We start from the raw sequence: 70,265 nt of genomic DNA on the forward strand, positions 1-70,265 counted from the left end.
CTTCCCAAGCGCTTAGTACAGTGCTCTGCACACAGTAAGCGCTCAATAAATACGATTGATGATCCTAGAATAGTGCTTTGCACATAGTAAGCACTTAACAAATACCAACATTATTATTATTATTATCTCTCTCATTCAACCCACATATTCAACCTGTCACCAAATCCTGTCGGTTCAACCTTCACACCATTGACAAAATCTGCTCTTCCCTATCCAACCAAACTGCCACCATATTAATCCAAGTACTTATCCTAACTCATCTTGATTACTGCATCAGCATCCTTGTTGATCTCCCTGCCTCCTGTCTCTCCCCTCTTTGATTCATACTTCATTCTGCTGCCTGGATCACTTTTCTACATAACCATTCAGTCCATGTTTCCTCACTCATCAAAAACCTCTATTGGTTGCTCATCCACCTCCACATCAAACAGAAACTACTTACCATAGGCTTAAAAGCACGCAATAAATTTGGCCCCTCCTACCTTACCTCCCTGATTTCCTACTACAACCCAGTCCACACATTTCTCTCCAAAAATGCCCACCTACTCGTTGAACCTCTTAAATAGAATGATTAACTCCTAAAGCAGGGGACAACTCACTTGAATGTGTTTGGGAAAGAGGAGCAATGCAGGAGACAGGAAGGCCCGAGAATATAAACCAGAGACTCTCAAATGAACAAGTTCGCCAGCCTCTAATCCCAGCCCAGCCAGACATCTTACCATCTGGATGGAAAGTGTGGGGATATATCTGATATCAAAATTAGGGAGTCCCTTCAAAAACAACAATAACAAGAATAATGATGATACTACTACTACTACTGCTAATAATAATGATAGTATTTGTTAAATGCTTACTGTTCCAAGCACTGATTTAAGCACTGGAGTAGATACAAGCTAATCAGGTTGGACACAGTCTCTGTGCATATATGGGGCAAATAATCTAAATAGGAAGGAGAACACATATCCCCATTTTACAGTTAAGGAAACTGAGGCCCAGAGAAGGTAAGTGACCGCCCAAGGACAAACAGCATGCAAGTGGCAGAGCCATTATTAGAACCCAGGTTGTATGAATCCAGGGCCTGTGCACTTTCCAGAAGGCCACACTGTTCACCTTTACTACTTATTCTGCCAGTTATTTCCCCGGCAACTGCACAGGCCTAGGAACAGGCAGAAACAGGATATGATTGCTTCAACATCCCATTCTCCTGCCACGTTTCCCCCAGCAGATCCTCTGGCCCCATGGAGAGGGGAAACCAAACCGGCATCTTGGAATTCCTCCTCCTGGGACTGTCCGACCGGGCAGAACAGCAGCAGCCTCTCTTCATACTGTTCCTCTGGATGTACCTGCTTGGGTTCCTGGGGAGCCTGCTCATCATCCTGGCTATTGGCTCCGACCCGCACCTGCACACCCCCATGTACTTCTTCCTCACCAACCTCTCCCTGACTGACGTCTGTCTCCTGTCCACCACGGTCCCCAACATGCTGGTCAATATTCAGACCCACAGCAAATCCATATCCTACACTGGCTGCCTGGCGCAAATATATTTCTTCATTCTATTCGTAAGTCTGGACCACTTTCTCCTCACCGGGATGGCTTATGACCGCTACGTGGCCATATGCCACCCCCTCCACTACACCACCATCATGAGTCCACGGCTCTGTGCCCTGATGGTTTCTGGGTCTTGGATCATCAGCAGTCTCTATGCTCTGACACATACTTTAATGGTGCTTCGAATATCCTTCTGTGCAGACAATAAAATCCATCACTTCTTCTGTGAACCTACTCAGATCATAAAACTTTCCTGCACTGATCCACTCATCAACGAAGTAGTGCTCTTTGTTCTTGGAGCTCTGTTAGGGATAGGTCCCCTTACAGGCCTTCTGTTCTCTTACAATCGTATTTTCTCTACTATTTTGAGAATCCCATCTGCCAGGGGAAGGTATAAAGCTTTCTCCACCTGTGGCTCTCATCTGTCCGTGGTCTCTTTCTTCTATGGTACTGGCATTGGGGTCTACTTTGGCCCCCGGTCCCCCCACACGGCCAGGAAAGAATCTATAGCATCGGTGATGTACTCGGTGGTGACCCCCATGCTGAACCCTTTCATCTACAGCCTGAGGAACAAAGACATGAAAGGGGCCCTGAGAAAATTCCTCAATAGGAAATCTGCCTTCTTCCAGAGATCGTAATCCCTTCGTCTTGTTTTTTAGCAATTCTTTCCCCTATCATCTGCTAATTGTCAGTGTCCCACAGCCTCTGTTCTGGGCCCCTACTTAGCAGATTCTGCTCTCACTCGCTTGAGGCATTTATTTACTTTATTTACCACCTCGATCAATCAATAAACCAATCATCGGAATTTATTGAGTACTTGCTGTGTTCAGGAACCTGTTACAAAGCGCTGGGTAGAGTACAATACAACAGAGTTCGTGGACACATTCTCTGCCCACAACAAGTTTACAGTTGAGAGGGGAAGATAGGTCTTTATATAAATAAAACAATTATGGATATGCATATAAGTACTGTAGGGTTGAGGGTGAGGTCAATATCAATTTCCCAAAGGTAACAAATCCAAGTGCACAGACGATGCAGAAGGGAGAGGGAGTCAGGGAAAATAAGGCTTAATCAGGGAAGGCCCCTATGCCGATGACTCCCAGTTCTATCTCTCTAACCCTGACCTCCCTAACTCTGACTTCCAGGTCCATGGTTTTTCCCCTAAGCCATGATGCCTCCCCCCAAGCAGCATTCTAATCTTGATTCTGTTCCTGGGTTCTAATCCCACATTTCCTCTTGCCCCTAAGACAGCTTCACTTGAATGTCCCACCTGCACCTCAAGTTCAACGCGTTCAAAACTGAACGCCTCACCTTCCTTCGTAAAGCCCCTCCTTCTCCATCTCTTCCTAATTCTCCTCCTCCAAACGTTCTTCTCTCTGCCAGTAACTCCACTGTTCCCAGAAGCTGGCTGCTTTGCCATGATCCTTGATTTCCTCATTCTGTTTCAATTCTCACACCATTCTCTTTCTAAATCCTGTCAGTTCTTCCTCCACATTTCCTGAATTCACCCTATCCTCTCCATCCACTTAGAGAAGCAGCATGGCCCAGTAGAAAGAGCCCGGGCTTTGGAGTCAGAGGTCGTGGGTTCAAATCCCGGCTCTGCCACTCGTCAGCTGTGTGACTTTGGGTAAGTCACTTCACTTCTCTGTGCCCCAGTTCCCTCATCTGTAAAATGAGGATTGACTGTGAGCCCCCTGTGGGACAACCTGACCACCTTGTAACCTCCCCAGCTCTTAGAACAGTGCTTTGCACAAAGTAAGCGCTTAATAAATGCCATTATTATTATTATTATCCACGCTGGTCTAAGCCTGCAATCCTAGCCCAGCAAGACTACATAAGGTATCAGCCTCATCACTGCTCTTCCTGATTGAAGCTCTCCCCTTCTCCAGCCCATTCTCTACACTGCTACATGGATCATCTTTTTTCAGCACCACTCAGCACACCAAACCAACCTTGTTCACTATAAATTTATCCATTCCTGTCTTAACACTGCCCTCTCCTCTGCCAGGCAGAACTATTTTTCCTCCGTTATTGACACCCATGCCCATCACCCCCATCAGCTCTTCCGTACATTTACCTCCCCTGTTCCTCCCACTCCTCCTTCCCTCACCCCCAACAATCTGCCCTCCTACTTCATTAGTAAAATTAAAACCATCAGGTCTGAGCTCCCCAAAGTCACCCCTTCCTGTTCTCCATTCCCCGGCTCTCAACCTTCTCTGCTACTCTCCCATCCTTCCCAGCAGTATCTTCAGATGAGATCTCCTCCCTCCTCTCAAGTGCCAATCCATTCACCTGTGCTTCGGACCCAATTCCCTCTCATCTTATGAAAACTCTCACCCCTTCCCTTCTCCCCTCCTTAACTTCCATTTTCAACCGCTCACTCTCCACTGGTTCCTTCCCCTCTGCCTTCAAACATGCCCATGTCTCCCCCATCCTAAAAAACCCTCTCTTGACCCCACTGCCCCTTCTAGTTATTGCCCTATCTCCCCCTTACCCTTCCTTTACAAACTCCTACAACGAGTCGTCTACACTTGCTGCCTCGAATTCCTCAATTCCAACTCTTTCCTGGACCCCCTCCAATCTGGCTTCTGTCCCCTACCCTCCACCAAAACTATCCTCTCAAAGGTCACCAATGACCTCCTATTTGCCAAATCCAATGGCTCCTACTCTATCCTAATCCTCCTCGACCTCTCAGCTGCCTTCGACACTGTGGACCACCCCTTTCTCCTCATCACACTATTCAACCTTGGCTTCACAGGCTCAGTCCTCTCCTGGTTCTCCTCTTATCTCTCCTGCTGTTCATTATCAGTCTCCTTTGTGGGCTCCTCCTCCCGCAGAGGTTATATTGGTAGTGCAGGGGAGGATTTCGGGTAGATTCCTGGCTTATTCTACCTCTCCTCAGAGGGGTGAGGAGACTGGTCATGGTTGTCCCTTGGTCTGTGCTGAGAGATTCTCAGGAGTCGGCCTGGGAGATATAATCACTGAGCTTCAGGGACGGCTGTCCAGGAGAGCCCAGGAGATTCATTCATTCATTGACCCGTATTTATTGAGTGCTTACTGTGTGCAGAGCACTGTACTAAGTGCTTGGAAAGTACAATTTGGCAATTAATACAGTCAATCCCTGCCCACACCAGGCTTACAGTCTAGAAGGAAAAATGATATTTGTTACGTGATGCTATGTGCCAAGCACTGTTCTAAGCACTGGGGTAGATACAAGGTAATCAGGTTGTTTCACATGGGGCTCACAGTCTAAATCTGCATTTTACAGATGAGGTAACTGAGGCACACAGAAGTTAAATGACTTGCCCAAAGTCTCACAGTCGATAAATGGCGGAGCTGGGATTAGAACCCATGACCTCTTTCCGCTATATCCATGCTCTTTACCCTAAGCCACCCTAAACTGTCCCCAGTAAGATTGCATTATCATTGCCAGATATCTCCCTCAGCAGAGCCAAGATGGGCCAGGACAGAAACCAGAAGCTGAATGTTTGTTTGTCTCTAACAAGGAGCTCAGGGAGCCATGGAGTGTGGGTCCCAAGGGCCCAGAGACTCTTTCAAATAACCCTGCCATGAGCCCCTTCCCATCCGCACTGCCCTCGTGAGTGAGGACACAGTGCTCCTGACTGGGACCCCGCAGTCCTGCATCCCTCTTCCCACTCAGCCATATCAATTGTTCTAGGAGTTCCCCACCACAAAGCTCATCCCCCGAGGGTACAGAGGAGGTGGACGGTGTGTGCAAAGCATATTGTCAGACCGACCTCAAGACAACCTGCACAGGTAAGGTACCTCCCCCCAAGCCAGCCCACGGGAGAAACCCTCCCCTCCTGTTCTCCTGTTACCCACTCCTGACAGGAGAACTTCAGCCTTCACATTACTCCGATATTGGGACTACAGCATATTTCAAACCCACTCCTCGATGGAAAGCTACAGGGTTTGGGCATCCTGAGAGTGGGGTATGTGGCCTCATCGTCCCGATGATGGCCATCGTGGTCAGGTCTTCCGGATGGGAAGTGGAGCCATGAACCCCGTCCTTGATGGCCAGAGGCTGGGGAGGGGGCTGGGAGGGGGGCATATCTCTGGGTGAGGTGCAGACCCCCATCAGCTTTCCACTGGAGTGTGGGTCCTCATCTCGATCCTCCACAGACTCTTCCTCTCTGTTATATGTTACTGACCACATTTAGGAGAGAAGCCAACAGCCACATGTCTGGGCTGGATGCTCCAGTCTGGGTATGAGGAGCTACTCTTCCTCACTTGAAATGCCAAGCTTTCCATGTTCGGGTTGGAACACCCTCAGAGCCTGCTCAGTTGAAGTCACAGAACACCCAGGGACTTGTTGTCTGGGGGTTCTAAATGAAGGAAACTTCAACCCATCACCAATCTATCAACCAACCATATTTATTGACTGCTTACTGTGTGCAGGGCACTGTACTAAGCACTTGGGAGAGTACAGCCCAGCAATATAACACACATATTCCCTGCCCACAGTGAGCTTACAGTCTAGTGGGGGAGACTGACATTAATATAAATAGATAATAATAATAATGATGATGGTATTTGTTAAGCACTCACTATGTGCAAAGCACTGTTCTAAGATACACATTCCAGCCACCCTTGCTTTCAGATCACTGACAGAAAAGGGAAAGGCTTCCAACTGTGGGATGGTGTCTGTCACAATGACCTGTTTTCTACAAAAGCCACCTGGCTCACCTGGTTGTGTGTCTGCATCATCATCATCATCATCATCAACTGTATTTATTGAGGGTTTACTATGTGCAGAGTACTGTACTGAAACCTTGGGAGAATACAATACAATGGAGTTAGCAGAACAACCCAATAGTGTGCAGCGCATCTTCTCCTGTGGCCCCTGATGCACAGGATGGAGAAGGTTTAGGGAGGGCCAGAGGTCGTTGGAGGTCAGCAGCTTGAGCCATGCAGCAGGAGTCAGGGACCAGTGTGCCAGAGACTGGGTACACAGGGGAGCTCTGTTCTAGCGGTATCTGCTGGCTACCGTGTGACAAATGATGCCTGGGCTGGGTTTCCATGGCACTTTTGTCTAACAGTCTGGATGCCATCTGAAGGGGGTTGTGCTGGTGCTGCCCTCTGCGAGTTTGGGGTATTGCCCGGGGAGTTTCTTGGCTAAAATCCAACAAGTCTCCCCTGATCCCCACCAGGCCTAATAACAACCTGCCCGAACCACGATATTTCACTGCCAAAACTGGAGAAGGTCACTATGGCAACTTTGTTCACTTAAGCTTTATCGTTTCCTGCCTCTCCTCTGCCAGGCAAATTTATTTTTCTTCAATTATGGACACCTATGCCCATCAGCCCCATCTGCTGTTCCGGACATTTAACTCCCTCCTCAAGCCTGCTGTTCCTCCCCGTCACTCCCAACGATCTGGCCACCTACTTCATTAGGAAAATTAACACCATCAAGTCTGAGCTCTCCAAAGTCACATCTCCCCCTTTGCCATCCCCCCCGCTCTCAACCCTCTCCTCTACTCTTCCATCCTTTCCAGCAGGATCTTCAGAGGAGATCTCCTCCCTCCTCTCAAGTGCCACCCCCTTCATCTGTGCTTTGGACCCCATTCCCTCTCAACTTATAAAAACTTTCAGCCCTTCACTCCTCCCCTCCTTAATTTCCATCTTCAACCGCTCACTCTCCAACGACTCCCCTACCTCTGTCCACGTCTCCCTCACCCTAAAAAAACCCTCTCTTGACCCCACTGCCCCTTTCCTCTCCATCCAAACTACTACCTTGTTGGTACAATCTCTCGTTATATCCCGACTGCAATACTCCATCAGCCTCCTTTCTGATCTCCCATCCTCCTGTCTCTCCACAAATCAGTCTATACTTCACTCTGCTGCCCGGATTATCTTTCTACGGAAACTCTCTGGGCATGTCACTCCCCTCCTCAAAAATCTTTATTGGTTGCCTATAAACCTTCACATGAAGCATAAACTCTTCACTATTAGCTTTAAAGCTCTCCATCACCTTGCCCCCTCCTACCTCACCTCCTTGATCTCCTTCTACGGCCCAGCCCGCACACTCCGCTCCTCTGCCATTAACCTCCTCACTGTGCCTGTCCTGCCGTCGATCCCTGGTCTACATCCTACCTCTGGCCTGAATGACCTCCCTCCTCACATCAGCCAAACTAGCGCTCTTTAAAGCCCTACTGAGAGCTCACCTCCTCCAGGAGGCCTTCCTACACTGAGCCCCCCCTTTTCCTCTGCTCCTCCTCCCCTCCCCATCGCCCCCACTCTCTCCCTCTGCTCTATCCCCTTCCCCTCCCCACAGCACTTGCTGAGATTTGTACAAATTTATTATTTTATTTATTTTATTAATGATGGATGTATATCCATAATTCTATTTATCTATTTTGATGGTATTTATTCCTGTCTACTTGTTTTGTTGTCTGTCCCCCCCTTCTAGACTGTGAGCCCGTTGTTGGGTAGAGATTGTCTCTATCTGTTGCCAAATTGTACTTTCCAAGCGCTTAGTGCAGTGCTCTGCACACAGTAAGTGCTCAATAAATACAACTGAATGAATGAATGAAAATTATCAGATGGGCGATGCCAGGATTTTTTGATCACCACTGTCACCACCCCTTCACCTGACCTTTTAGCCCCCGAGTCAACAGATCATCAGTCAGGTTCAGTAGGTAGCTCTGTAGTAGTAGATGAATTCTATCTTTTGAGCATTTACTGGGTGCCACGCACTCTGCTAAGCCCTTGGGAAGTACAAAACCAAGTAACGTTTGCCACATGGAGCTTATACTCTAACAGGGGAGACAGACAAGACAACAGGGGAGACAAAGGGGCACAAATAGAGTAGTCAAGATAAATGATTGAAGGTACAAGGGTACTAGTTCAATGGTGCACAAAATGAAATCCAGCCATACATACAATTCTTTCCCTTGTCTATTGCTTTCCAGGTTCGAGACTTCTATATTCTTAGGGGGGTTTCAAGGTTACTCGGTTGTCCATGTGCTCAGTAACTAGGGCCTTTCTATGCCATAGCATTCTCCTCAAACTTGGCCCTACCCCAGCTCCTCCAATGTACATTTCCCTTTCCTATTCTTAGTAAAACGTGTAACCTTCCTCCCAGCCACTGACCTAAGTCCTGACTGCCATTGGCTCAGCCTACAGTGACTTCACCACTTGGCTAACACCACTTGGCTTACAGTCGCCCTGTTCAATGGCCTTGTGGGAAAAACACTTTAAATCAAACAGGCATTTGGAGGCTGAAAATGAGCTAATGGGCTTTCTGGAAGAACCCATGTGCAGCGTAACCCCATCTTTCATCACAGAGCTCTAGGCACTTTGTTGTAAAGATAAGCCTAAGTTTCATCACAAAAAGCATGCATGGCCTTGGGCCTATGAATTATGGCGAGGAAACAGGACGAATCCCATGCCAAACCTGGGTAGGGAGGTAGTACCCACTAAAGCCAGTGCTGGCCCACCTCCCTCGGAAGCCTCATGCCAGAGGCTAGGAAGAGTGGGGGGATGTGGAAGAAGAATCTCAGGTGGACGAGCTGCCCAACAAGACCCCAGCCCACCCAGACACATTCCCTTCTGGACTGAATGGCTGAGCAAAAAGCATCCTTCCACTGCTTAGGCAGACTATTCTCACCCTCCCACCCCACACCTTCCCAAAAATATCAATCCGTAGTATTTATTGAGCATCTGCTGTGAGCAGCGAATACAATAGAGGCAGAAGGCATGATCTTTGCCCTAAGAAAGTTTACAATAAAATAATGATGTCATAAAATGAATGATAAATAAGACAAAGAAGTGCTGAAATAGTCAAGCATATACAAGCACTTAGTATAGTGATCTGCACACAGTAAGTGCTCAATAAATACGATTGAATGAATTTCTCAATATAAAAATGTGAAGTGAAATGTGAATGTGAATGTGAATGAGCAGGTTGTGAGTGAAAAAGTGCTGAGATGGTAGAAAGGAGGATAGGACCTGGGCAGAATGAAAGTTCACTGAGGAAGACCTCCTGGAAAAGTTGGGATTTCAGAAGGGATTGGAATATGGGGAGAGTTGTGGTCTGGTGGATTTGAAGGACAAAGGAGTTCCAAGCAGAAGGAAGGGCATGAGCCAAGGATCGGAAGTGGGAGAAACAAGCTCTAAGTACTGTGAGAAGATGAGGGTTGAAGGAATGGAGAATGCAAGTGAGGGGGTTGCTGGGGGAAGAGAGTGGATAAGTAATGAGGAGAAAAATGATAGAGTGCTAATTAGTCAATCAATTTATTGAGCAGATACTGTGTGCAGTGCACTGAAGAAAGCTCTTGTGATAGTACAACGGAGCGCCAATAGACAGAGTTTTCTGAGGGATGAAAAGATGAATCAGTAACCATTACACAGGGCCTAGACTGATTCTTATCGTGATCTGATTGCTCCTCCATCCCATTCTCCTGCCACGTCTAACCCAGAAGATCCCCCGGCCCCATGGAGGGGGGAAACCAAACCAGCATCACAGAATTCCTCCTCCTGGGACTGTCTAACCAGATGGAGCTGCGGCAGCTCGTCTTCATGCTGTTTCTCTGGATGTACCTGCTCGGGGTCCTGGGGAGCCTGCTCATCGTCCTGGCCATCGGCTCTGACCCGCACCTGCACAACCCCATGTACTTCTTCCTCACCAACCTGTCCCTGGTCGACATCTGTCTCCTGTCCACCACGGTCCCCAAGATGCTGGTCAACATACAGACCCACAAGAAATCTATATCCTACGCTGGCTGCCTGGCCCAAACGTATTTCATCATTCTGTTAGGAGGTCTGGACCACTTTCTCCTCACCGCGATGACATATGACCGCTACGTGGCCATATGCCACCCCCTCCACTACACCACCATCATGAGCCCACGACTCTGTACTCTGGTGGTTGCTGGGTCCTGGCTCGTCAGTTCCCTCCATGCCCTGATACACACCCTATTGGTGGTTCGCTTATCCTTCTGTTCCAATCGTGAAATTCTTCACTTCTTCTGTGAACTTTATGAGGTCCTAAAGCTTTCCTGTTCTAGTATCATCATCAACGAAGTAATGATTCTTGTCGTTGCAGTAGTGATTGGGGTAGGTCCCCTCACCGGGCTCCTGTCCTCTTACATTAGCATTATCTCCACCATATTGAGAATCCCATCTGCAGGGGGAAGGTGGAAAGCTTTCAGAACCTGTGGTTCTCACCTGTCCGTGGTTTCTTTATTCTACAGCACCACTCTTGGGATCTACCTTTGTCCACCATCTACCCAAACATTCAGTAAAGGTACGATAGCGTCTGTGCTGTATACAGTGGTCACCCCCACAATGAATCCCTTCATCTACAGCCTAAGGAACAAGAACATGAAAGAGGCCCTGAGAAATGTGTTCAATAGGAAAAGTGTCTTCTCTCGAGTATTCTGACTGGCGTATTTAGTCAGCTTATTTTCCTGAGAAAGTTTAGTCAGCGCTCAAAGATCACATACTTTTTGTCATGTACAATTGTGTTTTCTTGCAAAGAGCTTTCTGGGTAATTGAGACCCTATAACAATTCTCTACGACTTTTGAAGTTGAATGAAAAACACAGGAAGATGATGACGATGATGATGCAGCATGGCTCAGTGGAAAGAGCACGGACTTGGGAGTCACAGGTCATGGGTTTGAATCCCGGCTCCACCATTTGTCAGCTGTGTGACCCTGGGCAAGTCACTTAAATTCTCTGTGCCTCAGTTACCTCACCTGTAAAATGGGAATTAAGACTGTGAGCCCCACATGGGACAACCTGATCACCTTGTATCCCCCCCAGCGCTTAGAACAGTGCTTTGCATATAGTAAGCGCTTAACAAATACCATGATTTTTATTGTTATTATTATTATTATTGTGATGATGATGATGATGATGAAAAAGCCCATGCAGCTACCTGAGCAATAAATAACATCCTTCCCATAGCTAATAATAATAATAATAATAATAATAACAATAATGTTGGTATTTGTTAAGTGCTTACTATGTGCCAACCACTGTTCCAAGCACTGGGGTAGATACAAGCTCATCAGGTTGTCCCACAGGGGGCTCACAGTCTTAATCCCCATTTGACAGATGAGGTAAATAAGGCCCAGAAAAGTGAAGTGACTTGCCCAAAGTCACACAGCTGACAGGTGACAGAGCTGGGATTAGAACCCATGACCTCTGACTCCCAGGGCCATGCTCTTCCCACTGAGCCACGCTGCTCCTCACAGGAGTGTAATTTTCTACAGGTGACTTCCTCAAAACCTGAAAGAAAGAACGTGTCTTCACATATCAGTCAGTTCTTTCTAGTTTTTCAAGGCCTCTTCTTGATTGGTGAAAAGATCGTTCCAAACATATCAGAAAGGTTGTTGCCAGCTCCACACAATTCTCTGCTTATCTGGAAGGGGTGGCACTATCTTGGGCTCTTGGGCAGTGCTGTGATACTGTGGAAGGGATCACATGGATTCTTCACTGATGAATAAAAGCCCTTGGTTTGCTGATGGTCAGCACAGCTCCGATTCTCCTCAGCCTTTGTGTCCCACCACTGGTCATACAAGCTCCTGTAAGCAGCGTGGCTCAGTGGAAAGAGCCCGGGCTTGGGAATCATAATGCATGGGTTCTAATCTCACCTCTGCCACTTGCTTGCTGTGTGACTATACGCAAGTCACTCAACTTCTCTGTGCCTCAGTTACCTCATCTTTAAAATGGGGATTAAGACTGTGGGCCCCATGTGGGACAACCTGATTACCTTGTATCCCCCCCAGTACTTAGAACAGTGCTTGGCACATAGTAAGCGCTTAACAAATGCCATTATTATTATAATTAATATTATTGTTATTATCTATGTGCCACATGATGCAGCCTTTTAGGCCCTAACCCCATATTGCCCAGATTGAGTTGCTGCCTGGTAAACACACACACACACACACACACACACACACACACACACACCCTGATGTACTGTAATCAGTCCATCATTCAATCGAATTTACTGAGTGCTTACTATGTGCAGAGCATTATACTGAGTGCATGGGAGAGTACAACATAAGAGTTGGAAGACATGTTCACTGCCCAATGTGAGGAGTTCCTGGAGCTCTAGGAATTTGTTTTAACAACACAACCATTATCTTGCAAAATAATTAATTATGGTCTCTGCCCTCAAGGAGTTTGCAATCTAATGGAAGCAAGAGGAAAATATGCACAAACAACCACACACACACACACACACACACACACACACACACACACACACACACACACACCCCATCCTACAAACAGGATGACTGACAGAGATGGACATCTTCTCCATCTTCTCCCTCCCAGACCCCCAACCAAGCCCTAGGCACTCTCTCTGCACCTCCAGTCAGGTCTTTGGCAAAGAGAAGCAGCGTGGCTCAGTGGAAAGAGCCCGAGTTTTGGAGTCAGAGGTCAGGGATTCAAATCCCGGCTCTGCCACTTGTCAGCTGTGTGACTTTGGGCAAGTCACTTAACTTCTCTGGGGCCTCAGTTACCTCATCTGTAAAATGGGGATTAAGACTGTGAGCCCCCTGTGGGACAACCTGATCACCATGTAACCTCCCCAGTGCTTAGAACAGTGCCTTGCACATAGTAAGCGCTTAATAAGTGCCATTATTATTATTACTATTAAACACACACATACACTCACATTTGCGTGGTGAATATGCCTAGATTAAACAGTGCAAGAGCCAGAGAAAGAGCCAGAGCACAAATAACACAAATGGAGATGCAAGATGGACAAAGCTGGACCCCGGGAATTACGTAAGTGCCCGGTGAGATTTCATCATCTCCGACTGAGGACAACAATCATCTGAAATTTGCCTCAATAGACTGGGATCTCCAAGGACATGGGGTGGAGATTTGACAATGAGTCTTAGTCTCTAACAAGGAGATGGGGAATCATGTCCCAGAAGTGCAGGGATTCACCTTAAAGAATCCTGACATGAGCCCGCTTCAGCCCTTCTGGCCCTACAAGAGTGAGGACTCCGTCCATGTTCCTGGTCCCATCAGCACTGTCCGAGAACCCTCAGGCCAGAATACGAGATCAGCACTCGTCTTCCAGGTAAGAGCTGACTGGACGCTTCAGTCCTGTGCAGGTCTGCTCTAGCTGGCCTACAGCACGATTCCCAAATGAAAGGTGGAGTGCGTGGGGGTGTATGAGGAAGGAGTCTTAGCCCCAAAGCGTGAGGCTGACTGACAGAGATGGACATCTTCTCCATTTTCTCCCTCCCAGACCCCCAACCAAGCCCCAGGCACTCTCTCTGCAGCTCCAGTCAGATCTCTGGCAAAACTTCCAATTCTTCCAACCCAGGCTCTTCCTCAATCAATTAATCGATCAATAGTATTTACTCAATGAATCGGTCAATCAATCAAAGGCATTCACTGAGCACTTACTATGTGCAAAGCACTGTTCTAAGTGCTTGGGGGAGTAAAATAAAATAGAGTTGGTAGACACAATCCCTGCCTTCAAGAAGCTTACTGTCCTCCTGCAGCCACATCTTCCTTCTCCCTTACCGGTCCCTGATGGTCAGGGACGGCGTGGTGAATGGAGACAATCCATGGCCAGGGAGCTGCTCCTGCACATAGCCGAATTTGCCTCCTGCCTATCTATTTGGCTGGGGGTCACCCCAAGGAGAGGGGAGGGGAAGAAGGGCTTAAAGATGGATTCCTTGGGCTCTCAGGCCGCTCTACCACCACAGGGCTCCCACTCTCACAGTCTCTTTATCTAGGCCCCAAATGTCAAGTCTTTAATCAATCAATCAATCAATTGTATTTATTGAGTGCTTACTGTGTGCAGAGCACTGTACTAAGCGCTTGAGAAGTACAAGTTGTCAACATATAGAGACAGTCCCTACCCAACAGTGGGATCACAGTCTAAAAGGGGGAGACAGAGAACAAAACCAAACATACTAACAAAATAAAATAAATAGAATAGATATGTACAAGTAAAATAAATGAATAAATAAATAGAGTAATAAATATGTAAAAACATATATACATATACGCAGGTGCTGCGGGGAAGGGAAGGAGGTAAGATGGGGAGGATGGAGAGGGGGACAAGGGGCAGAGGAAGGAAGGGGCTCAGTCTGGGAAGGCCTCCTGGAGGAGGTGAGCTCTCAGTAGGGCCTTGAAGGGAGGAAGAGAGCTAGCTTGGCGGATGGGCAGAGGGAGGGCATTCCAGGCCCGGGGGATGATGTGGGCCGGGGGTCGATGGCGGGACAGGCGAGAACGAGACATGTTGAGGAGATTAGCGGCAGAGGAGCGGAGGGTGCAGGGTGGGCTGAAGAAGGAGAGAAGGGAGGTGAGGTAGGAGGGGGCGAGGTGATGGAGAGCCCTGAAGCCGAGGTTGAGGAATTTCTGCCTGATGCGCAAATTGATTGGTAGCCACTGGAGATTTCAGTAGGCTGCTCTTTACAGTTTCAGTACGCTGTTCTTTCCCCTCAACTCCCCGTGAACTAAGTTGAGGAGCCACCACAGCTTCAGGCAGGCTCTCTTTGTCTGAGGCTGTCAGGAACCCTGAGGACCGGTGAGATGCCCAGTCTCCCACGGCCCCTTCCTGCATCCCAGAATTCTGCCCATTGCAGATGCTGCCCTTTTCCTGAGAACTCCCACTCTGGGGCTGGTGGGAGAAGGGAGAGGAGGGATTCTGACCTTCAACACAACTCCAGACTGTGGCTTTTGGCTCTGATTCCACGTACAATCTTAACCACCCAATGAGAACCCTGGATCGGTCCCAGTTTTCAGGCCACTTGAACCTGCTGCTGGTTCTCCCTGAGCAGAAGGAGCAGAGAGCAAAAACAGGGGGCTTATCATGCATCCTGATCTAGCTGGGAGAGTCCCAGGTGTCTGCAGGCAGCCCCAAGTGATTTCAGAATAATTGGGTAAAGACTCAGCATTGTGGCTTTTTTGCCGAAATTGAACAGCTAAATTCGCACCAACCCCAGCACGTCCTCTTCAATGAAAATACCTAGGCTTCAGTTTCCAGGCAGGGGCATTCTCAGAACCTGCTCAGTTTAGTTCACAAAGCATTATAGTATGGGGGTTCTAAACTGCACGAGACTCTTACCCCACACATCCTGCACTACTTCACCTTAAAGATTGAAGGAGAAAGGGGCAGGCAGCTAAGCTTGAGATGATGACCCAACGTCATGGCTTGCAACAAAAACAGCCTGGTCCAGCTGATCTTAGGATCACAATACATTTTCCCCTCCTGTCCCTTCCTCAAGGTACAGAGGTTGGTCTGGGATGGGTAGAACTTGATGCTGGCAGGAAAGCACAAGAACACAAGACCATAGGTGATGCTGTGACTGCTTGTTCATTCAGTCTTGGATTCTTTCTCCGACAATGGCAATGGTTGATTCTCTCTCCAGCAGTGGCAGAACTGTTTGATGGTTGCTGTTACCATAGAGAAAAAACGTAGCCTAGTGGATGTGGGTTCCAACCCCAGCTCTGCCACTTGCCTGTTGAGGGACCATAGGCAAATCCCTTCACTTTGTGTTTTAGTGTCCTCGCCTGTAAAACAGGAATGACATCCCTGTTCTCCCTCTGTCTTAGACATGACCCCAGTTTCAGACAGGGCCTGTGTCCAACCTGATGATCTTGCATCTACCCCAGTGCTTAGTGCAGTGTTTGACACATAGTAAGCACTTAACAAAGACCTCAATTATTACCCATCACCCCCGTAGCTGTTCCGGATATTTAACTCCCTCCTCAGGCCTCCTGTTCCTCCGGCTCCACCGGCCCTCACCCCCAACGATCTGGCCACCTACTTGGTTAGGAAAATTAACACCATCAGGTTTGAGGTCCCCAAAGTCACCCCTTCCCCTTCTCCATCCCCCTGCTCTCAACCTTCTCCTCTACTTTCCCAGCAGTACCTTCAGAGGATATCTCCTCCCTCCTATCAAGTGTCACCCCCTCCACCTGTGCTACAGACCCCATTCCCTCTCATCGTATAAAAACTCTCACCCCTTCCCTCCTCTCCTCCTTAACTTCCATCTTCAACCACTCACTCTCCAACGGCTTCTTCCCCCTGCCTTCAAACATGCCCATGGCTCCACCATCCTAAAAAAGCCCCCTCTTGACCCAACTGCCCCTTCCAGTTGTCACCCTATCTCCCTCCTACCCTTCCTTTCCAACCACCTAGAGTGAGTAATCTACACTCGCTGCCTTAAATTCAACTCCAAATCTCTACCTCTACCCCCTCCACTCTGGCTTCCGTCCCCTCCACTCCACTGAAACTGCCATCTCAAAGGTCACCAGTGACCTCCTTCTTGCCAAATCCAATGGCTCCTACTCTATCCTAATCCTCCTCAACCGCTCAGCTGCCTTTGACACTGTTGACCATCCCCTTCTCCTCAACACGGTACCCAACCTTGGCTTAACGGACTCCGCCCTCTCCTGGTTCTCCTCTAATCTCTCTGGCCGTTCATTGTCAGTCCACTTCGCGGGTTTCTCCTCACCTTCCCAGCCCATGACTGTAAAGGTTCCTCAAGGGTCATTTCTTGGTCCCCTTCTGTTCTCCATCTACGCTTGCTCCCTTGGTGAACTCATTTGCTCCCACGGCTTCAACTAACATCTCTACGCAGATGACACCCAAATCTACATCTCCTCCCCTGTTCTCCCTCCCTCCCTCCAGGCTTGTATCTCCTCCTGCCTTCAGGACATCTCCACCTGGATGTCCGCCCACCACCTAAAACTCAACATGTCCAAGACTGACCTCTTTATCTTCCCTCTCAAACCCCGTCCTCTCCCTGACTTTCCCATCACTGTGGACAGCATTACCACCCTTCCCGTCTCAGAAGCCCGCAATCTTGGCATCATTCTTGACTCTGCTCTCTCATTTGCCCCACACATTCAATCTTTCACCAAAACCTGCCGGTCTCACCTTCACAACATTGCCAAGATCCACCATTTCCTCTCCATCCAAACTGCTACCTTGTTGGTACAATCTCTCATCATATCCTGAATGGATTACTGCATTAGCCTCCTTTCTGAACTCCCATCCTCCTGTCTCTCCCCGCTTCAGTCCATACTTCACTCTGCTGCCCAGATTATCTTTCTACAGAAACGCTCTGGGCATGTCACTCCCCTCCTCAAAAATCTCCAGTGGTTGCCTATCAACCTTCACATGAAGCAAAAGCTTCTCACTATTGGCTTCAAAGCTCTCCATCACCTGGCCCCCTCCTACCTCACCTCCCTTCTCTCCTACAGCCCTGCCCGCACACTCCACTCCTCTGCCGCTAACCTCCTCACTGTGCCTCGCTCTCGCCTGTCCCGCCGTCGACCCCTGGCCCACGTCCTACCTCTGGCCTGGAATGCCCTCCTTCTTCACATCTGCCAAACTAGCTCTCTTCCCCTCTTCAAAGCCCCACTGAGAGCTCACCTCCTGTAGGAGGCCTTCCCAGACTGAACCCCCACTTTTCCTCTGCTCCTCCTCCCTTCCCCATTGCCCCTACTCCCTCCCTTTGCTCTACCCCCTTCCCTGCCCCACAGCAGTTGTGTATATCTGTACATATTTATTACTCTATTTTCTTACTGATGGATATATATATCTATAATTCTATTTCTCTATTTTGATGGTATTGATGCCTGTCTGCTTGTTTTGTTTTGCTGTCTGTCTCCCCCTTCTAGACTGTGAGCCTGTTGTTGAGTAGGGAGTGTCTCTGTTGCCGAACTGTACTTTCCAAGTGTTTAGTACAGTGCTCTGCACACAGTAAGCGCTCAATAAATACTATTGAATGAATGAATGAATCATTACTATCATCTTTGACCCATTAAGGGAACAGGAAACTGTCTGTCTCATTCATTAGCCATTACTGAAGACACCATACCCCAAGATCTCAGTGCATAACAGGTCCTCTTTATTAAAACATCCCACTGATCCCACATAACAAGCTGCACCATCCCGGCACAAAATGATAGACACAGACTTTTGCAGCAATGCGTTGTGTCTTTTATATTCTAAGGCACCCCCTCTGAAAGTCTTCCCAGTTGCAGACCTGCCTGCTGAGGAAGTCCCTCCCACCTTTTAATGAATCCTGGAGATGAAGTACCTATTTCTGGTGATACATACAGTCCTAGTTCCTCCTTCTTTTGATGATCATTCATTCATTCACTCATATTTATTGAGTGCTTACTGTGTGCAGAGTAGTGTACTAAGCCCTTGGGAAGTACAAATCAGCAACTTATATAGACGGTCCCTACCCAACAACGGGCTCACAGTCTAGAAGGGGGAGACAGATGACAAAGGAAAACAAGCAGACAGGCATCAATAAGATCAAAATAGATAAAAAGAAGTATGGATATATGCACTTCAACAAATAGACAGGTGTCAATACCATCAGAATAAATAGAATTATAGCTATATACACATCATTAATAAACTAAATAGAGTAATAAATATGTACAAACATATACAAGGGTTTCTAGAAGATTTAAAAGCAGAAATCACATCATAACAGCCATTTTCATTATCGTATTATTGTTACCGTTGAGCACTTACCTCATACTAAGCCCTGGTATTTAATCACTGGCATTTATTGAACACTTGTGTGTAGAACACTGTACTAATCTCCTGGGAAAGCACAGCAGAAAAGGGTAGGCAGGCATAATCTCTGCCCTCAAGAAAAACACAAGACAAGGTCTCAGTTCTCTGGACCCTGACTCCACTAAGTAAGGGAAGAGAGACCAGTAGAAGACAAAGAACAACAATAAATTAAAGTCCAAAATAAGACCCATTTGAACATTTAATGTCCCCAATTATCAACATTAAAACAAATAGTTAAAACAGCACTTGGAGGGGGTAATTATTAAGATTCTCTCTTCAATCAAGAATACTAGAGTACAAATGCCTGTAGTCTTTCCCAGTGTTTCCTAGGTGGCTTCGGCTTTACTTTCATACCGTGGGGGAGAGAAAGAAGACCAGCCAGCGGCTCGTCCCAGATAAGGGCTTCCCTCTAATGGGGACCCCAGCCACTTGGATAACCCACCCTCCACTCTTGAAAGAGATCTGGCTTCACTCCTGAAATGGTTGGGTGGGTGGAGGGGAAACTACTGTAGCGATTGGACCACCCCCTGCAGATGCCAGAACCCTCATTCCTATGGGAACTCCAGACACGAGGAAGACAAACAAGGCTGGGAGCAAGGATTGGGCTGAGCACTGCAGAAATAAGTGTGTTGAGCTTCAAAAGAAAGCAAAAGTAAACTTATTGAGAAGGCATAAGGAAGGAGTTGGGGGGTACATGCTAAGGGTAGGGTGCGGGGCAGCTGCGAGCACCGTAAAGTCCATCAACAGGACCCAGAAATATTCTTTTGGCACCGAAATGAGCTAGGCCCAAGTTTTTCTCCTTAATACTGAGTTGGCTGGGCCTGGGAATTGGGATCAGATTCCTTGGAGAAGGCTCAGGAGAGAGCCTGAGGGGCCATTGATGATGGGCTCCGAGTCTCTGATGGGGTGTTCCATGGAGAATGAAGAGTAGCCGGACCGGGAGAGCCCAGTGCTGTGCCTTGGGGTGCGGTGGAAATAGAACCCGCTGCACCTTGTGTGGACACACACAAGGGCCCGGGAAGGCTGGACTCATGACCCCAGGAGGGCTGGAGAGTGTGAGCAGGAGAATCTCAGGTGAGCAAATACTCCAGCCAGACCCCAGCCTCCCAACCACATTTCCAATAAACCTGGGGAGACGTCTGAAATCGAGCAAAAGGGGTCTTTCCACTGATTGTCCTTCCCTGCCCCCGCACACACACATTAAACTGCATAAACTCTAGAGAGTCTGAATCAGGATGTGATTGCTCCACCATGCCAATTGCATGCTTTATCTGCCCCAGCGGATCCTCCAGCCCCATGGAGAAGGGAAACCAAACCAGCATCAAGGAAGTCCTCCTCCTGGGACTGTCTGACCGGGCAGAGCAGCAGCAGCTCCTCTTCGTGCTGTTCCTCTGGTTCTACCTTCTCGGCGTTGTAGGGAGCCTGCTCATTGTCCTGGCCATCAGCTTTGACCCGCACCTGCACACCCCACTGTACTTCTTCCTCACCAACCTCTCCCTAGCCGACATCTGCTTTCTGTCCACCACGGTACCCAAGATGCTGGTCAACATTCAGATCCATGACAAATCCATATCCTACGCTGGCTGCCTGGCGCAAATGAACTTCTTCATTCTGTTTGGAGGTCTGGACCACTTTCTCCTCACTAGGATGGCATATGACCGTTACGAGGCCATATGCCACCCCCTCCACTACACCACCATCATGAGCCCACGGCTCTGTAGCCTGCTGGTTGCTGGATCCTGGATCTTCAGTTCCCTCCATGCCCTGACACACACCCTATTAGTGGTTCGCTTATCCTTCTGTTCCAATCGTGAAATTCTTCACTTTTTCTGTGAACTTTACCAGATCCTCGAGCTTTCCTGTTCTAGCATCATCATCAATAACCTAACGGTGCTTGTCTTTACAAGACTGATTGAGGTAGGACCAGTATTCTGCCTCGTGTTTTCTTGCATTCGCATCATCTCTACCATACTGAGAATCCCATCTGCAGGGGGAAGGAGGAAAGCTTTCAGCACCTGTGGCTCTCACCTGTCCTTGGTCTCCTTATTCTACAGCACCATTCTTGGAACCTACCTTTGTCCAACATCTACCCAAGCATTCAGTAAGGGCTCGATAGTGTCTGTGCTGTACACAGTGGTCATTCCTACAATGAATCCCTTCATCTACAGCCTGAGGAACAAGAACATGAAAGAGGCCCTGAGAAATACATTCAACAGTAAAAGTGTCTTCTTTCGAGGATTCTGACTTGCGGATTAATCTGAAGCTTATTTTTCTGAGAAAGTTTAGCCAGCTCTCCTAGATCACATACTTTTTATTACGTACAAGTTTGTTTTGTTTGCTTTTTGTAAGGAGTACATTCCTAGTGATAGTTTACTATCCTCCATTATGGTCAACAATATTCTGTTGACCAGAGAAGCAGTGTGGCCCAGTGGAAAGATCAGGGACGTGGGACTCAGAGAACCTGGATTCTAATCCCAGGTGATCACTTGTCTGCTGTGTGACTTTGGGCAAGTCACTTAACTTTTCTGGGCCTCATTTACCACATCTGTGAAATGGAGATTAGGACTGTGAGTCCCTTGTGAGACAAGGATTGTGTCCAACCCGGTTATCTTGTATCTACCCCACACTTAGTACAGTGCCTCATACATGGTCAGCACTTAACAGATACCACTTAAAAAGAAAATCTTCTGCGACATCTCCCTAAGCAAAGCCCTGCAGGGAGACCAGACACTGAGAGTTTGTTTGTATCTAACAAGGAGCCGGGGGAGCCATGACCTGTGAGGCCTGAGGGACCGGAGACTCCTGCAAATAGTCCTGCCATAAGCTCCACTCACACCAGCATTGCCTCAGTGGTTGAGGATGCAGTACCCCTGTCTGGAGCCCCACAGTCCTCCATTCCTCTTCCTCCTCAGCTGTACTGATTGTTCCAGTACAAGTTCCCCATCACGAGGCCCATCAACCAAAGAGGCAAAGGAGGCCGACGGTGCAGGGAGCCTTCATTGCCCTACTGATCCCAAGACACCTGCACAGGTAGGGAACGTCCCCCCATCCCAGCGCACAGGAGTACCTATGCCTCTTCCAAATCACGATGGGAAAATTCTGGTCCAACACTGGGGCTACAAGCACATCCCAGCCCCCTTTCCCAGCGTGTCCGCAGGAGTCTAAAAGCCACAGTTTCGGGGCGTCCCGAGATTGAGATTGGTGACCTCAGGGTCCCGGTGTTGGCTGTAGTGGCCAGGTCTTCCGGGTGGGAGGTGGAGACATGACCCCTATTCCTGATGGGCAGGGGCTTGTGTGGGGGCTGGCGGAGGGCATTTCCCTGGGGAAAGCGCATATCCCCATTATCTTTCCATTGGAGCATGGCTACTGACCCCAAACAGCCACAGGCTCTTCCATTCCTGAACTCTTTCCATTGTATGTCACTGCCCCCATCTAGTGGAGAAGCTCTCAGCCGAGTGTCTTGGGTTGGGGGTGCCAGTTTGGGTGTGAGCAGTGGGGATCAGGGTGGGAGAGAATTTGTCAGTGGGGGATTAATCCCCCAACCTTCTTGGTCCTACCACCCCTCAGCTCTAACGAATAAATCAGATAATTCATTGGCCAATATTTACTTGTGTCCAGTGCATCAGTAATGACCAGGTACAACTCCTCTTCATCTGCCTTACCTCTCACACACCGCTTCCCCATAAAACAGTCCCCTAGAGAGACCTGACATCTATCAGATGACAAGCAGCATGGCTCAGTGGAAAGAGCCTGGGCTTTGGAGTCAGAGGTCAGGATTTCAAATCCAGGCTCTGCCAATTGCGAGCTGTGTGACTTTCGGCAAGTCACTTAACTTCTCTGAGCCTCAGTTCCCTCATCGGTAAAATGGAGATGAAGACTGTGAGCCCCCCGTGGGACAACCTGATTACCTTGCAATCTCCCCAGCGCTTAGAACCGTGCTTTGCACATGGGAAGCGCTTAATAAATGCCATTATTATTATTATTCTTATTATCAACACCCCCCACTCACACACCAATCATTCCAACTCATCATGCCCCATTTGGTGTCCATACTCAAACTATACATGCCCTCAACTCTGCCCTCTCCACTGAACTCAACTACCCATCAGTCTCCTACTAGTAATGCACAGCCCAGATAACCTCCACAGTAATGCTTCCTCACTCCTGTCCCTGAGCTGTGGAGCTCCACTAGTGGAAATCCAGACACCAGGCTGACCTCGCCCATCTCAAACCCTTCCTCACCTGCTGTATAGAACTTTGCCCTCTCCTGGGCCCAGCATCAATATCTCTCCAACTTTCTTTCCCATGACACCCATCACAAGCACCGATTGTTTCAGACTTCGAACTCCTTCCCCAAACCTCTGTCCCCTGCCCCCCCCTCCCCCCATCCTTTGCCCCTAATGACCTGGCCATGTACTTTGTTGAAAAAATTGAAACCATCAAGAGTGATCTCCCTAAAATCTCCCCTGCACCCCTCCAATCCCTTTCTCTTCCTGCTCCCCTTTTGATTCTCCCATCCTTTCCAACACTATTTCAAGACATCTCCCACCTCTTCTCAAAATCCACCTTCTCCATCTGCACCTCCAACGCCAGCGATACGAAGCTACTTTGTCCAAACACTTGCACCCTCCTTTCTTCCCTCTGACTGCCATCTTCAACTACTCAATCTCCAATGACTTCTTCCCTGCTGCTTTCAAACATGCTCATGTAACTTGTATCTTAACAAAACAACTTCCTTTCATCAGAACACCACCATCCTCCCTGCCTCACAAGCCTACAAACTCAGCACTACCCTCGACTCATCTCTCACATTTAACCCCCATATTCGGTCTGCCACCAAATCCTGTTGGTTCTACCTTCACAACATTGATAGACTCTGCCCCATCTAAACTCCAACCATACAGATCATTTCATTTATCATTTCCTACCTCAAATATTGAATCAGCCCCCGGGCTGATTTCTCTGCCTTCCAGTCTTTCCCCACTCAAGTCCATACATAATGTTTCTTAAAAACTGTTCTGTGCACATTTCCCCACTCCACGGAACTATCAAATGATTGCCTCTCCACCTCCACATCCAAGAGAAATTCCTTACCATTGGTTTTGAAGCATTCAATCAGCTCTACCCATCCTACCTAATTGCACTAATCTACTATAACTCAGTCAGCACACTCCACTCCTCTAGCATCCACCTACTCACTGTGCCTTGATCTCATTTTTCTTACCACCATCCCCTTTCTCACATCCTCCCTCCTTCCTGGAATTCCCCCGCCCCAGCCCCCACCTTCCAATCCACAGACCACCACTATCCCATCTTCAAAGCCCTTTGAAAATCATATTTATAGTACGAAGCCTTCCCTGACTACCTTCTCCTCCCCAACCTATTCACTCCCCTATGCATCCCCTATGCCCTTGTGTCTGTATTCCTTAAACATTTTTGTTGCACACGCCACCCCCAGCCCCGCAGCACTTATGTACCTACACTTATACCCTGCCATTTCCTCTATCCGTGATTTATTTTCTGTCTGTCTCCTCAACTAGACTGTAAACTTCTTCTAGGAAGGAATCATGTTGGACCAACTCCATTGTAATTTCCCAGGGTCTTAGTATAGTGCTCTGCATACAGTAAGCATACAATAAATATAATCAATTGCCTAATCTATTGATTGCCTAAGGAGCCACTGAGCTGAAAGAAATGGGGGGGATCATGAAACCTGAAACGCTGATACCCAGTGAAACCCTGAGCACCATTGACCCTTCCTGGCTCCCAGCATTGCACCCTGTTGCAGCTGGTGCCCTGCACCAGGCAATTCTCACCTCGGGCCTTGTACGTGAACTCCAAGATGGCACAGAAATCAGTGGGGTGACCCTCAAGCCCCGCCTTGTGCCTGGGATGGGAGCTGCCCTCCGAGGCATTTTGTAGTAGTCGTAGTCTAAAGGATGTCTAAAGGATATTTACTGAGCACCCAGTGGAAACAAGGCATTGTATCAAGCTCTTGGGAAAGAACAACAGAAACACAAAGAGCCCACAACACAAAAAGCATACAAGGAGCTTACACTCTAATGGAGGAGGGAGGCATAAAATATTTACCAATAGAGACAACACAATAAAGAGCTGAATGTTCAATTGATTATGCAAATATACTCAAGTGTAGAGGATGGGTACAAATGCATAGAGAAATAATAGAAGTGGCTATGCTATGCTATACTATGCTATGCTATGTCTCACAGTGTAGGTCCTTCGCTAGTGTGGGCCCCGTATGAGACCCTGCGGTTACTGTGGTCCCTGAGTGGACCCTGTGTGTCCCCAGAACACAAGGCAAACAGGCTTTATATTTTAAATGAGAAAAGAGAGAAAAATGATTTTGATCAATTGATGGTATCCATTGAGCGCTTACTGTGTGTGAAACACTGCATTAAGCACTTAGGAGAGTACAATACTACAGAGCTGATAGACACGTTCCCTGCCTCCAAGGAGCTTACAGTCTAGAGGGGAAGATGGACATAAAATAAATTATAGATATGAACAAAAGTACTCTGGGCCCGGAGGTGGGGTGAATAAAGGGTGAAAATCTTAGTGCAAGGGTGACGAAGCAGGATGGGGAACAGGAGAAATGAGGGCTTAATCAGAGAAGGTGTGGGGAGATGCCCCCCAAGTCAGCTGGGGTCGTCGACCAGAGGGCGGCTCCGGGTTCTTTGGATTGAGCGACGATGAGCCAAAGACCAGATACTGAGCCAGAGTGATCAGTTCTGCCTCTTTATTGGGCGTACTTATATAGCTGTAGCGCAGCAAGCAAGCGAAGGAGGGGGTCCGAGCCCTAATCAGCAGGCAGGCTCTGCGGGGCTCAGTCTAATGCCTACAACTAATAGTAGCAGCAATGACTCATATATGAATCTGCCTCATACCAGTTACCCCTCCCCGTGTTCCCAGGATGTCTATCTGATCGGGACAGTTCCCATTCCGCAACCTTGTAGTGTAGAGGTTCCGTGTCCTTGCTGTGGGTTGCTCATGTGGAGGGAGGGGGTGAATTCACAGATAGGGCACTCTTCCCACACTCCACCCCTTTGCCCCCTCCGTACGCCTACAGCAACCTGTAGCTGGGGCCCACAATAGTCTTGATGGATGGCCTGTGCAAGTAACAGCATCCTAGCACCAAAGCTGCACAGAGCACGACGCACCCTAGCACGATCCACTGGGACCAATGTCCCACTCCTATACTCCCGCACCACCGCATCCATGAGAAACAACCGCAGTCTGTCACCATCTTTTGGTTCAGTGTTCATATCTGAAGTCTGGCTTTGGTTAGGCAGAGCACAGTGCACAGAGCACAGTCCCAATCTTGCTGTGAATCTGCCAGAGCTTGTCGTATCCCTTTTGTGGCCTCCTCCACCTGCTCCGGCCAAGCTACCGAGTCCACTAGATCTGTTGGAACATCCCAGAGGAGGGTATGGTGTTCATGTCGCTCCCACCCGGAGAGGTTGGTGCGATTACCAATGTGCAACCCTACTAAAGATATATTACTAAAAACAAGCATTAGATTAGCACAAGCAGCACTAACATTACAATTTAAGGTGATCATGGTTATGTTTGTCTGTTCTCCGCACACCTAACTGAATTTCCCTTTATCCAAATACCAATAGTTTCCCTCTTCTACCCTGGCAATGGAAATCGGCCAATAGTAATGGCATTTGTTAAGCACTTACTATGTGCAAAGCACTAGTCTAAGTGCTGGGGGGCTACAAGGTGATCAGGATGTCCCACGTGGGGCTCACAGTCTTAAGTCCCATTTTACAGATGAGGTAACTGAGGCACAGAGAAGTTAAGTGACTTGCCCAAAGTCACACAGCTGACAAGTGGTGGAGCCGGGATTAGAACCCATGACCTCTGGCTCCCAAGCCCATGCTCTTTCCATTGAGCATCGCTGCTTCACACTGTCTGCCTGCCTGCCAACTATTCTGTATGTTTCCACACCCCCTGGGGACATGTGAGCTGAACCAATCCCTCTTTACTTGGGTACATCCAAATGGGGAGAATCCACCTGGATTACTGCATCAGCATCCTTGTTTATCTCCCTGCCTCCTGTCTTTCCCCACTCTGATTCATACTTCAGTCTGCTGCCCGGATCACTTTTCGACAAAACCATGTTTCCTCACTCATCAAAAACCTCTATTGGTTGCTCATCCACTTCCACATCAAACAGAAACTCCTTACCATAGGCTTAAAAGTACTCAATAAATTTGCTCCCTCCTACCTTACCTCCCTGATTTCCTACTACAACCCAGTCCATACATTTCTCTCCTCTAATGTCCACCTACTCTCTGAACCTCAATCTCTTCTATCTCACTGCCAAACTCTCGCCCACATCCTGCCTCTGGCCTGGAACATCCTCCCTCTTCGTATCCGACAGACGTTCACTCTTGCCGCCTCCAAGGCCTCATTGAAAGCCCATCTCCTCCGAAGCCATTCCTGACTAAACCCTCATTTTCTCTTCTCTCACTCCCTTCTATATCATCTTTGTACTTGGATTTGCACCCTTTATTCACCCCTCCCTCAGCCCCACAGCACATATATTTATTCATAATTCATTTATTTATATTAATATCTGTCTTCCCCTCTAGACCCCCTGTGAACACTGAGCACATGCAGATTGTGAGCCTGCTGTGGGCAGGGATGGTCTCTCTTTGTTGCTGAATTGTCCTTCCCAAGTGCTTAGTACAGTGCTCTGCACACAGTAAGCACTCAATAAATACGATAGAATGAATGAATGATGCCTGTTACATGTTTTGCTGTCTGTCTCCCCCCTTCTAGACTGTGAGCCCGCTGTGGGCAGGGATGGTCTCTCTTTGTTGCTGAATTGTCCTTCCCCAGCGCTTAGTACAGTGCTCTGCACACAGTAAGCGCTCAATAAATACGATAGAATGAATGAATGATGCCTGTTACATGTTTTGCTGTCTTTCTCCCCCCTTCTAGACTGTGAGCCCGCTGTGGGCACGGATGGTCTCTCTTTGTTGCTGAATTGTCCTTCCCCAGCGCTTAGTACAGTGCTCTGCACACAGTAAGCACTCAATAAATACGATAGAATGAATGAACGATGCCTGTTACATGTTTTGCTGTCTGTCTCCCCCCTTCTAGACTGTAAGCCCATTGTGGGCAGGGATGGTCTCTCTTCGTTGCTGAATTGTCCTTCCCAAGTGCTTAGTACAGTGCTCTGCACACAGTAAGCACTCAATAAATACAATAGAAAGAATGAATGAATGAATGAATGAATGAAGTGTTGAACGGCTTAACTAGTACACAATCAAGTGTGCAGTCGATGCAGAAGCAAGGACAGATAGGAGAAATAAAGGGCATAGTCAGGAAAGGCCTCTTGGAGGAGATATGATTTGAGGAGGGTTTCAAAGGAGGGGAGAGTGATTATATTGCAGATATGAATGGGGAGGCAGTTTCAGGCCCAAAGGAATCCAATGGGCAAGAGGTCTGTGACTGGATAGATGAGATGTAGATAAATAGAGTGATTAACTCCTAAAGCAGGGGACAACTCATTTGAATGTGTTTGGGAGAGAGGAGCAATGCAGGAGACGGGAAGGCCAGAGAATATAAACCAGAGACTCTCAAACGAACAAGTTCGCCAGCCTCTAATCCCAGCCCAGCCAGACATCTTACCTTCTGAATGGAAAGTGTGGGGATACGTCTGATATCAAGCTTAGGGACTCGCTTCAATAGCAAAAATAACAAGAATAATAATGACATTGCTACTACTAATAATAATGATAGTATTTGTTAAATGTTTACTATGTTCCAAGCACTGATCTAAACACTGGAGTAGATACAAGCTAATCAGGTTGGACAGAGTCTCTGTCTGTATACGGGGCACACAGTCTAAATAGGAAGGAGAACACATAGGGAATCCACATTTTACAGTTAAGGAAACTGAGGCCCAGAGAAGGTAATTGACTGCCCAAGGACAAACAGCATGCAAGTGGCAGAGCCAGTATTAGAACCCAGGCTGTATGAATCCCAGGCCTGTGCTCTTTCCACTAGGCCACACTGTTTCCCTTTAGTACTTATTCTGCCAGTTCTTTCCCCAGCAACTGCACAGGTCTAGGGACAGACAGACACAGGATATGATTGCTCCAATATCCTATTCTCCTGCCATGTTTCCCCCAGCAGATCCTCTGGCCCCATGGAGAGGGGAAACCAAACTGGTGTCTCGGAATTCCTCCTTCTGGGACTGTCTGAACGGGCAGGGCAGCAGGAGCTGCTCTTCATACTGTTTCTCTGGATGTACCTGCTCGGGTTCCTGGGGAGCCTGATCATCATACTGGTTATCGGCTCCGACCCGCACCTGCATACCCCCATGTACTTCTTCCTCACCAACCTCTCCCTGGCCGACGTCTGTCTCCTGTCCACCACGGTCCCCAACATGCTGGTCAACATTCAGACCCACATCAAATCCGTATCCTACGCAGAATGCCTGGCGCAAATATATTTCTTCATTCTGTTCGGAACTCTGGACCACTTTCTCCTCACTGGAACGGCTTATGAAAGCTACGTGGACATATACCACCCCCTCCACTACACCACTATCATGGGTCCACGGCTCTGTGCCCTGATGGTTTCTGGGTCCTGGATCATCAGCAGTCTCTATGCTCTGACACATACTTTAATGGAGCTTCAAATATCCTTCTGTGCAGACAATAAAATCTATCACTTCTTCTGTGAGCCTATCCAGATCATAAAACTTTCCTGCACTGATCCACTCATCAATGAAATATTGTTCTTTGTTCTTGCAGCTTTGTTAGGGATAGGTCCCCTCACGGGCCTTCTGTTCTCTTACAATCGTATTTTCTCCACTATTTTGAGAATCCCATCTGCCAGGGGAAGGTATAAAGTTTTTCCACTTGTGACTCTCATCTGTCCATGGTCTCCTTGTTCTATGGTACTGCCCTTGGGGCCTACTTCAGCCCCCAGTCCACCCATACAGCCAGGGAAGAATTTATAGCATCGGTGATGTACTCGGTGGTGATCCCCATGCTGAACCCTTTCATCTACAGCCTCAGGAACAAGGACATGAAAGGAGCCCTGAGAAAATTCATCAGTAGGAAATCTGACTTCTTCCAGAGATTGTAATCCCTTCGTCTTGTTTGTTAGCAACTCTTTCCCTTATCATCCACTAGTTGTCATTGTCCCACAGCCTCTGTTCTGGGTCCCTACTTTACACATTCTGCACTACTTCACACATTCTGCACTCACACGTTTGAGGCATTTATTTACTTTATTTACCACCCCGATCAATCAATAAATCAATCATCGGTATTTATTGAGTACTTGCTGTGTGCAGGGACCTGTACAAAGTGCTGAGTAGAGTACCATACAACAGAGTTCGTAGACACATTCTCTGCCCACAACAAGTTTACAGTTGAGAGGGGAAGATAGATCTTTATATAAATAAAACAATTATGGATATGCATATAAGTGCTGTAGGGTTGAGGGTGAGGTCAATATCAATTTCCCAAAGGTAACAAATCCAAGTGCACAGACGATGCATTAGAGAGGAAGTCAGGGAAAATAAGGCTTAATCAGGGAAGGCCCCTATGCGAATGACTCTCAGTTCCATCTCTCTAATCCTGACCTCCCACTTCTGACTTCCAGGCCCATGGTTTTTCCCCTAAGCCATGATGCCTCCCCAAAAGAAGCATTCTAATCTTGGTTCTGTTCCTAGGTTCTAATCCCAAATTTCCTCTTGTCCCTAAGACAGCTCCACTTGACTATCCCACCTGCACCTCAAATTCAACGTGTTCAAAATTGAACGCCTCACCTTCCTTCAAAAAGCCCCTCCTTCTCCATCTCCTCCTAATTCTCCCCCTCCAAACACTCCTCTCTCTGCCAGTAACTTCACCGCCCCTTCCCTGTTCCCAGAAGCCGACTGCTTTGCCACGATCCTTGGCTTCCTCATTCTATTTCAATTCTCATATCATTCTCTATATAAATCCTGTCAGTTCTTCCTCCACATTTCCCTAATCCACCCTATCCTTTCCATCCACGCTGGTCCAAGCCTGAAATCCTAGTCCAGCAAGACTACATAAGGTATCAGCCTCATTACTGCTCTTCCTGATTGAAGCTCTCCCCCTCTCCAGCCCATTCTCTACACTGCTACATGGATCAACTTTTTTCAGCACCACTCAGCACACCACTCCAACGTTGTTCACTTTAAATTTATCCATTCCTGTCTTAACTCAGCCCTCTCCTCTGCCAGGCAGAACTATTTTTCCTCCGTTATTGACACCCACGCCCATCACCCCTATCAGCTCTTCCGTACATTTAACTCCATCCTCAGGCCCCCTGCTCCTCCCTCTCCTCCATCCCCCACCCCCAAAGATCTGCCCTCCTACTTCACTCGTAAAATTAAAACCATCAGGTCTGAGCTCCCCAAAGTCACCCCTCCCCCTTGTCCATCATCCCCCCAGCTTTCAACCTTCTCTGCTACTCTCCCATCCTTCCCAGCAGTATCTTCAGATGATCTCTCTTCCCTCCTCTCAAGTGCCACTCCATTCACCTGTGCTTCGGACCCAATTCCCTCTCATCTTATGAAAACTCTCACCCCTTCCCTCCTCCCCTACTTATCTTCCAGATTCAACCACTCACTCTCCACTGGTTCCTTCCCCTCTGCCTTCAAACATGCCCACGTCTCCCCCATCCTAAAAAAACCCTCTCTTGACCCCACTGCACCTTCTAGTTGTTGCCCTATCTCCTTCCTTCTCTTCCTTTCCAAACTCCTAGAACGAGTCATCTATACTCACTGCCTCAATTTCCTCAATTCCAACTCTCTCCTGGGCCCCCTCCAATCTGGCTTCCATCCCCTAAACTACACTAAAACTGCCCTCTCAAAGGTCACCAATGAACTCCTTCTTGCCAAATCCAATGGCTCCTATTCTATCTTAATCCTCCTCGACCTCCCAGCTGCCTTCGACACTATGGACCACACCCTTCTCCTCATCACGCTATCCAACCTTGGCTTCACAGACTCCGTCCTGTCCTGGTTCTCCTCTTGTCTCTCCAGCCAACCATTCGCATTCTCCTTCGTGGGCTCCTCCTCGCCCTCCCATCCCCTTATTGTACGGATTCCTCAAGGGTCAGATCTTAGCCCCCTTCTGTTCTGTATCTACACTCACTCCCTTGGTGAACTCATTCGCTCCCACGACTACAACTATCATCTTTACGCTGATGAGAGGCAACTCTACATCTCCACCCCTGCTCTCTCTCCCTCCCTCCAGTCTCGTATCTCCTCCTGCCTTCAGAACATCTCCATCTGGATTCTGCCCATCATCTAAAACTCAACAAGTCCAAGACTGAGCTCCGTATCTTCCCTCCCAAACCCTGTCCTCTCTCTGACATTCCCATCATTGTAGATGGCACTAACATCCTTCCCATCTCACTAACCTGCAACCTTGGTGTAATCTTCGACTCCGCTCTCTTGTTCACCCCACACATCCACTCCGTCACCAAAACCTGCCGGTCTCCCTTCCACAGCATCGCCAAAATCTGCCCTTTCCTCTCCATACAAACCGCTACCTTGTTGGTTCAATCTCTCATCCTATCCTGACTGGATTACTGCATCAGCCTTCTCTCTGATCTCCCATCCTCCTGTCTCTCCCCGCTTCAGTCTATACTTCACTCTGCTGCCCGGATTATCTTTCTACAGAAATGATCTGGGCATGTCATTCCCCTCCTCAAAAATCTCCAGTGGTTGGCTGTCAACCTAGGAATCAAGCAAAAACTCCTCACTCTCAGCTTCAAGGCTCTCCATCACCTCGCCCCCTCCTACCTCACCTCCCTTCTCTCCTTCTACAGCCCAGCCTGCACCCTCCTCTACTCTGCTGCTATGCTCCTCACTGTGCCTTGTTCTCGCCTGTCCCGCAGTCGACTCCCGGCCCACGTTTTTCCCCTGGCCTGGAATGCCCTCTCTCCACACATCTGCCAACCTAACTCTCTTCCTCCCTTCAAAGCCCTACTGAGAGCTCACCTCCTCCAGGAGGCCTTCCCAGACTGAGGCACCTTTTTCGTCTCCTCCTCCCCCACCCTACCTCCTTCCCCTCCATACAGCACTGGTACATATTTGAAGATATTTATTAATCTATTTATTTTGCTTGTACATATTTACTACTTTATTTTATTAATGATTTGCTTATAGCTATAATTCTATTGATTCTGATGGTTTTGACACCTGTCTACATGTTTTGTTGTGTTGTCTGCCTCCCCGTTCTAGACTGTGAGCCCATTGTTGGGTAGAGACCGTCTCTATAAGTTGCCACTTTGTACATCCCGAGCGCTTAGTACAGTGCTCTGCACACAGTAAGTGCTCAATAAATATGATTGAATGAATGAATGAACACCTCTTCACACCTCAAAAATCTCCAGTGGTCATCCTTCTCCTTCTGCAATAAAGGGAAACTCCTTGCCATTAGCTTCAAAGCTCTGCACCATCTTACATGTCATCTCTCTTCACCGGCTACTTCCCAGCTTCCCGAGACTTTGTGGTAACCTCTGCCACCATACAGTGTCCTAAAAAAAGAATCCCCAATCCAGGGTGCAAGGGTCTAGTCAGAAACAACGGCTAAAAAAGAGCTATCTCGTGAAGAATTTCTCTGTTCTTTCCCAGTAGCACGGCTCTGGGTGCAGTGGGGTCTGGTCTGGTCAGAATCCTCCGTCCAGCACTGGAATTAAATGGGGTTCAATTGTCTAGTGAAAAAAAATTGAAGGTGTGTGGGTAACCTTGTAGCTACCCCAGAGCTTAGAACATAATAAGCATTTAATAAACACCACAACTCTTGTGAAATAGTTTTGGTAAGAGGTAGAATTTTCACTTTTATTGGAACAAAGTAACTCAGCTCCCTTTCTGCAAATGGTTTTGCACAAATAAAAACGGCGTACTTCTAAAACAAATCCCTACCATTGATACAAACTGTGAAAGAAATGGAAAAGGGTAGAATTGTTTAAAAAAAATGGTGCCACGGTGGTTTCTTATCTGTACCAACTAAACATCAGAGTTATGATTGGAAAATATTTGCTACAATAAGTGATAATAAGAAATGAACATCATAGGAGTTGGGGAGGAACAGCCTACAGGTGTGATGACAAATTGCAGAATTTGTACAAAGTGAAACTCTAAAAAACCCATCAATTAACTTTTCTCAAAGGGAAAAACAGTGAAAAATGCTGGATATTGACGAAAAAGATGAATACTAAGTCGGGTTATGTTTGAAGTGTCATTTTTCATGAAGGGCAGAGATAGCGACAATAAAGACTCATTGTTGACCAAATCACACACCACTGTGAGGAGGGAACACCTAATCAACCAATCATATTTATTGAGCACTTACTGTGTGCAGAGCACTGTATTAAGCGCTTGGGAAGTACAAGTTGGCAACATATAGAGATGGTCCCTACCCAACAGAGGGCTCACAGTCTAGAAGGGGGAGACAGAGAACAAAACCAAACGCATTAATAAAATAAAATAAATAGAATAGATATGTAAAAGTAAAATAAAGAAACAAATAAATAGAGTAATAAATATGTACAAACATATATACATATATACAGGTGCTGTGGGGAAGGGAAGGAAGCAAGGTGGGGGGGGGGTGGAGAGGGGGAGGAGGGGGAGAGGAAGAAGGGGGCTCAGTCTGGGAAGAACTCCTGGAGGCCTCCTGGAATTTCACTCGATGGTGGAAGAGTCAAGCCAAACAAAAGGAAATGTAAGAAATTCTGGCAGAAATCAAACAGGTTCAAATGGGATTTTTTTACTAAATTTATGTATGTTATGGATTTATGGAAAGGTGAGGAATAGTGGCCCCTCTCAGGGTCGAACCTGGAGAGTTTCCAGTACTCTGCCAGTTTCAGCTAGGGGAGGGAGAGTCAAGCAGAGACTTATCCATTCCATTCCTAGCCTGGGCAGTGACGAGCGAGTGGAAGACAATCTTCTACAAGTCAAAACTCACCCATGCTGGGCTGCAGCGGCCTGGGATAGAGTTGAGGGTGGAGACTAGAATTTACTGTGCAGAAGGCGTCAATGGTAAACCACTTCCGGATTTTTACTAAGAAAACTCTGGATACACTACCAGAGTGATTGCAGATGCAGAGCAGACCATTCTGGGAGACATGTTCCCATGGTGTTGTTATGGGTCGGAAATGACTCAAAGGCATAAGGCAAGATAAGAGGGACAGTGGAATTTCAGGAAAGTATTAGGAAGGCATCCATTCATGGAAGGTCAGTGGAGGGAGCACACTAGTGATGATAGAAGGTACGTCCCAGGAAAACAAATAATAATAATAATAATGATGGTATTTGCTAAGCGCTTACTATGTGTAAAGCACTGTTCTAAGCACTGGGGGAATACAAGGTGATCAGGTTGTCCCATGTGGGGCTCACAATCTTAATCCCCATTTTACATATTAGGTAACTGAGGCACAGAGAAATGAAGTGACTTGCCCAAAGTCACCCAGGTGACAAGTGGCACCACTGGAATTAGAACCCATGACCTCTGACCCCCAAACCCGGGCTCTTTCCACTGAGCCATGCTGCTTCTCTGCATAGTGTACTTCCGGCAGAGGGGGAGGGAGAAACTGTCAGAGACAGAATTTTAAGCTCTGGGCACCATTGTCCCAAAACAGCAATGGCATTTCTCAGGTTGGTAGATAGGAATGCCGCCCAAGGCTCTCTTTCTCCTGGGCAGAGGCTACAGTGGTAGTGCAGTGGAGGATTCTGAGTAGATTCCTGTCTTATTCTACCTCTCCTCAGAGGGGTGAGGAGACTGGTCATGGTTGTCCCTTGGTCTGTGCTAAGAGATTCTCAGGAGTTGGCCTGGGGGAAATAATCACTGAGCTTCAAGGACGGCTGTCCAGGAGAGCCCAGGAGATTCATTCATTCACTCTTTCATTCATTGAACCGTTTTTATTGAGCACTTACTGTATGCAGAGAACTGTACTAAGCACTTGGAAAGTACAATTCAGCAATAGAGTAAACACCTGCCCGCACCTGGCTAACAGTCTAGAAGGAAAAATGGTACTTTTTACGTGCTTGCTATGTGCCAAGCACTGTTATAAGCACTGGGGTATATACAAGGTAATCAGGGTGTCCCACATGGGACTCACAGTCTTAATGCCCATTGTACAGATGTTGTAACTGAGGAACACAGAAGTTAAGTGACTTGCCCCGAGTCACACAGCTGTTAAGTGGCAGAGCTGGGATTAGAATCCATGACCCGTTTCTGCTATGTCAGTGCTCTTTCCACTAAGCCATGCTAAACTGTCCCCAGTAAGATAACATTATCATCTCCAGATACCTCCCTTAGCAGAGTCAAGAGGGGCCGGGAAGAAACCAGAAGTTGAGTGTTTGTTTGTCTCTAACAAGGAGCTCAGGGAGCCATGGGAGTGTGGGTCCCAAGGGCCCAGAGACTTGTAAATAGTCCTGCCATGAGCCGCTTTCCCGTCTGCACTGCCCTTATGAGTGAGGAAGCAGTGCTCTTGCCTGGGACCCTGCAGTCCTGTGTCCCTCTTCCCACTCAGCCACATCAATTGTTCTAGGAGTTCCCCACCACAAACTCATCCCCCGAGGGTACAGAGGAGGTGGACAGCATATGCAAAGTACATTGCCCGACTGACCTCAAGACAACCTGCACAGGTAAAGTACCTCCCCCCAAGCCAGCCCACGGGAGGAACCCTCACCTGTTACCCACCCCTAATGGAAGAACTTCAGCCTTCACGTTACTCCGATATCAGAACTACAGCATATCTCAAACCCACTCTTCGATGGTAAGCTACAGGATATGGGCATCCTGAGGGTGGGGTCACTGGCCTCATCATCCCGGTGACAGCCATAGTGACCAGGTCTGCCGAGTGGGAAGTGGAGCCATGACCCCTGTCCCTGATGACCAGGGTCTGGGGAGGGGACTGGGAGAAGGACATGTCTCTGGGGGAGGCACAGACCCCTATTAACTTTCCACTGGAGTGTGGGTCCTCACCTCGATCCTCCACAGGCTGTTCCTCTCTGTTATATGTTACTGACCACATTTAGGAGAGAAACCAACAGCCACATGTCTGGGCTGGGCGCTCCAGTCTGGGTATGAGGAGCTGCTCTTCCTCACTTGAAATGCCAAGCCTTCCATGTTCCATGAACACCCTCAGAGCCTGCTCAGTTGAAGTCACAGAGCACCCGGGTACTTGTTGTCTGGGGGTTCTAAATGAAGGAAACTTCACCCCATCACCAATCTATCAACCAACCATATTTATTGACCGCTTACTGTGTGCAGGCACTGTACTAAGCACTTGGGAGAGTACAGCCCAGCAATATAACACACATATTCCTTGCCCACAGTGAGCTTACAGTCTAGTGGGGGAGACTGACATTAATATAAATAGATAATAATTATAATGATGATGGTATTTGTTAAGCACTCACTATGTGCAAAGCACTGTTCTAAGATACACATTCCAGCCACCCTTGCTTTCAGATCACTGACAGAAAAGGGAAGGGGTTCCAACCGTGGGATGGTGTCTGTCACAATGACCTTTTTTCTACAAAAGCCACCTGGCTCACCTGATTCTGTGTCTGCATCACCATCACCATCATCAACTGTATTTATTGAGGGTTTACTATGTGCAGAGTACTGTACTGAACCCTTGGGAGAATACAATACAATGGCGTTAGGAGAACAAGCCAATAGTGTGCAGTGCATCTTCTCCTGCAGCCCCTGCTGCAAAGGATGGAGAACGTTCAGGGAGGGCCAGAGGTCGGTGGAGGTCAGCAGCTTGAGCCATGCAGCAGGAATCAGGGACCGGTGCGCCAGAGACTGGGTACACAGGGGAGCTCTGTTCTAGCGGTATCTGCTGGCTACAGTGTGACAAATGATGCCTGGGCTGGGTTTCCATGGCACTTTTGTCTATCAGCCTGGATGCCATCTGAAGGGGGTTGTTCTGGTGCTGCCCTCTGCGAGTTTGGGGTATTGCCCTGGGAGTTTCTTGGCTAAAATCCAACAAGTCTCCCCGATCCCTACCAGCCCTAATAACAACCTGCCTGAACTACGGTGTTTCACCACCAGAACTGGAGACGGTCACCATGGCAACTTTGTTCACTTAAACTTTATCGTTTCCTGCCTCTCCTCTGACAGGTAAAACTATTTTTCTTCAATTATGGACACCCATGCCCATCCGCCCCATCAGCTGTTCCGGACATTTAACTCCCTCCTCAAGCCTGCCGTTCCTCCCCCTCACCCCCAACGATCTGGCCACCTACTTCAGTAGGAAAATTAACACCATCAGGTCTGAGCTCCCCAAAATCACATCTCACCCTTCGCCAACCCCTCCGCTCTCAACCCTCTCCTCTAGTCTTCCATCCTTTCCAGCAGGATCTTCAGAGGAGATCTCCTCCCTCCTCTCAAGTGCCACCCTCTTCATCTGTGCATCGGACCCCATTCCCTCTCATCTTATAAAAACTCTCACCCCTTCCCTCTCCCCTCCTTAACTTCCATCTTCAAGCACTAACTGTCCAACAGCTTCTTCCCCTCTGCAATGTCTCCCCATCCTAAAAAAAACCCTCTCTTGACCCCACTGCCCCTACCAGTTATCGCCCTATCTCCCTCCTACCCTTCCTTTCCAAACTCCTAGAGCGAGTCGTCTACACTCACTGCCTCGAATTCCTCAATTCCAACTCTCTCCTGGACTCCTTCCAATCTGGCTTTCGTCCCCTCCACTCCACCAAAGCTGACCTCTCAAACGTCACCAATGACCTCCTTCTTGCCAAATCCAATGACTCCAACTCTATCCTAATCCTCCTCAACCTCTCAGCTGCCTTTGACACTGTCCACCATCCCCTTCTCCTCAACACGTTATCCAACCTTGGCTTCATGGTCTCCAATCTCTCCTGGGTCTCCCCTTATCTCTCTGGCCATTCATTCTTGGTCTCCTTCACAGTCTACTCCTCCCCTGCCCATCCCCTAACTATGGTTGTACATATTTATTAGTCTGTTTATTTATTTATTTATTTATTTTACTTGTACATTCCTATCCTACTTATTTTATTTTGTTGGTATGTTTGGTTCTGTTCTCTGTCTCCCCCTTTTAGACTGTGAGCCCACTATCGGGTAGGGACTGTCTCTATGTGATGCCAATTTGTACTTCCCAAGCGCTTAGTACAGTGCTCTGCACATAGTAAGCGCTCAATAAATACGATTGATTGATTGATTGATTGTAGGGGTTCCTCAAGGATCAGTTCTTGGTCCCCTTCTGTTTTCCATCTATACTCACTCCCTTGGTGAATTCATTCACTCCCATGGATTCAACTATCATCTCTTCGCAGATGACACCCAAACCTACATCTCCTCCCCTGTTCTCTCTCCCTCCCTCTAGGCTCGTATCTCTTTCTGCCTTCAGGACATCTCCACCCGGATGTCTTCCCACCACCTAGAACTCAACATGTCCAAGGCTGAGCTACTTATCTTTCCTCCCAAACCCTGTTCTCTCCCTGACTTTTCCGTCACTGTGGATGGCTCTACCATCCTTCCCATCTCGCAAGCCCACAATGTTGATGTCATTCTTGACTCTACCCTCTCATTCATGCCACACATCCAATCCATCACCAAAACCTGTTGGTCTCACCTTCACAACATCACCAAGATCAGCCCTTTCCTCTCCATCCAAACTACTACCTTGTTGGTACAATCTCTGATCGTATTCCGAATGAATTACTGCATCAGCCTCCTTTCTGATTTCCCATTCTTCTGTCTCTCCCCACTTCAGTATATACTTCACTCGGCTGCCCGAATTATCTTTGTACAGAAACGCTCTGGGCATGTCACTCCCCTCCTCAAAAATCTCCAGTGGTTGCCTACCAACCTTCGCACAAAGCAAAAATTCCTCAATATTGGCTTCAAAGCTCTCCATCACCTTGCCCCCTCCGACCTCACCTCTCTTCTCTCCTTCTCCAGCACAGCCTGCACACTCCACTCCTCTGCCGTTAACCTCCTCACTGTGCCTGTCCTGCTGTAGATCCCTGGCCCACTTCCTACCTCTGGCCTGAATGACCTCCCTCCTCACATCAGGTAAACTAGCTATCTTCCGCTCTCCAAAGCCCTACTGAGAGCTCACCTCCTCCAGGAGGCCTTCCCAGACTGAGCCCCCCTTTTCCTCTGCTCCTCCTCACTTCCCATCATCTCTGCTCCCTTCCTCTGCTCTACCCCCTTCCCCTCCCCACGGCACTTGTTTATATTTGTACACATTTATTACTTTATTTATTTTATTAATGATGGGTATATATCTAAAATTCTATTTATCTGTTTTAATGGTATTGATGCCGATCTACTTGTTTTATTTTGTTGTCTGTCTCCCCCTTCTAGACTGTGAACCCGTTGTTGAGTAGGGATTGTTTCTATCTGTTGCCAAATTTACTTTCCAAGTACTTAGTACAGTGCTCTGTAAGTACTAAGTAAATATGAATGAATGAATGAATGAATGAATCATTACTATTTTCATCGACCCCTTTAGGGAACAGGACACTATCTGTCTGTCTCATTCCATAGTCATTACTGAAGACACTATACCCCAAGATCTCAGTGTATAACAGGTCGTCTTTATTAAAACATCCCACTGATCCCACATAACAAGGTGCACCATCCCGGCACAAACAGAAAGACACACACATTTGCAGCAACTAGTTGTGCTTTTTAAATTGTAAGACACCCCCTCTGAAAGTCTTTCTAGTTTCTGTCCTGCACACAGAGGAAGTCCCTCTCTCCTTTTAATGAATCCTGGAGAGGAAATACCTATTTTCTGGTGATACAGACAGTCCAAGTTCCTTCTTCTTTTGATGATCATAGGTTTGAACCATTTTTGAGAGATTCTTAGTTAACCTAGATCATAGTGTGTGGGAACCTTCAGGGGGAAGTTCCTCCTTCGGGTGTTGCAAAGAGTGGTTATCTGAAAGACTCTTTCAAGAATGAACAATTAGTTCCCGAGATGACCTAGCAGTCTGTCTGTGCAGGCTCTATGTACTATCTTGCTGGTATCACTTATCCTGCAGCTTGTGGGCCGTGTACCCAGTGGACCACTGGCAGACTGGTAACAGTTACTCTCCTTAATATCGTCTTAATGGTTAGAGATGCATCATCTAACATTCCTAATTTTCCCTTTAAGTCATCCAGTAAGACAAGAAACTAAGACTGACCATTCCTGGGCGAGATCTTGAGAATAATAATAATAATAATAATGGCATTTATTAAGTGCTTATTATGTGCAAAGCACTGTTCTAAGCACTGGGGAGGTTAAAAGGTGATCAGGTCGTCCCACGGGGGGCTCACAGTCTTAATCCCCATTTTACAGATGAGGTAACTGAGGCACAGAGAAGTGAAGTGACTTGCCCAAAGACACAGTTCACAATTGGCAGATCCGGGATTTGAGCCCATGACCTCTGACTCCAAAGCCCGGGCTCTTTCCACTGAGCCACGGTGGTCTACTGGATAGAGCACAGACCAGGGAGTGAGAAGGACAGGGTTCTAATCCCAGCTCCCACCACTTGTCTGCTGTGTGACACTGGAGAAGTCACTTCACTTCCCTGTGCTTCCTCGTATGGCATCCCCGAATGGCAAAGGAGCTCTGATGCCAAGGTTTTGAGATACAGCCTAGCACTGGTGATTTAGCAAAGGACAAGGTGCAGGTTTGGTCCATTCTGCCCCAAGATCTCAGCAGGCGGTCTCAGCAGGTGAGGCGGTTAGCAGCAGAGGAGCGGAGGGTGCGGACTGGGCTGTAGAAGGAGACAAGGGAGGTGAGGTAAGAGGGGGCGAGGTGATGGGGAGCCTTGAAGCCGAGGGTGAGGAGTTTCTGCCTGATGCGTAGGTTGATTGGTAGCCACTGGAGATTTTTGAGGAGGGGAGTAACATGCCCAGAGCGTTTCTGGGCAGAGACAATCCGGGCAGCGGCGTGAAGTATGGATTGAAGTGGGGAGAGACAGGAGGATGGGAGATCGGAGAGGAGGCTGGTACAGTAATCCAGACGGGATAGGATGAGAGGTTGAACGAGCAGGGTAGCGGTTTGGATGGAGAGGAAAGGGCGGATCTTGGCAATGTTGCGGAGGTGAGACTGGCAGGTTTTGGTGACGGCTTGGATGTGAAGGGTGAACGAGAGAGCAGAGTCGAGGATGACACCGAGGGTGCGGGCTTGTGAGACGGGAAGGCTGGTAGTGCCGTCAACAGTGATGGGAAAGTCAGGGAGAGGGCAGGGTTTGGGAGGGAAGACAAGGAGTTCAGTCTTGGACATGTTGAGTTTTAGGTGGCGGGCAGACATCCAGATGGAGATGTCCTGAAAGCAGGAGGAGATTCGAGCCTGGAGGGAGGGAGAGAGATTAGGGGCAGAGATGTAGATTTAGGTGTCATCAGCATAGAGATGATAGTTGAAGCCGTGGGAGCGAATGAGGTCACCAAGGGAGTTAGTATAAATCGAGAACAGAAGGGGACCAAGAACTGAACCTTGAGGAACCCCTACAGTAAGGGGATTGGAAGGGAGGAGGAGCCTGCAAAAGAGACTGAGAATGAACGACCGGAGAGATAAAAGGAGACCCAGGAGAGGACGGAGTCTGTGAAGCCAAGGTTGGATAGTGTGTTGAGGAGAAGGGGTTGGTCCACAGTGTCGAATGCAGCTGAGAGGTCGAGGAGGATTAAGATAGAGTATGAGCCGTTGGATTTGCCAAGCAGGAGGTCATTGGTGACCTTTGAGAAGGTGGTTTCCGTGGAATGTAAGGGACGGAAGACATATTGGAGGGGGTCGAGGAGAGAGTTGGTGTTGAGGAATTCGTGGCGGCGCGTTTAGACGACTCATTCAAGGAGTTTGGAAAGGAATGGTAGGAGGGAGATGGGGCGATAACTAGAAGGTGAGGTGGGGTCAAGAGAGGGGTTTTTTTAGGTTGGGAGAGACATGGGCATGTTTGAAGGAAGAGGGGAAGGAACCAGAGGAGAGTGAGCGGTTGAAGATGGAAGTTAAGGAGGGGAGAAGGGACGGAGCGAGATAATTCATGAGATGAGAGGGAATGGGGTCAGAAGCACAGGTGGCCGGAGTCCAGGGCCAAGGGGGTGGGGGGGTGGGCGACCAAGGCAGGGAGGCAGAGGGGAACCTGGTCAGGGATACAGGGGGGGTGCCTGGGCAGGGAGACAGCGGGACCAGTGCCGGAAGGTAGAGGAGACCCAGGACCGTCCCGGAGAGAGGCCCAAGGGCCTGGAAGCACAGGAAAACTAGGGCTGAGAGGCACAGAGTTACCAGGGCCTGGAGGCACAGAGGGACCTGGGACGGGAGGCAGATGGGGACCCCGTGCCGGGACGCAGAGGGGTACCTGGGCTGGGAGGCAGGGGGGGACCAGAGCCGGGAGGCGGAGGAGGATCAGGTCCTGGAGTTTCCCCTCCCTGGCTGTGGGTCCCCTCTACCTCTAGGCCCTGGTCGCCTTGTCTCCCAGCCCAGCGACCATTCAGCCTCCTTGCCCTGTTCCCTCTCTCTCTCCCAGGCCTGGACCCTTCGTGCCTCACGTTTCTGGTCTCCTTCTGCCTCCAGGCCCTTGGGTCTCTCTCCATCCCGGCCCTGGTCCCCCTCTGACTCTCGGCGCTGGTCCCCTTGTCCCCCGGCCCAGGTACACCTCTGCCTCCCGGCCCTGGTCCACCTGTCTCGCAGCCCAGGTACCCCTCTGCCTCTCGGCCCTGATCACCGTCTGCCCCCCGGCCCTGGTCCCTCCGTGCCTCCGAGCCCTGGACATTCTGTGCTTCCTGGTCCTGGTCTCCCTCTACCTTCAGGCACTTGGGTCTCCCTCAGTCCCGGCCCTGGGTCCCCTCTGCCTCCCGACACTGGTCCCCCGTCTACAGGCCCAGTTAACCCTCTGTTCCTAGACCAGGTCCCCCCCGATTCCCGGCTCTAGTTCCCCTCTGCCTCCCGGCCCTAGTTCCCCTCTGCCTCCCGGCCCTGTTCCCCTGCCTCCCGCCCCAGGTACCCCGCTGCCTCCTGGCCCTTTGCCCCCCTCTGCCTCCTGGCCCTTGGCCCACTCTGCCATCCTTCCCTTGTTCTCCCCGTCTTCTCGGTCCTGGTCCGCCTTGGCTTTTCGGCCCAGGTACCCCTCAGCCTCCTGGCCCTGGTACCCCTCTGCCTCCTGGCAGTGGTCCTCCCCTGCCGTCCTGCCCTGGTCCCCCTCTGCCTTCCAGCCCTTGGTCCCCTCTACCTCCCGGCCCTTGGTCCCCTCTATAACCTGGCCCTGATCCCCTAGTCTCCCCGCCCAAGTAAACCTCTGCCTCCTGGCCCTGGCCCCTCTGTGCCTCCTGGCCCAGGTACCCCTCTACCTCCTGGCACTGGTCTTCCTCTGCCTCCCGGACCTGGTCACTATGTACGTCCCGGTCCTGGTCTCCTTCCTCCAGGCCCTGGTCCCTCTCTCCATCGTGGACTTCGGTCCCCTCTACCTCCGGGCCCTGTTCCCCCTGGCTACCGGCCCAGGTACCCCTCTACCTCCCTGCACGGATCACCCTGTTTCCCAGCCCAGGTACCACTTTGCCTCCCGGCCCGGGTCCCCCTCTGTCACCCTTCCCTGGTCCTCTGCTGCTTCCTAGCCCTGGTCTCTCTGTGTCTCCCGGTTCTTGGGTCTCTCTCCGTCACGGCCCTGGATCCCTTCTACCTGCAGGCCCTGGTCCCCCTGTCTCCCACCCCAGGTACCCCTCTGCCTCCTGGTCCTGGTCCCCCTCGGCCTCCCTACCTTGGTCCTACTCTCCCTCCCGGCACTGGTCCCCTTCCACCTCCAGGTCCTCTGTCTCTCTGTCCTGGTCCTGGGCCCTCTATACCACCCATCCCTAGTCCCCCTGTCTTCCGGCCCAGGTAACCCTATGCCTCCCTACCCCGGTCCCCCCTCCAACGCCCGTTTCAGCCCTGGTCCCCATCTGCCTCCCGGCCCAGGTAGCCCTCTGCTTCTTGGCCCTGGTTCCCTTCTGCCGCCCTTCCCTGGTCCCCCCCTGCCTCCCGGCACTGGTCCCTTTCCACCTCCAGGTCCTCTGTCTCTCTGTCCTGGTCCTGGGCCCTCTATACCACCCATCCCTAGTCCCCCTGTCTTCCGGCCCAGGTACCCCTCTGCCTCCCTGCCCTGGGCCCCTCTGTCTTTCTACCCTGGTCCCCCTCTCCCTCCAGGCCCTGGTCCCCCTCTCCCTCCCGACCCTGATCTCCTTCTACCTCCAGGCCTTTGGGTCTCTCTCCGTCACAGCCCTGGTCCCCCTCTACCATCCAGCCCTGGTTCCCCTCTGACTCCCGGCCTTGGTCCCCCCGCTTCTCGTCCCTGGTCTCACTCAGCCTTCCGGACCAGGTACCCTTCTGCCTCCTAGCACTTGTCCCCCTCTACCTCCTGGCCCTGGTCCCCGTCTGCTGCCCAGCCATGGTCCCCCTTTGCCTCCCGTCCCTGGTCCCACCCTGCACCTCGGCCCTGGTCCATCTCTGCTTCTCAGCCCTGTTCCTCCTGTCTCCGGACCCAGATACCCCTCTGCTTCCCGACCCTGGTCCCCCTGTCTCCCGGCCCAGAAACCCCTCTGCCTCCTGCCATGGAGACTCCGCGCTTCCCGGCACTGGTCTTCTTCTACCTCCTGGCCCTTGGGTCTTTCTCCGTCCCAGCCCTGGGTCCCCTTAAACTCCTGGCCCCGGTCCCCCTGTCTTCAGACCCAGGTACACTTCTGCCCTCCCGGCCTTGGTCGTCCTCTGCCTCCCGGCCCTGATCCCCGGCTGCCGCCCTGACCTGGTCCCCCTCTTCCTCCCGGCCCTGATCCCCCTGTCTCCTGGCACAGGGAACACTCCGCCTCACGGCTCTGGTCTGCCCCTGCCTCTCTGACCTGATCATCCCCTGCCTCCCATCCTGGTCCCCCTCTGCTTCCGAGTACTGACCCCCCTCTGTCTCCCAGCCCTTCCCTAATCCCCCTCTGACCCCTGGCCATGTTCCCCCTATGCCTCCCTGCCCTGGTGCCCCACGTCTCTCAGCCCTGGTCCCCCTCTACCTCTCGGCCCATGTAGCCTTATGCCTCCTGGGCCTGGTCCACCGCTGCCATCCTTCGCTGGTCCCTCTCTGCCTGCCAGCCCTGGTCCCTCTGTGCCACCCGGTCCTGATGCCCTTGTCTTCCGGCCCAGGTACTCCTCTGCCTCCTTGCCCTGGGCCCCCTGTATTTCGGCCCAGGTACCCCTTTGCCTCCTGGCCCTGGTCCCCCTCTCCCTCCTGGCCCTGGACTCCCTATGCCTCACAGCCCTGGTCTCCTTCTACCTCCAGGACCTTGGGGCTCTCTTCGTCCTGGCCTTGTGTCACCTCCACCTCCCGGGTCTGGTCCCCTTGTCTCCCGGCTCAGGTACCACTCTGCCTCCCAGCTCTGTTCTCCCTCTACCTCCAGGGCCTTGGCTGTCTCTCCGTCACGGCCCTGGTTCCCCTCTACCTTCTGGCCCTGGTCCCCCTCTCTCCCGGCCCAGGTACCCCTCTGCCTCCTGGCCCTGGTCCCCTCCTGCCTCTTGGCCCGGGTCCCCCAATGCCTCATGCCCCGGTCCCTCCCGCTTCTCGGCCCTGGTCCCCGACGGCCTTCCGGCCCAGGTACCCGATGCCTCCTGGCCCTAGTTCCACTCTGCCTCACGGCCCTGGTCCATCTCCCGGCCAAGGTACCCTTCTGCCTCATGGCCCTGGTTCCCCTCCGCTGCCCTGCCATGGTTCAACTCTGTCTCCCGGCCCTGGTCTCCTTTCTACCTCCAGGCCCTTGGGTCTCTCTCCGACCTGGCCCTGGGTCCTCTCTACTTCCTGGCCATGGTCCCCTCTACCTCATGGCCCTGGTCCCCTTGTCTTCCTGCCCAGGTACCCTTCTTCCTCCTGGTCACGGTTCCCCTCTGCCACCCGGCCCTGGTCCTGCTCTGACTCCCGGCCCTCGTCCCTCTGTGCCTCCCAGCCGTATTCTCCTTCTAAACCCAGGTCCTTGGGTCTCTCTCCGTCCCAGCCCTGGGTCTCCTTTACCTTGCGGCCTGGTCTCCCTGTCTCCCGGCCCAGGTACCCCTCTGTCTACCTGTCTTGGTCACCATCTGCCTCCCGGCCCTGGTCCCCCTCTGCCTCCCTGCCCAGGTATTCCTCCGCCTCACAAAGCAGGTATCCCTCTGCCTCCTGGCCCTGGTTCCCCTCTGCCGTCTGGCCCTGGGTCTCCTTTTCCTCCCAGCCCTTGTCCCTTCATCTCCTGGCCCAGCTACCCTTCAGCCTCCAGGCCATGGTACGCCTCTGCCACCCTGCCCTGGTTCCCCTCTTCCTCCCGGCCCTGGTCCTTCTGTGTTTCCCGGCCCTGGTCTCCTTCTACCTCCATGCCTTTGGGTCTTTCTCCATCCCGGACCTGGGTCCCCTCTACCTCCCGGCCTTGGCCCTCCTGTCTCCAGAACCAGGTACCCCTCTACCTCCGGCCCTGGTTCCTCTCTGCCACCCGGCCTGGTCCCTCTGTGCCTCCTGGCCCTGGACTCCCTCTGCCTTCAGTTCTTTGGGTCTCTTTCAGTCCCAGCGCTGGGTCATGTCTACCTCGTGGCCGTGGTCCCCCGTGTCCTGGCCCAGATACGACTCTGTCTCCATACCCTGGTCCCTCCTGCTTATGGGCCCTAATCCCCCTCTGCATCCCGGCCCAGGAACCCCTCAGTCCCCTGGCCCTGGTGCCCCTCTGCCATTTTGCCCTGGTTCTCATCTGTCTCCCGGTCCAGATCCGACTGTGCCTCCATACTCTGGTCCCCCATGCTTATCGGCCCTGATCCCCCTCTGCCTCCCGGCCCAGGAAACCCTCAGCCTCCTGGCCATGATGCCCCTCTGCCTCCCGACCCTGGTCCCGCTGTGCTTCCCAGTCCTGATCTCGCTCTATTTCTAGGCCCTGGCCGCTCTCTCAGTCTCGGCACTGGGTCCCCTCTACCTACCGGCCTTTGTTCCCCCGTCTCCCGGCCTAGGTACCCCTCTACCTCCCAGCCCTGGTCCCCCGGTTTCCCATTCCAGGTACCACGCTGCCTCCTGGCCCTGGTGCCCCTCTGTCATTTTGCCCTGGTTCTCATCTGTCTCCCGGTCCAGATCCGACTGTGCCTCCATACTCTGGTCCCCCATGCTTATCGGCCCTGATGCCCCTCTGCCTCCCGGCCCAGGAAACCCTCAGCCTCCTGGCCATGATGCCCCTCTGCCTCCCGACCCTGGTCCCGCTGTGCTTCCCAGTCCTGATCTCGCTCTATTTCTAGGCCCTGGCCGCTCTCTCAGTCTCGGCACTGGGTCCCCTCTACCTATCGGCCTTTGTTCCCCCGTCTCCCGGCCTAGGTACCCCTCTACCTCCCAGCCCTGGTCCCCCGGTTTCCCATTCCAGGTACCACGCTGCCTCCTGGCCCTGGTCACCCCCTCCCCTCCCCTTCTCTCGGCCCTGGTCCCCCTCTGCCACTCGGCTCCGGTCCCCCTCTGCCCCCCAGCCCTGGTTCCCCTGACTGCCAGCCCAGGTACTCCTCTTCCTCCCAGTCAAGGACCCCATCTCGCAGCTCAGGTACCCCTCTGCCTCCTGCCCATGGTTCCCCTCTGCCTCCCCGCCCTGGTGCCCCTCTACTTCAATCAATCAATCAATCGTATTTATTGAGCGCTTACTGTGTGCAGAGCACTGTACTAAGCGCTTGGGAAGTACAAGTTGGCAACACATAGAGACAGTCCCTACCCGACAGTGGGCTCACAGTCTAGAAGGGGAAGACAGAGAACAAAACCAAATATACTAACAAAATAAAATAAATAGAATAGATATGTACAAGTAAAATAAATAAATAGAGTAATACATATGTACAAACATATATACATATATAAAGGTGCTGTGGGGAAGGGAAGGAGGTAAGATGGGGGGATGGAGAGGGGGACAAGGGGGAGAGGAAGGAAGGGGCTCAGTCTGGGAAAGCCTCCTTCCAGGGCCTGGGCCCTCTCATTCACAGCCCTGGTTCCCCTCTACAAACTGACCCTCGTCCACATGACCACCCGGCCCTGTACCCTCTGTGCCTCCCGGGCCAGGAATCCCTCGACCTCCAGGCCCTTGGGTGTCTTTCCGTCACGGCACTGGGTCCCCTCCCCCTCCCAGCCCTGGTACCCCTGTCTCCTGGCCCAGGTACCCTTTGCCTCCCATCCCTGGTCCCACTCTGCCTCCCGGCCCAAGTCCCCCTCTGCTTCCGGGCCCTGCTGTGCTTCCCGGTCCGGGTCTCCTTCCACCTCCAGCCCCTTGGGTCTGTTTCTGTCTCTGCCCTGGGTCCCCTCTACCTCCCGGCCCTAGTGCCGCTGTGTCCTGGTCACCCTCTGCCTCCCTGCCCGGGTTTTCCCTTGCCCCTTGGCCCTGGACCCCTCTGCCTTTCAGTCCTGATCCCAATTGACTGGTCCTCCTCTGCCTAACAGCACTGGTCCCCCTCTACCTTCCAGCCATGGTCCCCCTCTGCCTTCCGGCCCTGTTCCCCTTCTGCCTCTCGGTCCTTGCCCCTCTCTGCCTCCCAGCCATGGTCCCCAAGGCCTCTCAGCACTAGTCATCCTCTGCCTCTTGGCCAAGGTACCAAACTGCCTCCTAGACTAGGTCCCCTTCAGCCTCCCAGACCTGGATCCTGTCTCCCAGCACAGACACCCCTCGGCCTCCCGGCCCTAGTCCCCCTGTCTCCCATCCCAGGTACCCCTCGGCCTCCTGACCGTGGTCAACCTCTGCCTCGCAGCCAAGGACCCCTTCTCCCAGACCAGGTACCCCTCTGACTCCCGGCACTGGTCCCCCTCTGCTACTCTGCCCTGGTCCGCCCCTGCCTCCCAGCACTGGTCCCTCTGTGCCTCCCAGCTCTGGTCTCCTTCTACCTCCAGGAAATTGGGTCACTCACCGTCCCGCCCTGGGGTCCACTCTACCTTCTGGCCTTGGTCCCCTGCTTCTCGACCCACGTATCTCTCTCCTCCTGGACCTGGTCCCCCTCCGCCTCTAAGTCCCGGTACTCATCTGGCTCCCTGCCCTTGTCACCCCGGCTTCTCGGCCCCGTTCCCCCTTTGCCTTCCGGCCCACCCTGTCTACCGGCCCAGCTGCCCCTCTGTCTCCTGGACTTGGTCAGCCTTCTCCCGGCCTACGTACCATTCTAGCTTCCGGCCCTGGTCCCCCAGTCTCCCGGCCCAGAAACCCTTCTACCTCCCAGCCCTGTTTCCCAGTGCAGGAATACCTCTGCCTGCCGGCAGTGGTCCCCCTCTGCCTCTTGGCCCTGGTTTCCCTCTGCCTCCCTACCCTGTTCCAACTCTGCCTCCGGGCCCTTGTTCCCCCCTGCCCCTCAGTCCTGGTTCCCCCCTCCCCCGCCTCTCGGCCCTGGTCCCCCTATCACCCGGCCCAGGTACCTCTCTGCCTCCGTCCCTTGTTCCACCTGTCTCCCAGCCCACGTACCCCTCTACCTTCTGGCCCTGATCCACATCTGCCTCCTGGCCCTGGTCTCGCTCTACCCTCAGGCCCTTGGGTGTCTGTCCATTCAGGCCCTGGGACGACTCTACCTAGCGGCCCTGGTCCCCCTTCTCCCTGCCCAGGTACTCCTCTGCCTCCATACCCTGGTCCCCGCTGCAGTTTGGCTCTGATCCCCTCTGCCTCCCGGCCCAGGAACCCCTCTGCCTCTTGGCCCGGGAACCCCTCAGCCTCCTGGCCTTGGTGCACCTCCGCCTCCGGGCCCTTGTCCCCCTGAGCTTGCCAGCCATGGTCCGCCTGTGCCTGTCAGCCCTGGTCTCCCTCTCCCTCCAGGACCTGGCTGCGCTCTCATACCTGACCCTGGGTCCCCTCTACCTACTGGCCCGGGTCCTCCTGTCTCCCGGCCTAGGTAACCCTCTGCCTCCTGGCCCTGGTCCCCCTCTGCCTCCCCCCCCGGTCCCTCAGTGCCTCCCGGCCCTTGTCTCCCTCTAACTCCAGGCCCTGGACCCTCTCTCCTTCTCAGCCCTGGATCCCCTCTACCAACCGGCCCTGGTCCCCATGACTTCCGGTCCACGTACCCAACTACCTCCCAGCCCTGCTCCCTTTGTTTCCCGGTTCAGGTACCCCTTTGCCTCCCAGTCCTGGTCACCTTCTGCCTCCCTGCCCTGGTACCTACCGCCTCTCGGCCCTGGTCCCTGTCTGCCTCCCGGCCCAAGTACCGCAGTGACTCCTGACCCTGGTTCCCCTCTGCCTCCCGGCCCTGGACCCCATTTCCCAGCCCAGGTACACCCCTGCCTCTGGCACTGGTCTCCCACTCCGTCTCAGCCCTGGTAACCCTCTGCCTTTCAGCGAAGGTCCCCTTCTGCCTCTAGGCCCTGTTCCCTCTGTCTCTGGGCCAAGAAACACCTCTGCCTCCCTGACCCGGTCTCCCTGTTCCTTGCGGCCCTGGTCCTCCGTCTCCCGGCCCAAGTAACCCTCTGCCTCCTGGCCATTGTCCCCTTCTGAGAAGCAGCGTGGCTCAGTGGAAAGAGCACGGACTTTTTAGTCAGAGGTCATGGGTTCGAATCCTGGATCCGCCACATGTCTGCTGTGTGACCTTGAGCAAGTCACTTAACTTTTCTGAGCCTCAGTTACCTCATCTGTAAAATGGGGATTAAGACTGTGAGCCCTATGTGGGACAACCTGATCACTTTGTATTCCCCCCAGTGCTTAGAACAGTGCTTTGCACATAGTTAGCGCTTAACAAATGCCAATATTCTTCTTCTTCTTCTTCTTCTTCTTCTTCTTCTTCTTCTTCTTCTTCTTCTTCTTCTTCTTCTTATTATTATTATTATTATTATTATTATTATTATTATCATTATTCTGCCACATTTCCCTGGTCCCCCTCTGCCTCCTGACCCTGGTCGATCTGTGCCTCCCGGCCACCGTCTCCCTCTACCTTCAAGCCCTTGGATCTCTCTCTGTCCTGGCTCTGGGTCCCCTCTACTTCCTGGCCCTGGTACCGATGTCTCCCGACACAGGTATCCCTCTGCCTCTCGACCCTGGTACCCCTCTGCCGCCCTGCCCTGGTACCCCTCTGCCTCCCAGCCCTGCTCCCCCTCTACCCCCCTGCCCTGGTTCTTCCTGCTTCTCGGCTCTGGTCCCTCTCTGCCTTCTGGCCCAGGTACCCCTCTGCCTCCTGGCATTGGTCCCCCTTTGCCTACCTTCCCTGGTCCCGCTGTCTACCGGCCCAGGTACCCCTCTGCCTCCAAGCCGTGGTCCCTCTCTGCCTTGAGGCCTTGGTACGCCTCGGCCTCCCAGCCCTGCTCCCCCTCTGCTTCCCGGACCTGATTCCCCTCTACCTCCCTTCCCTTGTTGCCCTTGTTTCTCCGTCGTGGTCCCCCTTTGAGCTGGTCCCCCTGTCCCCTGGCCCAGGTACTCCTCTGCTTCCCGGCCCTGGTCCCCCTATATACTGGCCCTGGTCCCCCTCTTTCTCCCGGTCTTGGTCACCCTCTGCATCCCTGACCTTGTCACACCGCTCATCAGCCCTGGTACCCCTTTGTATCCTGGCTCTGGTCCCCCGCTGCCTCCAGGTCCTGGTCCCCTCTGCCTCCTGGCCCTGGTCACCCATTCATTCATTGTATGTATGTATATATGTTTGTACATATTTATTACTCCATTTATTTATTTATTTATTTTACCTGTACATATCTATTCTATTTATTTTATTTTGTTAGTATGTTTGGTTTTGTTCTCTGTCTCCCCCTTTTAGACTGTGAGCCCACTGTTGGGTAGGGACTGTCTCTACATGTTGCCAACTTGTACTTCCCAAGCGCTTAGTACAGTGCTCTGCACACAGTAAGCGCTCAATAAATACGATTGAGTGATTGATTGATTGATTCATTCGTTCATTCATTCATTCAATCGTATTTATTGAGCGCTTACAGTGTGCAGAGTACTGTACTAAGCGCTCGGGAGGTACAAGTTGGCAACATATAGAGATGGTCTCTACTCAACAACGGGCCTCCCAACCCTAGTCCCCCGTCTCCAGGTCCCTTTGGGCCTTCCGGCCCTGGTCTCCCACTATCTCCAGGCCACTGGGTCTCTCTCTGTCCCGGCCATGGGTCCCGTCTACCTCCATGCCCTAGCCCCCTGCTCTGCCAGCCCTGGTCTCCCTCTACCTTCCGGCTCTGGTCCACCTGCTCCTGGCCCAGGTACCTTTCTGCCTCCCTGCCCTGGTCCCTCTCTCCCTCCAAGCCATGGACCATGGGTCTCTCTCTGTTCCGGCCATGGGTTCCAATGTTCTGCCAGCCCTGGTTTCCCTCTACTTCCAAGCCCTGGCCCCTTTCTCCATCCCGGCACCGGGACCCTATACCTCCCGGCCCAGGTCTCCCTGTCTCAGGCCCTGGTCTGCCTGACTGCAGGCCCAGGTACCCCTCTGCCTCCTGGCCCTGGTTCCCCTCTGCCTCCTGGCCCTGGTGCCCCTCTACCTCCTGGGCCTGGTCGCTCTCCTTCACTGCACTGCTTCCCCTCTACCAACCAGCCCTGGTCCGCCTCTACCAACCGGCCCTGGTCCCCATGACCTCCGTCACAGGTACCCCACTACCTTCCTACCCTGGTCCCTTTGTTTCCCGGTCCAGGTACACCTCTGCCTCCTGGCCCTAGTCACCCTCTGCCACCCGACCTAGTTCCCCCTCTATTTCCCATTCCCGGTCCCCCTCGGCGTCCCTGCCCTGCTCTATCCCACCTCTCAGCCCTGGTCCTCCTCTGCCTCCCGGCCCGTGTACCCCACAGAATCTTGGCCCGGGTCCCCCTCCGCCTCGGTCCCGAGGTGACCCTGGGGTACCGGCCATCTCAAGGTCAAAAGCTATATCGTGACCACCTAAACCAGCAGGCGGAACTCAGAGGTGAGGGTGGAATACGGTCCCCACGACCAAATCTGCCAGATTGACAGACCAGGCCGGGAATACAGAAAGTGTCCCTCGCTCCTGTGCCAATCAAATTAGGTATGGAGGAGGGGGGAGGGCGGAGATTGGATAGACTGAGGCCGGAATGTAGAATGGCCTAGGGGCACAGGCAATAAATACTTGTCGCCTCTGAGCTTCGGGGGCAGAATACTATGACACGCAGCAGCAGCAGCAGCAACACACGTGTTTCTCTGCCCAGAAGGCCAGATGCCCGCTCAACAACCAGAACCAACACACTGAGGCAGGGGCCGCGGGACGGGTGAGTGTCTCGTGGGTGGGTCCCAGGTATCCTGCTGCTGATAGGAATCATGAATGGATTCCTCCCATGTAGGGAGAGCACATTGTGAGAGCTAACCGCCCACCACGTGCGTGGGTAATGTAATGAATTCTTCCGATTTGGGAAAGTAAGTGGATTCTTTCCGAGTGGGAAGTGCACATGGGTGAGAGATAGCCGCCTCACCCACGCGCGATTAACGTATGATTGTGTTCCTCCCGTGTAGGGAAGCTCTAATATTGCTAATTGAATATATTCCTCCCGAAAGGGAAGTTCAATCCAATGGGCCTAAACAATTACATAAATTCAATTTGCCTCGCGGAATAAATTCTATATAAAACTCAGGCTTTTCGTCCCCGGCCTCTCTCTCTCTCTCTCTCTCTCTCTCTCTCTCTCTCTCTCTCTCTCTCTCTCTCTCTCTCTCTCTCTCTCTCTCCTCGCCGATCACTGAACGAACCCATTCCCGGACGACGAGTGACATAAATGGCGAATCACTGAACGAATCCATCCCCGGACGACGGGTGACATAAATAGCGACGGGGATGGGATCGGCGATAGGCGACAAAGTGCCGAGAGGGATTTTTGAATTCCTTGCGGATCAGGGATGGAAAACCCCAATATGGGACAGCCTCTGGGTGAAGGAGCACTGGGAGGTTCCGGCCAATCTGGTGAGGGAATTTTGTGATTGGCGGGAGGCTAGAAAAAGAAAGGAAAGACCGCCCTCCTCTGTCTCCTAGCAACGGCGCTGCAGGCCGCCACCCAGGACCGCCGGCGGTGGCGGCAGGAGAGGGCCTCCCTAGAAGCAAAACTTAAGGAACGTGAGACGAAATACCTTGTACTGCAGATAGCGGCCGAGGTAAAAATGCAGCAGGCGATCCTTTTAGAGCTGAAATTGGCACTGCTGGTGGCTAAGGAGTTAGAATAACAGAGGAAACTTCCTGTAACTGAGCAGGAGATCAATCAATCAATCAATCAATCGTATTTATTGAGGGCTTACTGTGTGCAGAGCACTGTACTTGCACTTGGGAAGTGCAAGTTGGTAAAATATAGAGACAGTCCCTACCCAACAGTGGGCTCACAGTCTAGAAGGGGGAGACAGAGAACAAAACAAAACATATTAACAAAATGAAATAAATAGAATAGATATGTACAAGTCAAATAAATAAATAAATAGAGTAATAACTACGTACAAACATTTATACACATATACAGGTGCTGTGGGGTATTGAAGGAGGTAAGGTGGGGGGATGGAGAGGGGGAGGAGGGTCATGTAATCGGAGCTGAATTCCTCTAGGGAGGAGAAGGGGGATCCCGACCCTCTACCACAACTGGAACCATCCTCTTCCCCTTGTGACTGAGAGGTGCCCCCGCATAACCCCGAGGGGCAGCCCAAGCCCCTCTGTCCCATTATCAAGGAAAAGCGGAATCCTGAGGGAAATGTCACCACTCAAACTACTCACTTCACAGCCACTGAACTCAGGCAGCTCTCTAAGTAGTTTTCCCAGGATCCCGGGGAGCCGGTGATAGGCTGGCTGGCCAGGGTATGGAAGGGAGCGGCAGCCCAGGTGGACCTCAGCCCAAATGAAAGCAGCCGCCTCGATTTGGGCCCAGGGGTGGATGTGACCCGCACTCACACTCCACGGCGTACCCTCTGGACCCTCGGGGTACATTGGGCTCGGAAAGTCCCCCCGGAGTGAACAGGGAAGGGCCGGTACCCTCCGCTGGACCGACCCAGCTACATTAAACCAGCATCTCCTGGTGCTTGGAATTGAACAACTACTGGATGAGAGGGAGAAAACTCAGGAACCAAGCCCCTGCTCCCTCCCCGCCCAAGAGGGCCTACTTCGTGCAATAGTAATGGGTGCACCCCCAGGGCTGGAGCGCGGGCTGGCCCACCGTTTGAGGGATAGGGCCACTGGGGTACAAACCTTGAGTACTTTGGCCAATGTGGTCAACAGTGAGTGGTCCCTATTCCAGTCCCCTAAGGTGCCGATTACCCGGCGTATAGCAGCCATGATTAGGAAAGGCCTGGGGTTCAGGAGGGCAAAGTTGGTTCCAACGAATAGTAAAAGGGTTACCCACCGACCCCCACAGCGGGTCGGCTCAGGAGGGTTGGGCCCAGGAGAACGGGTGATCATATGGAGGGAGTTAAGGGAGCGGGAATTTCCTATGGACGAGCTGGATCGGCTGCCCACACATATCCTGAAGCTGCTCACTCAGGAAGGTAGACCAACGGCCCCAACCACCACGGGGCGGGGAAATTAGAAGGGGAATCCGGCGGGCCCGGCCGTTGGACGGCGGCCGCGGCCCTATCGCAACCCGGGTGCCCCCCCGCCCCGCATATGACCGTCCTAGTAAATGATCGTCGGAAAGTCTCCTTACCAGTAGACACCAGGGCCCGGGTGTCTATGATGAGGAAGAATGCTTGGCAAGGAGGCCAACCATCAATTACAGGAAATAATTCCATAATTGGGGTTACTGGGAAACGGGGGACCATTCCCGTCACCCGAGCACTCAGCTACTCAAGAAATTTGCAAGCTAAAGCATGGGGGTAGGAAACTTAACCACTTCTTCAGGGCGAGAACTAACAGATTGGGAGATCAAAAGGGAATTCCTTTGAGGGAAGGCACCTCCCTCTAGCAAAGGGTTGCCTCCCTCCTCGTGAATGGCTGCCTTCCTCAATCTAAGGCCCCTCCCCCTAGAAACTACAATGGCGGTAATTAGGAATGAATTGGGAGTGAACTTGTCATTGTTCTCCCAGCCTAGGAACAAGTGGAGGGGTGTTGATTTAATCATTATATCTGAAATGTCACTGCCTTAAATTTCGCTAACTTAATAAACGGTAAAAGCAAATCAAATACAAAAGTCATCTTGATATATTTGAAATGATAAATGAATCTGACTAGGCAAACCTGTGCAGCTAATACCAATGAGGGCTGCCCACTAACTTTGGTAGAGGCTTGGAGATCCTCCAAGACCTAGACCCTTCTCTTTTGCAGTCATCACGCCTGGGAGAGGGGGAATGACGACACATCACTCTATGAAACTGCTTGGCCTGCTAGTCACTTAACGTGTTGAATATTAGAACACGCAAAGTCCAGATTTAATTGCTGCATATTATAAATTGTATGTATTAGAACTGGGGTTTGTTCATCTTTGCTTGTTAAATTATTTCAGATGGTCTTTAATATAAAATCTCCATTTCTCAGGGTTGAAAATGCAAGTTCTGCATGTTGTCTCTGCTATAGCCTAGCTAATGGGCAAAAAGCAGTTGTATGTTATTCGGTATCATACATATGTACAGATCTGGATGTCTACTTTGTCTTTGCGATTGCTTTCTTTTAAGGGACTGGAAAGATTTAGTCATCATATCCCAAGGTTTTGAAAAGCAACAGAAGAATAATTGGAAAATTTGTTAAAATTGTTAGTAGTTTTTAAGAATAAGTTAAGAATAATTGTTTAATATTATTAGGAAAAAGCTATCATTTCAAACTTTATCAATCGTATCTGGCTATATGATGCTCCTGGGTACTTCTTTGCCTCACAATTCTATGGTCAGGATCGCCTTACTTCCAAACAGGCCCAGCAAAGGAATCATCACTGAACTGCCTCCCAGAGAGCCTGCCTTCAGTCTTAGCCATGGGGTGATAGCATCAGGGAAGGGAACCTATTTCTACCAGGCGACCTGTTCCTGTTTCAACATGACCGGTGCTTCTCGCCCCCTCATTCCAGTGACTCTGGACAATTGGACACGATGATATCTGGCAGTGTACCATGCAGATAATGAGGAGTCCACACCACCAGAGGAGTTTTGTACTGGTTCTATGGACTCTTTAGACTTGAGGGGGGAGGTTCACCATTCCATGTGTTGTTGCTACATTTGCTCCTGACGGTGGGCTTAGTGGGAGGTTGGTGGTTACTAAGTTGTTGCTCGGCCCTTTTCACACAGGTGCGACAAACACTACAGTCGCCCCAGCTTTTGCCTCTATGCACTATCTTAAGACACTTGTGTTAGAAAGGGAGGGGGTTATAATCTGTCCCAGTGCTACACTGCTCTATCTGTGGGTAGCGGCCACTTCAACCATCCCTGGCCCCTTTCCTTAGTGCAGTGCCTCAAAACCATGGTGGGCTTTTCACCACAAACCTTCCATACCTCCATACTTCCTACTCGCACGCCTTGAGGGCGGGGCGCTGCCTTCTGTTGTCCCTGGCCATGGGATAGGAAACCCCTTTGTCTCTGGGCAGATGGTCCTCTGGGGGTCCTCTGCCCCAACCCTTGGTTCTGCTTTTCCGGTTCCCGTGGCAGGCCAGGGAGGTTATCAGCCCATGCGGTCAGGGGAGGGACAGCGCCTGAAGTCACGGCTTCCAGTGCAACCCCACCACTATGCGACCCGGAGGGGATGCAGGAAGAGGTGGGATCAGGTGTGCACGGATTGTGAGGGCCAAGGGGGTTGTATGTCCCGAGGTGACCCTGGGGTACCGGACATCTCAAGGTCAAAAGCTATCTCGTGACCCCCTAAACCAGTAGGCTGAACTCAGAAGTGAGGGTGGGATACCGCCCCCACGACCAAATATGCCAGACTGACAGCCCAAGCCGGGAATACAGAAGGTATCCTTCGCCCCTGTGCCAATCAAATTAGGTATGTAGGAGGGGGGAGGGCAGAGATTGGATAAACTGAGGCCGGAAGCTGGAATGGCCCAGGGGAACAGGCAATAAATACCCGTCGCCTCTGACCTTCCGGGGGCAGAATACCAGGACACGCAGCAGCAGGAGGAACAGCTGCCGCAGCAGCAGTAGTAGTAGCAGCAGCAGCAGCAGCAGCAGCAGCAGCAGCCCACATGTCTCTCTGCCCAGAAGGCCAGATGCCCGCTCTACAACCAGAACCAACAAACTGAGGCAAGGGCCTCGGGACGAGTGGGTGTCTCGTGGGTGGGAGCCAGGTACGCCGCTGCTGATGGGAATCATGAGTGGATTCCTCCCATGTAGGGAGAGCACATTGTGAGAGCTAGCCACCCACACGTGCGCGGGTAATGTAATGAATTATTCCCATGTGGAAAAGTAAATGGATTCTTCCCGAGTGGGAAGTGCACATGGGTGAGAGCTAGCCGCCTCACCCACGCGCGATTAATGTATGATTGTGTTCTTCCCGTGTGGGGAAGCTCTAATATTGCTAATTGATTATATTCCTCCAGAAAGGGAAGTTCAATCCACTGGGCCTAAACAATAACATAAATTCAATTCGCCTCGTGGAATACATTTTACATAAAACTCAGGCTTTCTGTCCCTGCCTTTCTCTCCCCTCACCGATCACTGAACGAACCCGTCCCCGGACGACGGGTGACACCCTCCCAGCCCTGAACCTCGTCTTGCAGCCTATGTGCCCCTCTGCCAACCGGACCTGGTCCCCACCCTGTGTCTCGGCCGTGGGACCCCTCTACCTCTCATTCATTCATTCAATCATGTTCATTCATTCAATCGTATTGATTGCCTGCTTATTGTGTACAGAACACTGTACTAAGCGCTTGAGAAGTACAAGTCGGCAGCATATAGAGACAGTCCCTAACCGAAAACGGGCTCACAGTCTGGAGGACTAGAAGAACTCCCGGCCCTGGTCTCGCTCTACCTCCAGGACCTTGGGTCTCTCTCCGTCCCAGCCCTGGGTCCCCCCCCCCCCTACCTCCCGACCCTGGTCCCCCTGTTTCACGGCCCAGGTACCTCTCTGCATCCCAGCTCTGATCCCCCTCTGCCTCCCAGCCCTAGTCCCCATCTGCCCGGATCCCCCAGATTCTTGGCCCTGGTCCCCCTCTGGCTCCCGGCCCAGGTACACCTCTGACGCCATGCCCTGGCCCTCCCCCACTTCTCAACTCTGGTCCCCCTCTGCCTCCCGGCCCTTGTCCCCCTCTGCCTTTCAACCCTGGTCCCACTTTACTGTCTGGCTCTGGTACCCCCGCCCCGACCTTTCGGCCCTGGTCCTCTTCTCCCTCTGGCCCTAGTTCACCTCTACCTCCCTACCTTGGTCCATATCTTCCGCCCAGACCTGGACCTTGCCTTTCTACAGGCATTGTGTCCCGGTTCTACCCAGGCCTTGTCGCCTTTTACCTCGGGTCCTTCCCTGTGCCCTCTTCCTCCCAGCCCTGGTCCCCAGGTACCTGCCAGCCCTCATCACCCTCTACCTCCGGCCCCTGGCCCTTCTCTCCATCCCGATCCTGGGTCCGCTCTACCTCCAGGCACTGGTCCCCCTTTCTCCGGACCCATGTACCCCTCTACCTCCTGGCCCAGGTCCTGTTCTGCCTCCCCTAACTGGTCCACCTCTGCCTCCCGACCCTGGTCCACCCCTGCCTCTCTGCCCCTCTCTCACTATACCTCCAGGCCCTGGTGACTCTCTTGTTCCCGGGTCTGAGTTACCTATACCTTCCGGCCCTGGTCCCCCGTCTCCCAGCCCTGGTAGCCCTCGAACCCCCGGCCCTGGTCCCCCTGTATCCTGGTGCAGGTATACCTCTGCCTCCCGGCCCTGGTGCCCCTCTCCCTCCCGAAACTAGTCCCCCTCTGCCTTTCAGCCCTGGTCCCACTTTAGTTGTGGCCTTGGTCCCCCCAGATCTTCCAGGCCTGGTCCCCCTCTCCCTCTGGCCCTATTTCCCCTCTACCTCTTTGCATTGGTCCCCATCGTCCGCCCAGACCTGGTCCCTCTCGTGGCTCAGTGGAAAGAGCATGGGCTTTGGAGTTAGAGGTCATGGGTTTGAATCCCAGCTCTGCCAATCGTCAGCTGTGCAACTTTCGGCAAGTCACTTAACTTCCCTGTGCCTCAGTTACCTCATCTGTAAAATGGAGATTAAGACTGTGAGCCACACGTGGGACAACCTGATCACCTTGTAACCTCCCCAGTGTTTAGAACAGTGCTTTGCACATAGTACGTGCTTAGTAAATGCCATTATTATTATTATTATTACTGGCAAGCTGCCGCGGTTCTTCCCAGCCCTCGTCGCCTTGTAACTCCTAGCCCTGGTCCCTCTTGCCTGCCAGCCCTCATCTCCCTCTACCTCCTGGTCCTTGCCCTTCTCTCCCTCCCGGCCCTGGTCCCCTGTCTCTGGACATAGGTCCCCCTCTGCCTCCCTGCGCTGGTCCACCTCTGCCTCCTGACTCTGGTGCCCATCTGCCTCCCGGCCCTGGTCCGCCTCTGCCTGCATACCCTTGTGCCCCCTGCTTATAGGCCGTGATCTCCCACTTCCTCCCAGACCTGTTCCCCTGTTCTCTCAGACCAGGTACCCTTTGGCACCCTGGCCCAGGTCCCCCTCTGCTTCCCAGCCCAGGTATTTCTAAGCCTCCTGGCCCTGATTCCCCTCTGCTGCCCAGTCATGGTCCCCCTTTGCCTCCCGTCCCTGGTTCCACCCTACACCTCGGCTAAGACCCCTCTGCCTCTCGGCCCTGGTTACCCTGTGCCCGCCGGCCCAGGTACCCCTGTGTCTCCTGGCCCAGGTCCCCCTCTGCCGCCCAGCCCTGCTCCCCCTCTGTCTCCCGGCCCTGGTCCCTCTGTGCCCCCCGGCCCTTGTCTCCTTCTATTTACAGCCCCTAGGGTCATTCTTCATCCCGGCCCTGGTTCCCCTCTACCTCCCGGCCCTGGTCCCCCTATCTCCAGACACAGGTACCCCTCTGACTCCTGCCCCTGGTTCCCCTCTACCTCCCATCACTGGCCCCCTGCCTCCGGACCCAGCTACCCTTCTGCCACCTGGCCCTGGTCCCTGTTTGCCGCCCAGCCCTGGTCCCCTTCTGCCCCCTGGGCCTGGTCCCTCTGTGCTTCCCGGCCCTTGTCTCCTTCTACGTCCAGGCCCTTGGGTCTCTCTCCGTCGCAGAGCTCGTTGCCCTTTACCTCGCGGCCCTGTTCCCCCGTCTCCCGACCCAGGTAACCCTCTGCCTTCCGGCCCTGGTCCTCCTCTGCCTTGCGGCCCCGTTCCCATCTGCCTCCCTGCCTTTGGTCATACCTGCTCCTCGGCCCTGGATACCCTATGCCTCCCGGCCCAGGAACCCCGCTACCTTCTGGCCCTGGTCCTCCTCTGCCGCTCAGCCCCGGTTCCCCTCTGCCTCCCAGCCCTGGTCACTTTGTGCGTTTCGGCCCTTGTCTCTTTCTCCTTCCAGGCCCTTGAGTCTATCTCTGTCCCGACACTGGTTCCCCTCTACCTCCCGGCCCTGGTCCCCCTATCTCTCGGCCCAGGTACCTCTCTATCTCCCGACCCTGGTCCCGGGGACTCCTAGCCCAGGTAACACATTTGCATCCCGGCCTTGGTCTCCATCTGCCTCCCGACCCACGTCCGCCTCTGCCTCTATACCCTGGTCCCCTCAGCTTATCGGCCCCGATCCCCGTCTACCTCCTGGCCCAGGAACTTCTCTGCCTCCTGACCCTGGTCCCCTTCTGCATCCCGGCCCTGTGTCCCCTCTACCTCCAGACCCTGGTCCCCGGGTCTCCTGGCCCAAGTACCCCACTGCCTCCTGGCCCCGGTCCCCATCTACCACCCGGCCCAGGTCCCTCTGTGCCTTCCTGCCCCAGTTTCCCTCTACTTCCAGGCCCTTGGGTCTCTCTCCGTCCCGGCCCTGGGTCCCCTCTACCTTCCAACACTGGTCCCCGTCTCCTGGCCCAGGTACCCCTCTGAACCCCTACCCTGGTCCCCTTCTGTCTCCCAGCCCCGAGGTGACCCTCTGCCTCCCAGCCCAGGTATACCTCTGCCTCTTGGCCTTGGTCCCCTTCTGCCACCCTGTCGTGATCTCCCTCTGCCTCTGGGCTCTGGTCCCTCTGTATTTCCCGGGCCTGGTTTCCCTCTACTTCCAGGCCCTGGTTTCCTTCTACCTCCAGGCCCTGGGTCTTCTGTACTTCCCGGCCCTGGTACCAATATCTTCCAGCCCAGGTATCCGTTTGCCTCCTGGCACTGGTCCCGCTCTGCCTCCCGGGTCAGGACCCCACTGCCTTCCAGCTCTGGTCTCCCTGTCTCCCGGCTCAGGTACCACTCTGCCTTCCGGCCCTAGTCCGCCTCTGCCTCCCGGCCCTGCCCCCCACCCCGTCTCTCGGCCCTGGTCCCCCTCTGCCACTCGGCTCTGATTCCCCTCTGCCACTCATCCCTGGTCCCCCTGACTGCCGGCCCAGGTACCCCTGTGTCTCCTGGCCATGGATCCCCTGTCTCCCGGCCCAGATACCCCTCTGCCTCCTGGCCCTGGTCCCCCTCTCCCTCCCCGCCCTGGTGCCCCTCTACCTCCAGGGCTTGGGCCCTGTCCTTCACAGCCCTTGTTTCCCTCTACTAACTGGTCCTGGTCCCCATGACCTCCGGCCCAGGTAGCCGATTACCTCCCGGCCCTATTCCCTTTGTTTCCCAGTCCAGGTACCCCTCTGCCTCCCGGCCGTGGTCACCCTATGACTACTGACCCAGGACCCCTCTGCCTCGCAGTCCTGGTCCCTCCCTGCATCCCTGCGCTGGTCCTCCTCTCCTCCTCTACCTATTGGCCCTAGTCACTCTTTCTCCAGGCCCAGGTAACCCTCTTCCTCTCTGCCCTGGTTCCCCTGTCTCCCGGTCCTGGTCCCCTCCTGACTCGTTACTCTGGACCTCCCCTGCCTGTCGGCCATGGTAGCTCTATGCCTCCCGGCCCTGGTCTCCTTCTACCTCCAGGTCCCGGTCCCCCATCTCCTGGCCCAGGTACGCCTCTGCCTCCTGGCCCTGGACTCCCTAAGCCATCCTGCCCTCGTCCCCCTCTTCCTGCCGGCCCTCGACCCTAAGTGCCTCCCTGACCTGTTTTTCTTCTACCTTCAAAACACTGGGTCTTTCTCCGTCCCGGCCCAGGGACCCCTCTACCTCCTGGGCCTGGTATCTCTATGCCTCCCTGCCCCAGTCTGCACCGCCTCTCAGTCCTGGTCCCCCACTACCTCCCAGACCTGGTCCCCCGTCTCCTGGCCAAGGTACCCCTCTGCCTCCCTGTTCTGGTCCCTCTGTGTCATGGCCCTGGTACCACTCTGCCGCCCTGCCCTGGTACCCCTCTGCCTCCCGAACCTGGTTTCTCTGTCTCCGGGTCCAGATACCCCTCTGCCGCCCTGCCCTGGTTCACCTGTCTCCCGGCCCAGGTACCCCTCTGCCTCCTGGCCCTGGGCCCCCTCTGCATCCAGGCCTTGGCCCCCCTCTTCCTCCCGGCCCTTATCCCTCATCTCCCGGGCCCAGTAACCCTCTGCCTCCTGGCCATGGTCGCCTTCTGCCGCATTGCCCTGGTCCACCTCTGCCTCCCTGCCCTGGTCTCCTTCTAACTCCAGGCACTTGGCTCTCTCTCCGTCCCGGCCCTGGGTCCCCTCTATGTCCAAACCCTGCTCCACATCATCCTCCCGGCCCTTGCCCCTAAGTGCCTCCCGGACCTGTTTTTCTTCTACTTTCAGGACCTTGGGTCTCTCTCCGTCCCGGCCTAGGCTCCCATCTGCCTCGTGGCCCTGGTCCCGCTATGCCTCCCTGCCCCAGTCCACCCCACCTCTCAGCCCTGGTCCCCCACTAGCTCCCAGCCCTGGTCCCCCGTCTCCTGGCCCTGGTACCCCTCTGTCGCCCTTTGCTAGTTCCCCTCTGCCTCCCGGCCCTGGACCCTCTGTGCCTCCAGGCCCTGGTCTCCTTTTACCTACAGTCCCTTTGGTCTCTGTCCTCCCCGGCCGTGTCTCCCCTCTACCTCCAGGCCCTTGAGTCGCTCTCCTCCCGAGCCATGTCTCTCCTCTACCTCCAGGCCCTGGTGACCTTGTCTCCCAGACCAGGGACCATTCACCCTCCATGCCCTGGTCCCCCTCTGCCGCCCTGCTCTAGTCACCCTCTGCCTCCCATGCATGGTCCCCCTTTTTTCAAGTCCTGGTAACCCTCTGCCTCCGGGCCCTGGTCCCCCTCTTCCTCCCGGCCCTGATCACCCTCTACCTCCCGGCCCTGTTCTCCTTCTACATCCAGGCCCTTGGGTCCCTCTCCATCCTGGACCTGGGTCCCCTCTAACTTTGGGGTCTGGTCCCCCGTCTCTGAGCCCAGGTACACCTCTGCCTTCCGGCCCTGGTGCCCCTCTGACTCCCTGCCTTGCTTCCCCATGCTTCTCGACCCTGGTCCCACTCTGCCTTCCGGCCCAGGTACCTCTAGGCCTCCCGGCCCAGGTACCCCACTGCCACCTAACACTTGTCGCCACTGCCTCCTGGCCCTGGTCCCCCTCTGCTGCCTAGCCCTGGTCCCCCTCTGCCTCCCTGCCCTGGTTTCCTTCTACCTCCAGGCCCTTGGATCTCTCTCCGTCCTGGTCCTGGTCCCCCTAACTCCAGACCCAGATACCCCTCTGCCTCCCGGCCCTAGTTCCCCTGTATCCCGGGCCACATACCCCTCCTCCTCCCGGCCCTGGTCCCTCTGTTCCCGGCACAGGTACCCCTCTGCTACCTGGCCCTGGTCCCCCTCTGCATTCCGACCCTGGTACCCCATCTTCCGGCACAGGTACCTTTATACCTCCTGGCCCAGGTACCCTTTTGCCGCCCTGCCTTGCTCTCCCTCTGCCACCCAGCCCTGGCTCCTCTGTGCCTCCCTGGTCTGGTCTCCTTCTACCTCCAAGTCCTTGGGTCTTTCTCCGTGCCAGCCCTGGGTACCCTCTACCTCTCGTCCCTGGTCCCCCGGTCTCGCGGCCTAGTCCCTCCAGGCCCTAGTCCCCCTGTCTCCCGGCCCAGGTACCTCTCTACCTCCACACCATGGTCCCCCGGTCTCCGGGCCCAGGTACCCCTCTACCTCCTGGCCCTGGTCCCCATCTGCCTCCCGGCCCAGGTCCCTCTGTGCATCCAGGCCCTAGTACCTCTGGGCCTCCCAGCCCAAGTCTCCCTCTACTTCCAGACCCTTGGGCCTCTCTCTGTCCCAGCCCTGGGTCCCCGCTACCTTCTGGCCCTGGTCCCCCTGTCTCCCGGCCCAGGTACCCCTATGCTTCCCTGCTCTGGTCCCCCTCTCCCTCCCGGGCCAGGTGCCCCTCTGCCTCCTGGCCCTGCTTCCCCTCGGCCGCCCTGCCATGGTCCCCCCTACCTCCTGGACCTGGTCCTTCTGTGCCTCCCGACCCTGTTCCCTCTGTGCTCCCGGCCCTGGTCTCCCTCTACCTCCAGGCCTTTGGGTCTTTCTATGTCCCGGCCCTGGGTCACCTTTGTCCCCGGCACTGCTCCCCCTCTGTCTTCCGGCTCTGGACCCTCCCTGTCTTTCCGCCCTGGTCACCCTCTACCTCCAGGCCCTGGTCCCTCTCTCGTTCCTGGCACTGGGTGCCCTATACATTCTGGCCGTGGCCCTCCTGTCTTCTGGCCCAAGTATCCCTCTACCTCCCGTCGCTGGTCCCCATTTCCTTGTCCAGGTACCTCTCTGCTTCCTGGCCCTGGTCCCCCTCTGCCTCCCTGCCCTGGTCCCCTCCCCGTCTCTCGGAACTGGTCCCCCACTGCCGCTTGGTCCTGGTCACCCTGACTTCTGGCCAAGGTACCTCTCTGCCTCCTGGCCGTGGACCCCGTCTCCCGGCCCAGGTACTCCTCTGCTCCTGGCCCTGGTCCTCCTCTGCCTCCCTGCCCCAGTGCCCCTCTACCTCTAGGGCCTGGTCCCTCTCCTTAACAAACCTGGTTCCCCTCTACCAACCGGCCCTGGTTCCCATGACCTCCTGCTCACGTACTCCACTACAACCTGGACCTGGTCCCTTTGTTTCCCGGTCCAGGTACCTGACAGCCTCCCAGCCCTGGTCACCCTCTGACTCCTTACCCAGGTCCCACTCTGTCTCCCAGTTCTGGTTCCCCTCTGCGTCCCTGCCCTGGACCCTCCCGCCTCCAAGCCTTGGTCCTCCTCTGCCTCCCGGCCCATGTACCCCACTGCCTCCTGGCCCTGGTCCCCCTCTGTCTCCCAGCCCTGAACCCCGTCTCCCAACCCAGGTACCCCTCTGTCTCCTGTCCCTGATCACTGTCTGCCTCTCAGCCAGGGTCCCTCCGTACCTCCGGGCCCTGGACCTCTGTGCCTCGTTGTCCTGGTCTCCCTCTACTTTCAGGCCCTTGGGTCTCTCTCCATCTCGGCCCTGGGTCCCCTCTACCTCCATTCCCTGGTCCCTCTGTCTCCCGGCTCAGATACCCTTCTGGGTCCTAGCCCTGGCCCCCCTCTTCCCCCGTGCCATGGTTTCCCTATGCCTCCCGAACTTATTACTCTATTTATTTATTTATTTATTTATTTTACTTGTACATATCTATCCTTCTTATTTTATTTTGTTAGTATGTTTGGTTTTGCTCTCTGTCTCCCCCTTTTAGACTGTGAGCCCACTGTTGGGTAGGGACTGTCTCTATATGTTGCCAATTTGTACTTCCCAAGAGCTTAGTACAGTGCTCTGCACATAGTAAGCGCTCAATAAATACGATTGATTGATTGATTGATTGATTGGTCCCTCTGTGCCCCCTGCCCTGATGCACCTGTCTCCCAACCCAGGTACTCCTCTGCCTCCTGACCCTGGTCCTCCTATGACTCCTGGCCCTGATCCCCCTCTGCCTCCCGGCCCTGATCCCTCTGTGCCTCCTGGTCCTGGTCTCTCTCTACCCTCAGGCCCTTGGGTCTCTCTCCATAGCGGACCTGGGACCCCTCTACCTCGCATCCCTGGTCCCCCTGTCTTTTGGCCCAAGTACCCCTCTGCCTCCATACCCTGGTCACCCCCATTATCGGTCCTGATCCTCGTCGGCCTCCCGGCCCAGGAACCCCTCTGCCCCCTGGCCCTTGTTCCCCTCTACGACCTAGCCCCGGTTCCGTTCTGCCGCCATGCCACAGTCACCCTATGCTTCCCAAACCTGGTCCCTCTGTGCCCCCTGCCATAATCCACCTGTCTCCCAGCCCAGGTACCCCTCTAGCTCCCGGCCCTGGTCCTCCTCTGCCGCCCTGCCCTGGTCCCCCTCTGCCGCTCTGCCCTGGTCCCACTATGCTTTCAGGCCCTGCCCCCCTCTCCCTCAAGACCCGGGTCCCCCTCTCCGTCCCAGCTCTGGGTCCCACATACAACCCGGCCAAGCTGCCCGTCTCCCGGCCCTGGTCCCCCTCTGTTTCCTGGCCCTGCTCCCCTGTCTCCTGGCCCAGGTACTACTCTGCCTCCTGGGCCTGGTCCCTCTCTGTCTACCTGCCCTGGTCCCCATCTGCCTCCTGGACCTGGTCCTCTGTCTCCTGGCCCAGGTACCACTCTGCCTCCTGGACCTGGTCCCCCTCAGTCTACCTGCCCTGGTCCCCATCTGCCTCCTAGCCCTGGTCCCCCTTGGCCTCCCGACCCTGGTCACCCTCTGCCTCCCTCCCCTTGTTCCCCATGCTTCTCGGCCTTGGTATCCCTTTGCCCAGGTACCCCTCTGCCTCCTGGCCCTGGTCCCCCCTTACCATCCTGCTCTTGTCCCCCTCTGCCTCCCAGACCTGGTCCCTCTGTGCCTCTCGGCCCTTGTCCCCCTCGGCCGCCCTGCCCTGGTCCAGCCCTGTCTCTTGGCCCTGGTCCCCATGTCTCCCGGCCCAGAGAAACATCTGCCTCCCTGCCCTGGTCTCCCTGCCTTCTGGCCCAGATACCCCTTTGCCTTCTGGCCCTGGTCCACCTCTGCCTCCGTGCCCTTGTCGCCCCTGCTTTTCGACTCTGGTCCCCTTTTCCCTCTGGGCCCAGGTACCCCTCTGGCTCATGGCCCTGGTCCCCCAACTCCCGACCCAAGAACCCCGCTGCCTCCTGGACCTAGTCCCCCTCTGCCTACCTTCCCTTGTCCCCAATGGCCTCCAGACCCTGGTCATTCTCTGCCTCCCTGCCTTTGACCCCCCGCTCCCCCTTTGCCTCCCTGCCCAGGTACACCTCTGCCTCCTGGCCTAGGTCACCCTCTGCCTCCCAGCCCTGGACTCCCATCTGCCAGTCCACGTACCCTTCTGCTTCCTGGCCCTGATCCCCGGCCTTGGTTTCCTCCTACCTCCAGGCCCTTGGGTGAGTCTCTGTCCCGGCCCTGGGTCCCCTCTACCTCCCGGCCTAGGTACCCCTCTGTCTCCTGGCCCTGGCCTGCCTCTGCCTACCCGCCCTGGTCCCCATCTGCCTCCCTGCCCTTGTTCCCCTCTGCCTCTCGGCCCTGGTCCCCGTCTCCTGGCCCAGTTACCCCTCTGCCTCCCTGCCCTGGTCCCCATCTGTCTCTCGGGCCTGCTTCTCCTCTGTTTCTCATCCCCGGTCGTACTCTGCTTCTCAGCCCCAGTCCTCCTGTCTCCCAGCCCAGGTACCCCTCTGAATCCCGGCCCTAGTCCCCCTGTCTCCCGGCCCAGGTACCCTCTGTCTCTTGTCCCTGGGCCCCCTCTCCCTCCCCGCCCTGATCCCCTTCTGCTTCCCGGCCCTGGTCTCCCTCAACCCCCAGGCCCTGGTCCCTCTCTCTGTCCTGGCCCATGGTTCCCGCTACCTCCCGGCCCTGGTCCCCCTGTTTCCCGGTACAGGAAGCCCTCTGCCTCCTAGCCCTGGTCCCTCTCTGCTTTCAGGCCCTGGTCCCCCTCTGCCTCTCGGCCGTGGTGCCCCTCTGCCTCTAACCCTGGTCCCTCTGTCTCCCGGCCCAAGTACCCCTCTGGCTCCCTGTCATGATCCACCTGTCTCCCGGCCCAGTTACCCCTCGGCCTCCTGGCTTTGGTATGCCTCTGCCACCAGGCCCTGGTCCCCCTAGGCCTCCCAGCCTGGTACCCCTCTGCCTTCTGGCCCTAGTCTCCCCCTTGCCTCCCAGCCCTGGTCCCCTTCTGAATCTTGGGCCTGGTCCCCTTGTTCCCTGGTCCAAATACCCCTCTGCCTCCCTGTGCTGGTCCACCTGTCTCCCAGCACAGGTACCCCTCTGCATACTGGCCCTGGTCCTCCTCTGCCTCCAGACCCTGGTCCCCCTCTGCCTCCCAGCCCTGGTCCCTTTGTGCCTCCTGGTCCTGGTCTCCCTCTACCTTCACACTCTTGGGTCTCTCTCCGTCCCTGCCGTGGGTTCCTCTCTACCTCCCGGCTCTGGTCCCCCTG

At 53.0% G+C, this 70,265-nt stretch overlaps 3 protein-coding genes and 1 non-coding gene across 4 annotated transcripts; all 4 read left to right on the top strand.

Annotated features, from left to right (window-relative positions):
• The first annotated feature begins 1,238 nt into the window (after positions 1–1,238).
• LOC119921784 (olfactory receptor-like protein OLF4) lies at positions 1,239–10,953 on the top strand. The gene is made up of 3 exons (XM_038741826.1): positions 1,239–1,724; positions 8,516–8,526; positions 9,990–10,953. The coding sequence occupies exons 1-3, from the start codon at positions 1,239–1,241 to the stop codon at positions 10,951–10,953; spliced, it is 1,461 nt and encodes a 486-aa protein (XP_038597754.1).
• A 9,446-nt stretch (positions 10,954–20,399) lies between these two features.
• LOC119921785 (olfactory receptor 24-like) lies at positions 20,400–21,347 on the top strand. Its single transcript, XM_038741827.1, has one exon. It carries the CDS (start codon positions 20,400–20,402, stop codon positions 21,345–21,347), a length of 948 nt encoding a protein of 315 aa, XP_038597755.1.
• Positions 21,348–29,286: 7,939 nt separating this feature from the next.
• On the top strand, positions 29,287–55,199 carry LOC119921787 (olfactory receptor 7C2-like). Its single transcript, XM_038741828.1, has 8 exons — positions 29,287–29,743; positions 36,879–36,940; positions 46,272–46,317; positions 48,634–48,658; positions 50,785–50,918; positions 53,893–53,940; positions 54,286–54,327; positions 55,012–55,199. The coding sequence occupies exons 1-8, from the start codon at positions 29,287–29,289 to the stop codon at positions 55,197–55,199; spliced, it is 1,002 nt and encodes a 333-aa protein (XP_038597756.1).
• LOC119921857 lies at positions 34,951–35,088 on the top strand. The gene has a single exon (XR_005448596.1). It is a non-coding gene; the product is annotated as a small nucleolar RNA SNORA7 (small nucleolar RNA).
• Positions 55,200–70,265: the final 15,066 nt, after the last annotated feature.

Source organism: Tachyglossus aculeatus, unplaced genomic scaffold (genome assembly GCF_015852505.1).
Source record: "Tachyglossus aculeatus isolate mTacAcu1 unplaced genomic scaffold, mTacAcu1.pri SUPER_30, whole genome shotgun sequence".
NCBI classification, from domain to species: domain Eukaryota; kingdom Metazoa; phylum Chordata; class Mammalia; order Monotremata; family Tachyglossidae; genus Tachyglossus; species Tachyglossus aculeatus.

Excerpts from the sequence above, each read along its gene's own strand:
- LOC119921784 (XM_038741826.1), top strand. The coding sequence starts at position 1,239 with ATGGAGAGGGGAAACCAAACCGGCATCTTGGAATTCCTCCTCCTGGGA.
- LOC119921785 (XM_038741827.1), top strand. The coding sequence starts at position 20,400 with ATGGAGAAGGGAAACCAAACCAGCATCAAGGAAGTCCTCCTCCTGGGA.
- LOC119921787 (XM_038741828.1), top strand. The coding sequence starts at position 29,287 with ATGGAGAGGGGAAACCAAACTGGTGTCTCGGAATTCCTCCTTCTGGGA. Across the intron at positions 36,941-46,271 it reads AGGATATGGGCATCCTGAGG|GTACTCCTCTGCCTCCTTGC; the intron begins GTGGGGTCACTG and ends CTTCCGGCCCAG. Across the intron at positions 54,328-55,011 it reads CATGAATGGATTCCTCCCAT|CAACGGCGCTGCAGGCCGCC; the intron begins GTAGGGAGAGCA and ends TCTGTCTCCTAG.